This window comes from Falco peregrinus, chromosome 4 (assembly GCF_023634155.1).
Source record: "Falco peregrinus isolate bFalPer1 chromosome 4, bFalPer1.pri, whole genome shotgun sequence".
Taxonomy (NCBI): Eukaryota; Metazoa; Chordata; class Aves; order Falconiformes; family Falconidae; genus Falco; species Falco peregrinus.
In genome coordinates this window covers 26,458,720-26,530,808 of record NC_073724.1, presented here as the reverse complement: position 1 = coordinate 26,530,808, position 72,089 = coordinate 26,458,720, and positions in this window count along the sequence as shown.

The following is a 72,089-nucleotide window of genomic DNA, read 5'->3' as shown; positions in this document are numbered from 1 at the left end:
CACAATATCATGAATGAGAGCAAGAGAACAGGCATTCGAGATATGACCTCAGTTTTCCTTCATCTTTTCCTCATGTATAGAAATGTAATCATCTGACTGAAATAGCAACACAGCCTTCTAGAATGGGAGAAGGGGAAAATATTCAAGATCATACAACATAGTATGATGGGACCATTACAGAAATTGTTTTCAAAGGTTTGCAGACAGCTCTTGTATTTAGAAGACCAAAAGTAGTGCCTTAAGACCAAATGGATGCACTGAACATACGTTAAGAGGTAATAGTCAGCATACCTTACTGCTTACTCCTTACTTCTGCCCATGGTGAGTCATTATAGCTCCCATCTTTCTTCTTGTGTTTTAACTTTTTATTTGGGCTAAGTTCTATAAACAGAAAAGTCCCTGTGATATTGCCAACTTCATATCTGTTCTGAACCATCACAATATTTAGATGAGTAACCTGAATGTATTTTTTTTAAGCTGCTCCCCTTAATTACAGGACGGTTTGTTTTACTAATGGCTTCTAAAGGCTTTTGCAAAATGTCCTTTTCTGCTAGTTTTTTGTTTCTGCTCCCATAAGTATCTGTGAAACGCTCTTTTTTTATATACTCATTTTATACATTTTTCAGTATCTTGAACATTGTGTAAGCAGTTCAGCTGCTTATTTCATGAGGCTGACAAATAATAGTGAATAATCTGTGTTTAGGTAGCAAGTAGGTGGCACAAGCATTGTTTGCTATGTGCATGTAATTGTACAAATTGAGAAGTTCTCTGCTAATCCATCCAGGTTCAAAAACTGTTTTCACATAAAAACTAAGCTTCTTTAGAGACATTAATACATTGTAATGAGTAAAAGACTGGTTGAAAAAATGTCATATCATTTGTGACGGTTTCCTGGAAATAAGATTTAAGTGAAGAAGAAAACTGAATTAAGAAAATTAAGTTAGAGCTGTGAGTTCCACAACAGTTGTCCATTTTTTAAACTTTATGTTCTTCCTTCTATTTAATTTCCTACTACATGCTTTGCTGCTCTTTCTCTTCTCATATTCCATTGTTTTCAGAAGGTTGAAAGAAAAGGAAAATAAGTACTTCAGTTTCATAAAGCATTTAAGCTATTCTTTTGGGAATACATTTCAGGATGGGACCTGAGTTATTTTTGTTTTCTATGCATTGTTTTTACATTACTACTTTGTGTTTTCTGTATGCTTTACATTTTATGTAAGCACTGAAATCTTCCTCTAATAATATATTATGATTATTTCCACCAATTAGTTGTATGAATCAGCTATTTCACTTTCATTCAAAGTTTATTCAAATTAAGGGAATTTTTTTGGTATGGTCTTGTATGCAATGACTACAGTGTGAACTCCCTCATGAACAAATATGCACAGGTTAACTCTCAAATGTTTCCTTGTATTGAAGCAAGTTTAATGTTGAAATTAATACTGTAGCACAGACAAAGCCACTTGGGTTGTGTTATTACTTGTATCAGACACTTCATCTTCCTCCCAAGCCCTTCAATCTGGAGAAAGGACACTTTGGGACTGACATTAAAATATAGTACTAAACTGCTTTATTGTCACATCCCCACTGAGATGCCATCACCCTTCTTACAGTCCTGGCATCTCTGTGTTTGAAAAGCAATGGTTCAATAAAAACAATTAGAGAGGTGGAGGATGATTGAGTGACATCTATACTATACGTACCCACATGCACACATCATTTCCTGGCTCTTGGAGCAGCGGAGGAAAATGTAATGTTCAAACACTATGTCGCTATGGCTGGCTGGTTTTTTGCCAAAGACAGATCTAGTTGCATGGATTTCAAACATGCTGCCACTTTTGGGTTGGAAATAAAGCCCTAAAAATCAATAATTGGGCTTCGATATTAAGTTGTGTACAGTAATTTCATTGTGGTTTTATTAGATCAGTAAAATACCCGCTGTGGGACAGTATCACAAGGAACTAATTCATGTACCAAGCTTAAAGTCTAATATATGCCTAAGAGTTTAGAGAACAGGATTTGAAGGAGGTGGAGGAGCTATATAGAGGTTTTAGTGTTTAAAAGAGTTTTCTAATGAGAAAAGAGTAACAAGAAACTAAAGTCTAATAAAGCAGATATTGTAAGATTTGAAGTTTCAAATTACCTTCATTTGCTTTGTAAATTGCTAAGGAAACAAGCTCCTGGGACGCTTTCTCTAATATGCCCCTTGTCAGCCTGTGTCTCTTTCCTCCCATCCATGCTGTACATACAGAACTGAACAACTAATGGCGTTGAGAATACTTCACCTTATTTCAATTAAATTTGAAACACCGTTTGATTAAAACAGCTGTGATTGTGTTTGTTTTAAAGGTCGTCATATGTCTGCCACCTTTACTCATGCTAAGTCTGCCTGCAATTTGTGAGGTTTTGAACAAGTGAATCTTTGTGGTGCTCTCTCATCAGCAGTTCAGGTTCTGCTCTCACTTTTGGTTGTGTGCAATCTAGCGAGTGACTTTCCTCTATAGACACGGGATCTGAAATCATCCTGGTGTTTGATATTACACTGTATTTATATCACTGTGCTTGGAAATCAGAACTCCAGCCTCAAGCAGGTAATGAAACTCTTAACCAGAAGTTGTTCCCACAGACAACAGTTCTTTCAGAACAATAATCATACTGGTCAAAGATGTGCAGAAATAAGTTGTTTCTCTGGCATAGCTGGGTTGGCAGAAGTCCCGAATGTACTCACAGCTATGCCAGCAACACAGCATTTTTTTATTGTGTGAGGGAAGGGGAAGATTTATTTATATTGCTGTAGATTTGAGCTTTGCCTTATAATGTGTCAAAATGCAGTTGTATATTGTGTTTGAAAGGAATAGTCCTGTAGTGATAAAACACATTAAAACAAAGAGAAGCATTAAAGAATACATTACCACTAATCATTGCCAGATGAAATAGATGGCATAGCAGGACTTTTGTAGTGGGATAGCGATGATAACACCTGACACAGAACATGAGGACCAAGTAGAAGGAAGCTGCGTAACACCAGTTTTGGTTTACGTTCATCTATCAAAACAGTTAGTCAAAACTGAAAGAAATTTAACTCTAAATTCTGAAAAATATTTGAAAAGTGGCAAAGGAGACTGTGAAGAATATTTGTGAGCAGTTTCACAGTCCTGATGTATTTAATCACAAACGTTTAACACCTCACAGAGTTGACCTTAAAATGACAAAGTTATATCAGTAATTTTCTACTAGATTTCCCTCAGTGCTTTTCCTGTTACTTCTTTTGTGCTCATGACCAAAAATTACAGAACGACCAACAAATTCTGGTGATAGTGAAGTGCAAATGTGGGCATGAAGTATGTGACTACAGTGCGACAGGTGGGGTGAGCCTTGAACCCCAGAACAACATTAACTACCATCGCTTTGATGAAAAATACGATATGATGAAATTGTTCACTTTCTGTGCAGTCAGGTATCACAATGTTTCTGCGTATTATGAACATCCTATAATAATTGTGTATACAGGAAACTAAATAATTGAAGACAAAAATGCAAATAGCTGTGGAAACACTATCAGCACATTCCAGATACAGTCTTTGATATTCATAATTTGTTTTAGATATATTTTCTTTCTGCTAGAAAAATCCACAGAGCTTGCTTTTGTCTGTGCCAGATGCCTCTCAGACAAGAGGAGGTAGTTGCCAGATTGCTCACCATGCAGTAGAAATGGCAACTGAAAGTGATTACACCCAGCATATGGTCTGAAGGCAGACATCTGCTAACAAAGATTAGGGATACTGTGGCAGATTCTCAGTTGTTCTAATGAGCCAAATAATCTTGAACATAAGTCCATTAGAAAAAGGAAAGCAGCCATCAAGGTGTTTTGCATCAGACCTGCCTCCTCCTGTCTCTCTCCTTACAATCCTATGCTTTGCCAGCTTGGGCATACAGTGGTATCATGGGAGATGTGGGTGTATTTGCCAGAAATATTTCATAAAGCCATTTTAATTAGTTACAGTAGTAAGAACAGCAGTTCAGTGAAAAGGCAAACCTAAGTTTTAGTGGAATGCAGTAAGAGCTTAAGGTACGCATCTGGAGGTTGGAAGTAGTATACAGGCAGGAAAAAGGCAAGTCCATTGTTTCTCATGTCTGGAGATTATGTATATTCTTTGTCCCTGCTCAGTTTCATCATTGGTGAGGCAGCACTCTTCCACACACATCAGCAACGTGGTCTCCTGAATTGTAAAGGGAGAAGTGAAGCTTACTTGCACTTACAGACTAAAGGACTCAGGGCCACGGGTTCTAGGTGGAAATAGTTCAAAGTATCTACATGATAGTTGTCTATCTCAGTCTATCACAAGGTGCCCAATTTATTAAACACTGAGGAACCAGACACCAAAGTTGCAATCATAGTGGCATGCAATACTGCATCATCCCATGGGATGCAGAACAGGTGTGCTGGTGGATGGAGTGGCTTGAAACGGCATAAGGGAAGGGTGAAGGCTGGTCACTGAGGAGCTCTCTGCTGACAGGTAGATCCGAGAGTGAATGCCAGGGAAAGGGAAGCAGCTTTGAAAGCTGTATGTGTGCTTTGGGGGCTGCAAGTTTTAAGCTAATGGCAAGAGTAGTAGCTGAAGATAAGGAGGCAAGAGATCCTGGCAAAGGGGAAAGTAGACATAAAATCCCCAAATTTATGAGGTAATGTTACAGCACTCTCAAAACTAGCCAGCTGCAACAAGGCTTTTACCATCACATACCAGGTTAACTTCAATAAGTAGTTAGCATGCCTTGCCCCAGCACAGCCACCAACCCCCCACAGGGTTTCAAAAGCTCATCTACTGTTTGTGTCGTTTCTTCATACTCTTCAGGCCAGTCCCTCTGCTACACCCTTCTCCTTGTGTCTCCTACATCCAGGGCACTCTTTCTCCTCCCTCTGCATCATCCAGGTCCCTCATCATTCACTACTACCCCTCCTCCTCTTCTATACCCCTTAGAGCTATTTAACTACTTAGCAGGAACCAGCCACAGCTGCACATTACCCACATCAGCCAACCCACCGCCCCTGAAGCCAGCCCACAGCTGTGTATTATCAGTGTTAATTAACCTGCCTTCATTCCTCTACAAGGTAAGAGTGGTGATAGTGGTGAAACAAAGTAGCATTGATTATATTGATCACACCAAATGAAGTTGGTAAATGGGGTAAAATTGGGGCAAGGAAGTTTGGTAAGTAGGCTGGTTAGTACTACTTGCTGAGCAATGAAATTGCTGTTGTACCATAATCTTGCTTTGAAGCAGATATCCACTTTTGAGACCCTCAGCAAAATCAGGAAGAAACTCAAGGCTGTGCAGCTCTGATATTATCAGTCTATTATCAGTCCTTTGCAAAAGTAAGAATATGAAGAAAGGCCTATCTTCTACGTTCTTTATTTTCAAGTAGAAGACTACTTTTCCACCAGATCATTTTGATATTAGGATACTTCATGCTTTTTTTCACGTACTTAAAAAGAATGAGTCAATTGGTTAAGAAAGCCTATACACCATGCTGAGGCATGAGCAATGGTATTGAAACACCAAATGTTTGTGAGAATGTGTGATATGTATACAAATCCACGAGGTGTATGTATATTAATCTATATCGTGCTATACATGCAGGTTAAGTGTATATCTATCTATATGTAGACATAACTGTAGATATGGATGTGTGTGTATCCAACTATAATTGAAATGTATACAGCATTATTAGGCTTCCTTCTGTTTTAGGGAGAAGATTCTGAAGTGTCCTCAAGTGTATGGCAGAGTTCATGTCCTCTCTAGCTTTATGAGGAAGGAACCTCCATGATGCAAGCCAGTTTTTCTGAGTCTCTGGAGTGTTAAATGATCCATTTTCATTATAGTTTGTAAAGTATGGTGGAAGTGTTCCAGTAAAGAGGGGCAACGTTTAATGTAAGACTATTAACATCATTCCTTTTGGCTAGGCAGGTAGAAGGTGTACGTACTTTCCTATTTTCACGCACTTAAAACAACCTATCTATAGAGTTTTAAATTTAATTAATTTAAAATTATACCTTAAGAAAGGTAGCATTAAGTCCCTGATTATTTGTTGGTTTTCTATATACTTCTTTTAGATCTCATAATCTAAGCAAAAGGTTAAGGATCATAAACATTGTTCAAATTCAATGTCTTAATCAGCTGATGTTTAAATGAATTGAGAATCTATGAGAAGAAGTTACTTGACTCATCCACTACCTAACAAAAAATTACAGATGCCTGAGCAAGGGTTAAAATTTTTCTGGTTGACTTATGGAAGATATACAGTTTTCCTTGTAGCTGCAAATATCAATGTGCAAGATTGTTTTCATTAATGTTTCAGAAGTTGACATGTCACGTTTTGTATTCTGACCAAAGGTTATTGTCCTGCCATCTGGTCTGGAGATGACATTTTGTTATTCTCCTCATGTAAAGTGGTAGCACAATGGAATTCAGACTTCTCTGGAGTCAAAATCACCTATCCTAATTTCAAGTTACCAAGTGTCTGGGTGTATGACCGTTCATGGGTCTTATTTTTCCAAGTGAAACAACAAAAGTGGACACTTCAACTTGGCAAACACTGAAACAGTTCATACTCATGCGTGGTCCCCTATAGAAAATAAGAAGTTAATTTTCCTTGGTATGTTTGCTCAGATGCCTGCTGGGTTCTGATTGGATACTCAAGCCAGATGCTAAAATTGAGGTGATAGTCTTTAATCCACAATTTGCCTGCATTTGTGTGTTCTGGCAGATTGTATAAAGGAGTATCTTCAAGATATTTCAGTGTGCAAAACCTCTTTGCTTTTTTTTCCTATTTCTGTCCAAGCCTAAACACAGTGAAATGTTTTGGGCATCCTTTAACATGTTAAATAAGAAAAGCTGAGGCATCAAAGGAAGCTGAGTGGGTAAGAGCTGTCATCAATATGCCTCCAGAATTAGAGCTGAGGTTCAGTGGTTTCATTTAGGTGAACAGAATGTCTGTATTCTGCTGAAATTCCCCTCTTGTCTCCTTCATCCATATGTGAGACTTTTGTTTCTATTATTCTTATACGAAGGAAAATCACATTGTAAACAAAGAAAAATAATCATATATGCAGTATTATGTGTAATGTATCTGTATCATCTCCCTGCAAGTGTATGAATTGCAATGGTAGGTGGTGACAGACAAAGGGATGACACATCCTTTGGGTAGTTAGACATTTGTTGTTGCAACCGACTTATTTTCAATCATTTGAAGACACATTTCTGCTTGTAAATTGTTCTCCTAAAATGTATTCATGAGTCAATGTCTTCAATTAGAACTTAATGGAAAAATGGATGGAGCATTAGATAATTCTTTCCTCCCCTAGTCATGCAAATAATGTTAGTAAGTGCTGTCTTTCAGACTTTCTTTTTCTGTTTACTTTCAGCTGCTAATTAGTTGCAGCAATCAGAGTTGTATTCTTTTGACTGTAATAAATGGAATTCCAATAAGTAAGATTGAAGCTGTCCTAAAAATAAACTGTGCCCTAGTAACTTCAACCAGTGCATAGACTTGTCAAACTGTTTGCAAAGGGATGCTTGCAGCACTTCGGTTGTTCTGTATTGTTCTGCAGCTGACACAAGGAAATGTGTAGCTTTGGTATCATAACGGTAGAAGGTGAGAGGAGTTACCTGGGTAAAGCCTGTGCAATAAATAGGAGGCTTTTAAAAGTACATTGTGGTGAAGAATACCTATAACTGCATAAACTGATAAAAAAATAAATCTTTTAAATGCATCATAAAGCAAATTATGTGTGTGAGTAAGAAGTTATAGCTTTATCACATCAGAAACCTTGTGTCATTTAGATTGCTAAACAATATGGTTAAATAGTAAATATAAATGCTCCCTTTTAAAGAAAGAAAATTACTGATTTGGGAAACCTACCCTGCTTTCCTGCTGAGCTTGAGTACAGAGCAAACACACTGTCCACCAAAACAGTTAATGGAGTACTTACTTCACAAAGTTTGCAGAAGCTGGTGAACCACAAACTTGGAATAATTACTGTTGACATGTTCAAGGACATATCTTACTTTTCTGTCTTAGAAAGGCTTGATTTCTACTGCACTTTTGAAATGTGTTTAAAGCAATTACTAAAAACAGTGTCACTCTACTAAGAATGTCAGCAGTGGATCCTCAGCATACCTTTAATTTAGAGCTTGGTATGCTATGATAATATTATGGATACCTGTATCAAAGTATTCATGGTAACAAAAGCCACAGAAATTATTTACTAGATTTATATCTAGTAAGACTTCTATAAGAAGTTGTATAGCTGGTTATTTCTAGCAAAAGTGTTTCAGTTGCTTTCTTCACATTTCTGTTCTCCCTGCAGGTCTCGTTCATTCAGAGCATTTCTTCTTCTCACTGGTAGTGATATTGTGACCTATAATTTTGTATCATTATCACATGGCAAAAGTTGAGTGAGTTCGCTTGGTCAATCCTTTATAATCTTTTTTCAGGTTCTAATTAAAGTCAACTGGCATCTGGAAAGAAATGTAGCATAACCAACCTTTGGTCTATTGACACCTGTGAGATCTAGAAATAGGTCAAATATGAGCTCTTAACAGGTATGTAGTCCTTTAATTGACTCTTTCCCATGAATTTCAACTGAATGTTTTTAGCATTTGGCAGTTTCGCGTTATTGATGCGGTATGTGTCTGAATGTTACGCTTTACAGCTCTAAGATATGAAAGGCTACTTTCAAACCATTGGTTTACTGAGCTCAGGAAGTGGCATTCTTAAAGCTGAGACAAGATTGGATGGATGAAGCTTCTGCAGAGTATGACTGAATCTTCCGATTTTGTGGTGCCTACTTCCCTTCTGACTTCTGAGGTGAATCCCACTCTGCACCTTGGAACAACCATGAGCTAAACTGACAGCTGGGGTAACTGCGTGCACAGACACAATGCTGGAATTACAACATGCAGAGAGATGCTCATCTAACTATACCGGACAGTTCATGCTGAATATTTGGTAATTGTATTTTGCAATCCTAAAACTATACTTAAGTTCAAGAGGATTTATTAAAAAAAATATACTGAATATTTTATATAAACTATAGCAAATCTGCAATTTTTATGGATTTAGAAATACTCAGTGCATTATTGTAACTCCCAAGTTCTAATGTTCCTGCTATGGATCATCTTTTATATAATTTCCCAGCAGGTGGGTTTATTTGCAGTTCAACAAATTTTGAAGGCAATGGGATGTATTGCATAAACTGAAAGGTGCAAGGCAAAAATTGTAGTCGGGATGAATCCTACCAGACCATTTTTCCATTCTGTTACTGAAACTTGCCAACCAGTCAGGTCATGGATTTTTTAGGGATTCCCTGATTTTGGGCAGATCAGAGAGCCATGTCAATGAAGGAGGTCATTCTCTTGGTTTGTCTTGTCACATACACAAGAAGACATAGAAAGAGGGAAGAAATGAGAGAACTCCCAGGTGTGGTAAATGGCCTTGTTGAGGTAGCCTGTTTGAAAGCTTGGTTTGAGGGCTGGGGTTTAGTTCTTGAAAGATGTATTGTGGTTTGCACTCTGATTTTTCAGGTATTAGCTTGGACAAAAAATTATTAAAGGTACATTTTTATTAGTAGTCTGGGGGTCTGACTGCACCACCATGAAGATTTCTGCTGTTCTTTTTGTAGATGTACTGAATGAAGTTCTGCGTTCAATCACTTGATTCATTACAACTGAGTGAACACCCAGAGCTGTGCCTAGACATTTCATTGAAGCGTAACAAAATGGAAAGCAACATGTGGAAGGCAATAAAATGACACCTGTTCACTAATCCTAAACTTGCAAGGAACGAGAGTTAAAAATAAGTATTAATTTGTTGAGTAAACACTTCTATCTACAAAAGCAATAAGGCCCAAGATGGCTGAGAGGAATTAGCAGTTCCTTCACCATAGAAATGATAATTTAAAGAAGCATCAGTTTAAAATGCTGTACTGTGTTACTTATAAAATGACCCACAGTATTGAACAATCTTGGGCTGGGGGGAAAGCCCATCTGTATTAGCTCTTGATTACTCATCAAATTTTTGAGTGTTTATTTGTTTGTGATTTCTGGCTCCCACTGTGTAGGAAGGCACTTAAAATTTTTATAATGTGACTAATAGATCATTGTCTGTGCAGGCTCTACTCTTCAAAAAATTGCTCAACTTTTAGTGTGCAGATGTTATGGGTTATCCAACTATACATTGTTGGCAATGTTGGCATCCAGATGATGGTAATGGTAGCAGTGTCTTGCTGCCAACTTTTTAAATGTGCACATCTCTACCATTCTGCAGCCACCAGGAATTTAACTAGAGGTTTTGTCTGATTCCATGTTGTCTGCATTCATCTTCATGCACTGGGGCAGAGAAAGGCTTGAAGAAATCCAGGACAAGATGGTGGAGTTGGGAAATGGGTTGACTATATTTCGCCCATAGCTCCTGGTTCCTTTAGTTAGCACTGCCAATAGTTACTCCCTTTACGTTCTTCATTTTTGAAGCTGTACAAATATCCTCGAGTTCTTGCCAATTTGCAATTTCCCTGTGTGCTTGAGATGCATTAGAAAATCCCTGTCTTCCTGTCATGTGACGTCTGTTGCTCAGCCTCCCTCAGCTTGAAGTCAGTATGTCTGCTTAATGTAGCAAATTAATTTAGCCACTTTGCCTCAGCTGCTGCTGCATTCCCTTTGGTGGAAGTAGGCTAAAAAGCTCAAACACTGGTAACTCTTGGCAACTTTTCTCTTATGTCCCATGCCTGAATCAGATTCCCTGCTGTGTTTAGGAAGTTTTGCCTCATGGTTTCTCTTCTGTATGTTGTAAAGAAGGGAAAATATTATGAAGCCCTGGATACCATATATATGTGTGTGTATATAAATATATTTATCCTTTAAAAAAATGAATGCATCATATATTACTGCATAAATGGCACAATAAACTTGTTTATCTTATGCCTAGTAGGCATAGCATAGAAAATGGTATGATGAGATTCCTCTACGTGAAACCAATTCCATTAATCTCCTTCCTGAAAGAATCAATACTATGCCTGAAAGTAGTGTTCATCACTTTTTTAGTATGTTACATCATAATTTAGATTGCTGACAGTCATCTTCTTATTTGGGGGTTCGTGTGACATGGACAGAAAGTACAGAGTCAACAAACTTCACTGTACCAAAACATTGTGCTTGGTTAACATTTGCGCATCTCCAATAGGTCAAAATTCAGTGCAGTAGGGACAATGGAGTGCTGTAACTCTTTTCAGAGAATTGAAGTGAGTCGTTCCTTTGTATTATTTTAAAACTTTTAATAAGATTTCCCTATCTTCTCAAGTATTACAGTAGAAAAGCACTATTATATACGAGGGTGGGGCTTTTTTCTGAGCAAATAAAGTTTGATAGCATTGTTTGGGAAAGATGGGCTTTCTTAATTCTATCAAAATAATATACCTTTGCTCATATTACTTACTGTCTCATATTACAGGTATTTCAGATTGACTTACTTGGCAAAAAGTAAACCTATAACATCTGCTTAACAGCATAGAGTAATGATTTACATCAAATATAAGCACACCTCCCCAGACAAGCTTATTTCAAGAGCTGCTGAAAATCTTCAAAGTTATATTTTAATGAAAGGCACAGTTCTCAAATTAATGGGGAAAAAAGGCATGTAAACTAAAGAAAACACTATCTTGACTCAAATGTCTACCAAAGACATCAGTAACTTTCTATTAACAATGTAAATCCTGCGTTCCCCTTTGCATGTTCTGAGGAACAGAAGCAATTATCCGGAACTGAGGGTCCCCAATAAATGCAGAAGCAGCAGTGTTTTAGAAAAGGTCTTGCTGTTACCATTTGTGCTTTTTAGCACTTGCATATTTCGATTCTCTTCAAATGTTTACTTTGGAACCAGCAACTGAAGTAACTTGCTAAACTAGAGCACAGTAGGTTTCTTGGTTTCTTGGCTGTATTGCTGGAGCTTACCTGTGAAGGGGCCAAGACTGTACTCAACTAGTATGGCTGAGGGCAGGCTTAAAGGCTTACAAGTGAATTAAGACACATACTTTTGAAATGCAGTTCTGAGAATATGAGGATACATGTCAGAGCACAACCTAAAGTCAAAGGACCTGCCACGTTTCAGTTTGGTCTCAATCTCTTAATCCTGCATCCAGTTGACTGATGCATACAGGAATGTAAGTGAGTGATGAGGTGGAGGATATATGTTCAAATAGCCTGGGCAGTAGTTCGGTTTATATCTCGTTGCACTTTTTTGACACTTACTTCAGTTAAACTGATTAAGACTCTCTTAAATACATTATGCTGGTATAAAATTGGTAATAGGCCAATATTTGTGTATTAATTCTACCAGTCTATGTATCTGTACTTGTTGTAGTATCTCTGGCCCTTGTGTTCTCAAAAGTTCTCCCCAGCTGAATTGATTTCCTCTGAGTTTTTTGGTGGTGGAATAATATTTAAAGTACAGTGTTGGGAACACTAAGCAAAATTTAAAGATTTTGGTAGCTTTTTGCTTTCGAGTCTTGTATATGTAACACAGTTGTCCATTATTTTTCATTGCCTGTTTGAGCAAATCATTTATATTTATTTTTTGTTAAAATCCAGTAGCTTGACTTTGGAGCAGGAAAACAGCAACATTTACTATAGAAAGTATTTTCAGATAGAAATTATGTCTATAAAGATTTCATAAGTTTTTCATTGTATGGTGATCTAGTACAATATCATGTTCAATATTTTCCATGTAATTCCATGTTAAAACGACCCAACACTGTAAAAAAAAATTCCCACTGGGGAGGAAAAAATGTCATTGCATAACAAAATTAGATTAATATATACACTTCCTTAAAAAGGTCAGGGAGTCAGATCTACCTTTTGTTTAGGTGGATACCAGGTAACACATAGTAGTTGATGATACTTGAAAAGGCCACCTGCAATTAGTAAACTAGAACTTTGCTGCCAATTGGTTTCGCTAGAAAAAACTGACTTACTGTGAGTCAGAGCAGAATATATGTGGCTTTGTCTACACACTGGCCCAGAGTTCTGTATTATTTGTACTGTGAGATAAACAGTTTTTTTAACCCAAAGTACAACATCTCCACTCTGGAAACTGCAAGAGTAATGCTGTTGAAAAGCATATCCGTTGTACCATTTGCTCTCAGTAGCTTCTGTTTTCCTACTTTTGCTTCAGGATATCAAGAAAAGATGTTGTGATCATAGATACGGATTTACTGGTGGGAAGCAGGGGCTTTTGTCTTTCTGTTAGTATTATTTCTTATGCCCTCTGCCTTTTTGTATGACCAGAGACATTGTTAGGTACATTTGCTCAAGAGATCTAAGTAATGCAGAAATTTGCATATTGGCTTCTCAGCACATGTGCAAAGAATTGGCTTTGTCCAGACTTAAACGTGTGACCGTGGCTATCTATGCCATTCAGTAGTCACCCATGTCTGTAATCTTTCTAGCTCATGTACCTTCCTTGGCTACCTGGAATTTTCCAGATGGAAATCCATGCAAGAGGTGGTCCAGGCTGCTGTGTCCCTTGACAGAGCCCTTCTCCTTCCCTCTGTCATTGAGACTACGACTGCACTTGTCCCAAACACTGACACAGACTGACTATCAGCAGGAAGTAAGAATGATCCCCTTGGCTTTTCCAGGCTGTCTGTATCCCAAATGCAGGCTTCCTCCTCCATTACCACCATCTTGTAGCATATGCTCTTTTTCTTCCTCAGTGTTTCTTGATGTGGTCACCCCATAAAGGCCCCCTGTGCCAAATACCGCAGCTGTCTGGAATGATCTTTTGGACACATGGGAAACCCAAGAGTGTTAAGGACTGGTTTTAAATCTGGCAAACAAATCAAAGGAATATCCACAAATGCTTCAGACTGGCACTATGTCCCATGAGCTATAAAAATAATACCTAAGTGACAAGAAAATTCACATGAAAATCAGTTTTCTTTCCTAGACTCTTGGTTGTTGCTGTCCATTTTGATGCCTCCAAACTATAACAGGACTACAGGAACTGATTGTGTATAAAGAATATTTAGCTTCTATAGGAATAGATCGTGTGAATTCGCAAGGGGCTGTAGATCAAAAATTCAGCTTTGCTATAGCTCTTTTGTGCCACTCATGATCCCTAGAAGTTGGAAGACTTCATTGAAGCAAATGTAATTTAGTGTAATGGGTCTCCTCCAACTTTGTCAAGGACTTTATCTCTGGTTGGCCTAGGGCAAGGGGGAATGCCCCAAAAGTGTAAAGCCAAGTTAAGACGAAGCGTAACCAGTGTCTTACCCTCTCTAAATGAAATTCTTTTTTGTGGAGCAATATTCAAATGCTAAAGAGTAATCAGAATGATATACTGTATTGAAGTGCTCTTACAGGGCTCTGTGTAGCAATAGGATTCAGACTGTGACAAGAAATTTGCTCGGTATATTGCCCGGTAATATTTAATCATTTTCCTTAAAATATATTTTAACAGCTAGGTTTTTCAGCTTAAAAACTGGTAAAGGAATTTAAGGGGTTGTTTCCATGGTTTACAAAACCACATTCTATAAATAGATTTTCCTACTGTAGAAGTCTATGTCAATTAATACTTCCAATTAAGCCTCAATAACATATACTCCCTGAGAATCTGCATTTGTGCATTATGCATGGGAATTACGCATAGTAATTTCATAGACTATAATAGTCGTCAGCCTACCCTGGGATCAAAGTTGTGTCTTTTTTCTTCCCCTGTGTTTATTGGCAGCTTCCATCAATCGCACCAAGGCAATGTCAAATTTGAAGGGTCACTGCTGGGTTACCATGAGTATTATTTTGGCATTTTTGGAGTAGTCTCAGATAGCTCTCTGTTATTCTGGTCCATCTTTTTTTCTTCTCATAGCTCTTCAGGGTTCCATCTTCAGACCTTATTAGTCTTTTGTTGTTTTTTAAATGCTGGTATCTAGGTTACAGTAGCCTTTTAAAATACTGGATGTAACATGCAGATGACAAGACTTCCTTTCTAAGCTGCCCCTTCCAAACTTGATTTGATTCCTGCAGTTTCTGAGCTGTCCTGAAGACTTATTTCTGAATTTAGGCCAAAAACTGTACAATATTTTGCTTTAGTGAGTTTTTTGACAAAACATAAGCTTTATGTGTGGAACCCACTATCAAGCTGGACTAGCTCTTTCTTCACAACCCCTTTGAGGATAATTTTTCCATTTCCTGTCACTACAGATTGCACTCTTGGAGGCAGTTTTAAATCAGTAATGTCTTTGATGTTTTTCTTTTACCATGCCAGGAACATTCCCAGAGTGACACTGATGCTCTCCCAGGCTGTCCAAATGTGTATTCATGGCAGGCTTCCGCTAAGCTGCTGTAACGCTCTCCTGCTCTGTTTGCTAGCTTGCCAGATGTGAATAAGCTCCAGTTAATTGAAAAGACCAGATTTTGAATAGGTTGCACTTAATTCAAAATGCTATGGCCAGATTGTATATGTGCCTAAAAATTATGTTGCTAAATTTTAACCATTGCATCACTCTTCTGTGAAAACCAAATAACAGAAACTATTCTCAGATGCTTTGAACTTTTTTTTCTTGGGCTTCCATTGTCCTTAAAAAAAATGTTTATTGGATCTTTCCAAAGCAAGCTGAATGCATCTGACATAACTGCAGGTCAGGTAGAGTAAATGGTCTAGTTGTTTTTAAATGACAGTTGGAAATGAGGTGCTAACATCCTGAATTGTTTTCTGTCACTGCTGTAGAGTTGCATACCTATATATGGGAGGAATTAATTTTCTATCTGTCACTTTAAGAGCTTCTTTTTCTTTTGCTTGTATCCTCCAGCATACTAAGCTAGAATTTAGATGTTTTGCTCAATGGAACTTTTGTGGTTATGGCAAAAAAAAATTGAAAAAAATACTTAGTTTTGTGGTCATTGCTTGTGTGTCATATACTTCGCAGCATTTCTATTCCATCCATTCTGAAGCTGAGTGAGGCTGTTTGTGAAAACCAGGTATAAAAACTTGTTACACACTTTCCCAGGTGTCCTAGTCCCCTGAGTAACCACATTACTCAGGGGTGGTGTTGTCAGAACAACTGGTTATAAAAAAAGAAAACTTCAGGTCAGCACTAAGGAGCAAAAAAGAATTTCCCATTCACCTCAAGCTACAGCTGCCGGGTGCGGTGACTGTGTAATTCGGAAATGGCATATCCTCCCCTGCCCCTTTAGGTGTCAGGGTTTCTGCCCATCGAGAGTCTTGCATGAGAAGCCACATAGGCTGGGGATGCAGCCCTTCTCCTGTGCCACACAGTCCTCTTCCTTAGCATGCTAGTTTGTCTGAGCAGAATGACATGCTGACACTGCTTCTGGCACCCAGTTAGTGTCCCTCCCTGGCTGGTGATACACGCTGTCGGGTATCTCTAGTCACACGGTTCTCCTGTGAGTGTCGTTACAGACCAGTAGAAGTGGGTGCCACAAACAAGGCTGAAGTTAGCTGTTGGTCTTTGAACCATTTCTAGTAGCAGAGTATGCAAGTAATATGGCATTAAGCCAGGTCTTCACTGTTAGTTGTAATTTATTTACCAGCACTAACCCTCAAGAAAAGTAAGAGAACACAAAGAGTTCATATAACATAAAATTCATTATGAGAAACTAAGACTGCAGAGACTCCAGTAGTTTCACAAACTGAGTGGGACAAAAAGGAATTTTGAGCTGAAGGTTGATACTCTATTTTCCGCTATTGGCATGAACTAAGGATGAAGTATTATAAAATTAAGATATTTGGGATTTCCAGCGTCTATAACCTTAATAAAATTATGTGTGTGTATACACATAATTACATGTGTATGTCTTATCTGCCTGTTCTCTCTCTGCCGCACAACCAGTATCAAATTTTACAAAGAACAGAAGGAATTTCAGAAACTTCAGGCCAATTACTGGCTTGTGCAGTCATTTACATCAGGATAAATCCATATAGCTACTGAAATGAGGGGACACAGGTCTTGCTTCCACTACATCTACATCTTTTGTGTCGGCACCAATGCATGTATTGCTCCATGGGGAGGGCAGGACAAGGAATGGTTCAATCTAAGGCAAGTTCAATCAGGAAAGGTGTCTTCCAGCTCAGTCACTTCCCTGACCAGTCCCATTGCTAGGCCATTTGGGCTCTAATTCTGGTGCCGGGTAAGAACAAGGGACGTACTGATGCTTCGTGGCAATGCTGCAGACTTGCATTGGATCAGGATCTTGAATAACCTCACTAGATACTCAAATACTATTTCGCAGTTGTTGTTGTCGTGTTTTGCTGCTACTCCCTGTCCTTAAATGGGGGATTTCCAAACCCATGGGTAACTTACTCATCCAAACCTTTTTTGCACACCTGTTCCTTTTGAGGCTGATAGTTTTATTTCCCTATTGGAAGGTAGCTTCCCAGAGACCAGTACTGTCCTAGACATTGCTAACAATGGTATAAAAGCTTCACAGATAAAAGTGAAGTGGTTTATTCATCTGCTTTTTGTCATGATTAAAATATTCAAGTGTAACAGAAAGACAGATTAAACCAGAAATGGATCATCTGTTTTTCTTTCAGGCTAGTTCTACACTTTTGGGTTCTCCTTGTCTCATCTGGCAAACCACCCAGTCAAAATGACAAGAGTGAAAAATGGATGGTTTCACTCCCCAAAGCAAATGTAGTCCAGGTGAATTACTATATGGTGCACAGCATGAAGGTATCGGATGAAAACTCCCAAAACCACGTGAAACAAATACCAACTTACTTTAAATGTACGTTTTGAAAGATGGCCATGAGGAAAGCCTGACTAGCACTGCAGCTGACTTCTCCTCATGTACAGGAAGGTTTACAATTCACATTTGCTTAAAGATTTCATGCAGCTTTACTAACACCCATTCATGGTGCTGTGTACCAGAGGAACAACTTGCGATAATGCCTTACACAAGTAACAAAGGAAATACTGAGACAGGCGCAAGCGGAGTGGTGTTTATAGGCCCAAAAGCTAGCATGCAGTGACGTTCTGAAAATGCCAGTGGGAGCCATATACTCCAAGGGAAAAAGAGATGCCTGGTCTGCTAGGAGATGCATGCTGTTACAAGGCCAGGGACATTCCTGTTAACATCTCTAAGGTTCATTAGAAGCAAAGAGAGTGAGCTCTCCTGAAAAATGAAACAAAACATTTAATAGCAATATAGTAATTTTTCCAGCCAAACTGTTGCATTGTACGCTCCATTTTCCATTTTGGAATAAAATATTGATCCATCTGCAACACTTCAGAAAACCTTGAATAACTGCCTCACAGAGACATGAGGGAAGCAAATGTCAGGCACAGAGTTTATTTTAAATGTGTGGGGGCAGCGTGGAGGACCTGGCTCCCTCACTGTGAGAATCGGTAAGGGGAAAGGCAGTAGCTGTGGAAGAGGAGCAGGGTCTCATATCATCCAGCCCCTCCCTGAGCTGGAGCCTCACCCGTGGCCTTTGGAGGCTTGGCTGTCTTCTGCTGCCCCACCACCTGGAACTGGGCTGACATCCTACCGAGGAAGCCGAGCCTTGTGCTGGCCGTGACTGACAGGGCCACAGCTTTCCAGGGCAGCCAGGGGAGTGGAAAATAAACAGATCTGAGGAAGATCGTTGCTGCTGGAGCAGGTGGTGGAAAACAAACACAGCTGAGCCCCAGAGAAAGGTCTTGTCTGCAGCCACTTGCAACCCTGGATAGAGTGGGGCAAATACAAATCTAGGAGATCAGCCTCTGTAACCTTTGTTGTAGCCTTTCTCCTTCCTGGTGTAAATGGGTGAGTTGAGAAAATGAAGCTAGGAAAAGAGGAGAAGGCCAAGAAAAAATGAGGGACGAGCAGGCTGATTGCAGTGAGCAGCAAGCTTAAATACGTGGCTTCTCCTGGCCTCCCCAGCCATGCTTTCCACCAAGGTGCAAACTGCAATAACAGATGTGTAGTCTGTGAAGTAATTTTGGAGAGAAATTAAAGTACTCACAACTGGATAATTAGGAGGTAATACTATTAACAGGTTTAAAGACCTCTAACTAGTTCTACCTGACAGGCAACGGGAGGAGTCGGTGGCAGGACTGCAGCTCCCTGAGCAGCCTTCGCACCCCCAGCCCCACCGCGAGGGCTGCTCGCCGGCCCCACGGAGGCTGGGCACGGGCTGAGGGCAGCTGGTGATGGGCTGGCACTTATCTGGTGACACGGGTTGTCTCAGCTATCTTGTTAGTGCTTCAGTGGCTTTGGCCAAGCTGTTATTTCTCTAGCGACCTAACTGGTTCTGCACATGGATCCCGTAGACGCCAGTGACTGTTCACCGGTAGCATGAGACTGTTTCACGCAGTGTGGTCTGAAGCGGTGTCTGCTCTGTTTGATGGGATTTCATCACTGGACTTGAAGGTGGCAGGGCAGTGGGCAAGGAGCTGCAGTGAAGGTGGACCAGCACTCTGATGATGGAAACAACTTTCAGTGGCACCTAAATGACACTGGTCTATTACTGTGATGCCTAATGCATGGCGTGCTGAAATGACTTGTATTTCATGATAAAATGCAGTGTTTCTCCTCCTGTGTCCTGAGGTAGGTAGCTTATTCTTTTGCTCATAATGACTTCCATGCCCCTCTTGTCACTACAAGCATTATTTGTGCTTTTATTTATGCAAAGAGATTTTTCCAACATTTAATCTATGGCAAACTGCTCAGGAATTGCATTACATTTTTTGTCATCTAGTCCTGCAGTATTTCCATAAAATCTGACCATAACACAGATATGTGTAGTACATTTAAAACTCTATAAAGTCTTCCATGTGTAAAACAAATTAAGCTCTAATACTGCATTAGTGGGAAACCAGGTGGGAGACCAGGATTCTGCAGTTGAACTCTGTGGGAACATTGCTGCCTTTTGGAGGGGACATGTAGGATGATGCATTATATGCCTGAGGTATGTCTGAAGCTATGACCTGCGAAGTACCAGGGCAATAAAAGAGTTGATATTTCAAAAGATAGGCTGGCAACAGTAGATACTGAAGTCAAAATGATGACAGCTTGTCTACTTTGAGCTGTCTCAGCTAGAGTAACTAGCTAGCCTGGGTGCAGATATGAGCGCGTTATGACATTACGAAGCTCAACATGGATTGCAGAACTCACCAAAAAAGCCTGGTAAGTAAGCAGCTCAGCTTGTTGTTGCTTGATGCACACTTGCACACCTGAGCTGGCTTGGTTAAAAGTAGACATCCCCAAGAGAGCACATCTGCCTTATTTGTACCTCATGTGTGATCCCACAGGACTAAAACTGGAATACCTCAAACACCAACCATAAGAATGAAATCCTAGTCCTGAGGTTGCAGTAGCTGGTGTGAAGGATGACTTCAGCTCTCAGCCTGCTCTAGTGAGATCTGTGACTGTTGGTCTGTAATTCTAAAATACAGAAACAATGGTTTTGCACTTGCATGTTACTCAAAACACTCTGCCTTGTTTCTGCTGTGGACAAGTTTCACTTGCACGTTATTGAATGATTCCTACAGGTTTTTTCCTGGCTGAAAGTGTCCTGTCAGGAAATGACTTCGTAAGTGTTCACACGCTTTCCGAGAGCAAATGGTTTGTTAGAAACAGCTCATGCTTCCCTTTTCTTCCACCACCCAACAAGTTGTTTCATTGTTGTCACATAACTGCTTCAACTATTTTCTTGTTTCTGGAAGAAAAGGTAAGGAAAATCTGACCCTTTCTTCCCTCTTTTATCTTATGCAAAAGGATTTTGGAATAGATTTTCAAGGATACAAATTGTGTGCAGGCTAGTCTCCCTCTTTCACATTTTGTTATGCTTTCAATTTTGCTTTTAGTGTATTATCCACTCACATCCTTACACATTAGGCTGTGCAATTAATTATATTAAAAAACCCATACGTTTAGGAAATGCAAGTCCTATATTTGTAATGAAAAGACAAGTAAGCTGATTTTTCACTGTTCTGAGGTTGTTAAATTATGAAATCTTTTCTTTCCATCTTTCTCTTTCAATTAGCCTTTTTAAACAGAAGCCAGAAAGGCACACATGGACCCAGTGTTTAGTCTGAGACTGTGAAAGCTGCACGTCTTCTTTTCCTAGTTCACAGCAGAGTGCAATCTTTATTATTCTAAAAAAACCCGAAGAATTTCACAATACTCTTTTTCCTTGTTTTTCTTTTATGCAAATTTCCATATGATAAACTTAAAAGAGGCATTAAAAAATATTGAGTATTTTTGCAAAAAACTCAATGTAGCTTAAACAATTGAGTAATGATGCTTTATTTGTGCATGCATATTTGAATAGAACTCCGGTGTAGTCCAGAAATATTCTGATGCTCAGATGACCTTTGTTTTTCAGTATAGAAATGGGAAACAGCACTTTAGTGCATTTTTACCATCATGTAAAAATACAGTTGTAATCTTTGGGAAATCTTACCTGTGGTTAGGGTAGCCTGCTTAAGAATTTTGTGGAGAGCTCAAATCCAGAATTTTCATAATTTACACCTTATTCAGCACAGTACCACTTATTCTTTAGGCTTCTCAAGTCTGACAAAACCCAAAGCTGGGTCTGAGATTCCCGCATCAAGCCCTTAGAGAAATGTAGGTGTCCGATCGTGTAAAAGATGCATACTCACGTGCAAGGCCATGCTGTGGAAACTCCTCAGTGAGCTTAGCCATATAATGCCAGCTCCTGCAGAGTCCTGTGGCCTGTCCAGCATAGCACTGCTGTTCTGGCTGCCCTGCTCTGTGCTGGACACCCCAAGGGGCAGCAAATATGTGCTGCTCCTTGCCAACAGATGCCAACAACTTTAGAGAAGTGTGAGATAGGCATAACATGGACACAGACTTGACAGGTCTGTATTCCCTACCAAGTGGCTGGCTTTTTCATTTGACAGAACAGTCTGTCTGGAGTCTGGTAAACACCTTCCAATAAAATTTTTATTTCAGTGAAAATTTTTTGTTTCTAAGAAATACATATGTTTCCATTTCCAATGAAGGAAAAAAAAATAAATCCTCATCTAGCTCTAGTGGCTACCAGGACCAAGTCTGAGCATCCCTTACAATCCCATCATGTCAGACAAAAATCCATATACCCTGCAACCTATCAGATTTCTGTAGTTGCCATGTCTCACAGATGGGCTTTACATTATGTCCACCTGGTCCATGGGGTAAGGTTTATTGCAGATACACCAGGAAATTAATGTCCCACCATAAAGGGACTAAGCAGAGAAGACCCCAGTTTCCCAGAGAAGCAGCTGGAAAGCCAGTCAATCCCCACAGTGGGGATATCCGCACCACTCATCCTGGGCAGGTGTTCCTGGCACAAACAAACCCGCTGCTACAACTGGCAACCGGCTGTAATGACTCTCAGCAGAGAAACCAGGTGGTGAATGGCCATGGGGTCTGCATCCCCATTGCCCCTCAGCAGCCAGGCTGGCATGCTGTGTTGTAGACCGATGGGTTTGACACTTCCACTGACTACAGAAAAATAATAAAAAAAAATGGTCCTTTCTGCTTTTCAAGTATCTCTTGCTATTTGCCTTTTAGGACCTGTAGTCTGGTCCAGAGAATTGTTGTATATGTTAAAAATACAAAGGGGATAACATGGCAAACTCAGCAAAATGCTCTTTTGCATTTTCAGTGTCCTCTGTGCTTTGCTGGGTCTGTCAGTCTCTCCAGCAGGAAACATAGCTGTAACTCAGGAAGGGTTTCAATTATCTTCTTGTTTGCTGGAAATAAAAAGAAACCTCAAGCTGAAATGTCTCTGAAGAAGAATCCCAAGGGATACATACTTTATACCACAGAAACCAGAAAGAAGAAAAAAAGAAAAGAAAAAAAAAAAAAAAAAAAAAGAATTCCTAACTAGCTCCAAAGCCTCCACTGGCCAAACCAAAGGGGAACAGAACATTAGTAGCTTTGTTATCTATTTACTAGTGTCTTACTGTCACCCATGTCTTAAAACCTTAGTAACATACATGCTGGGGCACCTTACTTGTCAATGAACTGGCCTGTTGTATCTTCAGGGACTTGAGAAGGACAAAAATCAGAAACAGAGTTTGTAAATATATTACAGCTTACTGCTGGAACATATGAACCTCAGGGAATTGTGCACTGTGGATGATTATAGAAAGGTCACAGTTTACCACCTGAATAGTCTCCCCTGGGTTTTAACAGGGGAAAACATCTCACTGGCTGTCATCGTTACATGAGTAACTACAGAACAGTATATAACACTCTTCTTCTTGCATGTTAACACCACTGCTCTCAGAAAGCAGAGGAAGTTCTGCCTTCTCCCAGCCTTCCTGAAGGCATTGACCAGGGATAAGCCTTGAGCCTAAGCAGTCCTTTTGCCTAACAGTCTGTTACTTCCATACTTTGGGAGCAAATGTGACAGGATGGGTTGAGCCAAACATCCATTTAATATGTACATAATCCTCTGTAAATGAGAATACTGGAAAGAGTTTTCAGGTTACTCCAAATAACCTGAAGCCGTCGTACAGTCTGTTGCTCTAGTGCAGACTTTTCCCATTGCTGCTATTATTCATATGCTAAAGACAGCAAAAAAATGTGGGTCCTGTCCCGTCCCCCCCACCCCCTTTTTTTTTTTTGATTCATAGAGGTTTTTTTTCAGGCTGTACAGGAAGCCGTAATGGTATACATGCCACCTGAACTCCGCAGAGGTGAAGCGAATGTCAGCAGTATCACCTCTTTTCCAAATGGTTCAGTAGCCTGTCAACAAACAAACAGCTGGGGTCACCGCAGCTACCACCACCCCAGCCTGGAGTTAATGGGTGACTGATTGTTCCTGTTGCTGACAAAACAGAAATATGTTGCAGATATCTAAAAAGATAAGGGTAAGGAGTTGTCTTTTGATCTTGTATAAATAAGCAGCTTAAGCCTATGCAGGTCCCCACCCACCCACGCAGATGAGCAGCAGCTCCAGCTGATGATGTAGGACAAGACCACTCAGTTACTGAAACCATTTGTGTTGTACTGAGGCTGCTCAGGAGAAAGCAGTGCATTGGGTCAGCTAGATACTGCACATCTCTTTGAGAGCTGGTAACTGGGAGGGTATACTGGGAGAAGACTTGAGAAGGACATTGGGAATTCCTTCTTAGAAATGTGGGAGATGTTACAGATTTGGGAGCACAGTGAGATCTGGTGCAAAATTTTCTTGTGAGCTGGATGCTATGAAAGCATTCTTTTTTGAATAATCCTGATACAAGATCACATTTTCAAACATTGCTGAGTGACTCTCCTGTTGATTTTTACTGTTGAAAAAACTGTTGTGAATTTTGTTGGACAGCCATAACATATAGCAAGTGAAGTGCTCAAATAAAGAAATGGAAGGTGGTTGGGGTGACTGAAGACGTAAGGAAAATGTTATGCACAGAGTAGATTTACCTGAAGTGGAGCTTGAGATACCTGTTAATATTGCAAATATTATGAAATATTGTAAGTGGTAATGCTCGATGAACATAAACAGCTAAAGCTTTGCCTCCCCGTCTGCTCTGAAATACCATGTTTCCAGTATCACACTATCATGATACTTGTGTTTGGGCTGTTGATTCACTAGGAAAGCACACCGTTTCCTCATTATTGAATGACCTCAAATGGTAGTGTTTCAGATATAAATCTACCATTACAAGTACTGACCTAGCATGCTTCTGCTAAGCCTGTGACAGGTGATGAGGTCATAGCATCCTCTGTTGCTATCCTTCCTATTTCAGGCTTTCAGCGCAACATAAATGAAGAATGAGGGCATCTTTTTTTTTCCTTTTTTAAAGTCCAAGTCGCCTTCAGGCACCTGGCTTTTGAATGGGAGGAGACAGGCTTTTGAAACACAGCTTCTCTTATTTGCATATTCTTAGTATTAAAGAAGGGCAAGTTTTACTCATTTTCACTTTGTGGTGTGTTAGCTGAAATACACTGAACTACTTCAACAGCAGAATTAATTACTTTATGCAAAATGAAATCAGTATTTGAAAGTTTTTATGTAAATTCTGATGCTTCATTTTGGAGTACGTTTCAAGTAATAACATTTCCTGTTAGCTTTTTATAATCAGTTTTGGTGCCAAGGCATGCAGAAAGCTTATATTCTGCCATAGAAAGCTGAAAAAAAATAGGGCTTTTTTTCAGGGAATGAAAGTTCTCTTCACTTCTTGGCATTGCTCACACAGATTTCTAAGCATCTTATGTTATTCAGGCACCTTCAGGCTATAAAAAACATATACTCCTTTAAAACTCTCCCATTTTCCCCAACCTATGAGCTCCCAACGCAAAAAATTTTGGGGTTTTCTTCTGTAATTGCTATCATTCTAACACTGTTCTAAACTCCCAACTCCTTAATTGAAAGAAAATTACACTACCCTCAGTTTTTAAAGACAGCTGGTAGTATTTCCAAATTCATGAAAACATGTGCTGCAGCATTTTCCATAAGGGGTTGAACAATTTTGTCCACTTCTTCCTTCAATTACACCCTCAATATTATGGGGAGGGAGAGTAATGTGAGGTGTTTAAGCAATAGGAGTAAAAGGGAAGAAATAAAAGTAGATGTTGTTGCCAGAATAATGGAACCCCAAGGACAATGACTACATTTTCCTACCTATAGATCAGCTTACAGACTAAGAGTTTCTTAATGGTTAGATTTAATTAAACTTCTTTTTCTGTATCTGCCATTAATTGAGCATCTATTTCCACCTCTGTGATTAACATGGACTATGCCAACATGTTTGTGCAGTGTTCTGTAGACTTTTTAACTGACAACTTTTTTTAAATCATTCAAGCAGTTCTAATTCCTTTTAGAATTAATCAGTGTGGAGCTGAATTGTAATCACAGACCTGTTGGTTTTCTACTTCTTAAACAAGAGTGTGGTGTGCTGCAGGAGAGGTGAAAGAGTAAGAAAAAGAAAAAATAAATAAAAGGAAAAAGGAAAAAGAAAAAGAAAAAGAAAGAAAAAGAAAAAAGAAAGCCAAAATTTCTAGCTTTTTGCTTTTCTCTGCTCAAATAAGTTAGAAGGGTCATAGCAGTTCTGTAAAATTAAAAAAAGAAATAGAGAAAGCTAAAAAGTAAGACAGCTAGACAACTTCTATCCAGAAAATATTTACAAATATGAATATACTTGGCCAAAATAACCAAATAGCCAAACTTTCTTAATCACCTATAATGGCATCTCCTGCTGGCTCCAGGGATCCTGGTGGTGGAGATCACCGATTACAGGTTATTTGATGATTTGGTTCTATTTCTCCAGTGGCAGATGTACTATACTTTCCTACTGTATGACTACTTGCAGTAGTTGCTATGATGATGTCAAATTTTACAGAAAAATATGTATCTGAAGGTGGGAATCAGCTGACAGTGTCTGAGCCAGCAATCAATATTCACTTTACAGTCCTTGGAGAAAAAATAGGCACTTAGAGGGCATAATTCCTAAAGCAGATGTCTAAAATAGCTCAGCTAAACTGAGCCCTGGAAGTGCTGATTTCTCTCCATCGAATACAGCAGCAGCCTATGGTGCTTAGCTCAGAAGTGGAGGCACCACAACGTGGATGTCTGGGATCTGGCAAGATGTTTCCTATTTAGGGGTCTGATTTACAGAATATGCTGCTATAGGGTAAGGTGGACTCCATATATACAGAGCTGATTATTCTTCTGCTACTCACAACACAAGTATCTGAGAGCTGACTTGATGAGTGAGTTCAAGCTTAATTCCTCCCCACCCCAGCATGCTATACCAGGTGTTAAATGCTGCTTGAGAGAGCCAGGAGCTTGGCAGGGCAATAGTATTCCTTTGCCTTGGGTTCATGACTGGCTGTGCAGGTCCCACGTGGAAGGGCCACAAAAGCAGCAGTCGGAGCAAGGGAGAGCAGCATAATGTTGGAGTGGCCTGGCATGATAAAGTCCCCCCTATTTCTTCCCTGTGGGTCTCTTGAAGCTTGCGTTTAATGATATTTAAAAGCTACACCAGAAGAGTGTTTATGAGTAAATGTAATCCTTGGGAAGAAGGCTTCAGTTTCAGGAGGTTCAAATGCCGCTCAGCAGCAAGCCTTGGTCAGCAGGAGACAATGGAATAATGGAGGAGACATATTTCCTTCAGAGTAGGTGAAAATTTGCCTGTGTTATCTCCCATCTGCTGGGCTTCAGCTAGGATCCTTCAGATACCATTAAAAGAATTTTCAGACAGTTAGGGTCACTCTGTATGCTATGAATTAAGTTAAAATAAACTGAATTCAGAGAGGCTGTTTGCATAGCTAAGGAATCTTAAAATTACTAAGACTTTGAGGGACTGGATCCTTGCTATTATCGCAAGCCAAATACCGGAAGGGGATTTTTATATGTGAAGTCCCAAACGAAGTCTCAGAAGTATAGGCTGAAAGAAGTTAACCACTCCAGCCTTTTACGTATTTTACAGGTTTATCTTCTGCACTATTTTGAGTATATTATCTAATCTCCCTTTAAGTATTTCCTTTTCTGATATCTCAGAGTTTTCTTTTGGCAGACTTCTCCATTGATGAGTAACTTTTATTTGGAGACTTGTCCTCACACCTAATCTAAAGTTGTTATGTTTTAGGTGAATATTCTCCATGGTCAACCATGATCAAGTCTCTCTCTTTCATCTTGTTTCTCTCAAAAACTCCTTAAAAGTTCCATATTTTGTTTAAACTAGATGTCCTTTCCATCTTGTTCCTTATATCTTGCAGCTTTCTTAATGTTCTTCATCCTTGATGCTTTCTCATCTTCACAGTGTGAAGGTCAAAGGATATCCTAAGTGAGGCCTCAGCTGTCATGTGAATATGTGATTTATTTCCTCCCTACTTTTAAGTACAGTTCTTTGAATATGTGTTCTTTATATACCAGTAGTATTTCTGATTTTCATTTGTATAGACAAAGCCTAAAAATGCATTTTAACTAGTTACTTTCCATAAGTGTTTGGAACAAAAATAATTCACTCTGTACTGTAAATAATGACTGAAACAGATTGCTTTTCATTAAAAACATTTGGGTTTGCAATATATATACATTCCGCCTTATGTGCTGTAGAATATTTCCTTCCCCTCCCTGATCTGGGAACCCTATGACAAAAGCTGCTGTTGACCAGTCCTTCAGCTTTTCTACATAACAAGGACCTGTAAAGAAAAGCTCCCACATTTTCCTTTAAATACTCAGAACTCCCAGAATATACATTTTTGCCTAATCTTTACTGTCTTTCCCTAAGTTTTGATGTCTTTATGCACACAGTTAGGCTCAAAGAGTGGATTTGCCTGAATATGGACTATGTAAAACTAAGGATCAAAATAGCCCATATGTTCTACCAACAAATAATGTGGTTTTAGTCAAAATAATATGCTTATTATCCATTTTACTCAATATTTTCTTAGACATGTAACTTATTTTCACGTGCTGTTTGGCTAGCAGTCATATTTCCTAATTTGAGGAACCTAACTGAAGTGTGTAAGCCAGGTGCGTAGTCACCCCCCTGTGACCAGTTGAGAGGTGCACCTCTCTCAGGTGATCCACTTACCTATGGTCTGAGAAATAGTAGTGTTGCTCTTCCAGAAACTGGCGAAGAGCTTACTGTGACTGGGCTCAAATTTTCAGTACTTCACTGCCTTTATAGTCAGGTAAAGTGAATTTATTGGGAAGAAATGGAGTTGCCAAGCTGTGAGTACTCCAGAAGTGCAAGGGAAAGTATAGTGGTGACACTTCCCTTTTTTTTTATGTTTTATGCTGCCCTCATGGCAAACAAGGGAACATGCAGCCCTGCACTGCCTTTCTTACCCACACCTGCTCTGGACCACCTCTCTGGACTCATTTAGGATTTTCCAGTTCAAACACCTTCTTCCATCTTCTGCAGTATTACATGGGATGCAATATAAAAATCCAACTTAACTGTATCATTTATAGCATCATCCTTCTCCATGTAGCTCAAGATCATGTTATTGATAGTCATGTCAGTTTAAATACTAATGAACATTTTTTAAATCCCTATCATTAGTATAGTATGCTTAATATGAAAGGTACTACAGCTAAGGACATCTTGAAAGGACTTTAAAACAAAGCCTCAAGCACAGCTGGTCAGCATTAAGCATCACAGTGCTTACAATCCCCGATGTTGATGTTGATATGAAGACAGTTTTTGCTATCTGGAGTCCTATGGCATTAAGAACTGTTTTCCAAATATCCTTCCTAGTATAGGTATTCTGAGTGTTTTTCCCTGGACCCTAAGGAGTTTCCACAGTTCTGAAAGCCTATTTAATTGTCTGGTTTGTTTTCTGAATGCCATTTTAATCCATCTCTAATCTTCATTAATAACAACATTATAATTACTTCATTAACTTTTCCAGATAAAAGCATTTAAGCTCTTCAGGAGCAAATAGCTTTTTGCTGGATCTTTTACTAATTGCTTCATCTAATACCACAACCTTGAGCTTTAAATGTATTTAATGAAAACATAAAGCTCTTGTTTAGTGTAAATGTGTTACTGAAACCTGAAGAACGAGTGGTGCAAGGGTAAAGATAGTAACTTGTTGTATTACATAGCTTTTAATGATGCATTTTGAAACACTGACAAGGAAGAAAGCTCAATTCATTTCCCAAGGGTTAAAATAATACCCTTAGACATTAGCCTTTAACTTGTTTTGACATCTTTGTTCCTGTGTAAAGGTTAAGTAATATGGTCAAATTTTATAAGTAATGCTTTATTAACGAAGTAACTTGCATTAAGGTTGTAAAATTGAACACCAGATCAGGAAATAATAAAAAGTAAAGGTTGTATCATAAAGTTAACTGATCCGTAGAGCTAGTGTTCCCCAGATAAGGTACGTGCTCAGCTGCCTACAGTACGTGCAGTTGTGAGTTACTGCTGCTGAATACCTTAACCTTTTAGCTCCTTCTTTCTTGAATATTTTCGTTTACAGCCTGAATGTTGAAGGAATGTAGGCTCTTACATTAACTTTTGCTTTGCATTTGTTGGAAGAATAGCATATCAAACCCCTGCGCCTCCTTTTTGCTGAGCATACAAACAATATGCTGTGTCTACATATCTCTCAGTCCCAATTTTGATTCTAGCCTACCTGCTAGCATGGAAATCTTGTGGTTTTGCCTGAAGAGCTTGTGTACATATAGTTACAATCTGGGAATGGGTGGCTGAGGGACAACTTCAGTTGCTTCTCAGATGTGTAATTGCCATTTGGATACTTCTAGTGCATTTCAAGGTGAAGTCAAATGACTTCAGTGGGCCACTGCAGAAGGTAACGTAGCATGATATCTTGACTTTTCCATGAATGCAATGGAAGCATTTACACAGGCTACTCTGAAGTATCATCTAAAAGGCAAAAGCTGATAGCTGATGATTGGGGGAAAAAAGGCAACCTTGAACAATGGGGTGGTGCAAGCATTGTTCAGTAGTAGCCAAACATCAGTATGTTATCAAGACAGTTTTAACCACAAAGCCAAAACACAGCACCACGGTGGCTGCTATGAAGAAAGTGAACTCCATCCCAGCTGGACCCACTCAGCTGGGTTTCTCCAGCAGTCTGCTTGCTCAGAGAAAGCTGTACTCTACACGCATTTTGTTCATAACTTTTTCAGATCTTAATTCAAAAGTCTGAGTGTTACTGCATACCTGTATTATACATCTGCAGTGTTACTGCAATGATACCTTACAATGCAAAATTAGCATCTTGTGTGTGTAAATTATTTAAATGGCAGTGCAGGAATAAAACTTGTGGACTTAGACATTGTAATATATTCTGGGTTTTAGGTTTTTAAGCTAACAGTTCTTTTGACATGGAAAGAGATGAAATATGCTATTGCACATCTTTGAGGAGACTTGTATGTTAAACAAAGGCTTTAGAACTGAATCTACCTTATTTTTAAGGTACTCACTGCTGTCATTCTAACTGAGCACATTACTTGACTTGAGGACTGGATAATGTAGCTGAGAACAAACAATGAACTATTGAATGAATGATCTTGTTGCACCCCACAAGAACAGAGCATGCATTGTGGGATGCTTGGTGATGCACATCTCTGAGGGAAACTGAAGATGTAAAGATGCAGATACCAAGATGAGGTATGAAATCTTGTCCATATCAGAGTGAAGGAAGTGTTGCTATTTCATGGAAGGAATTAGAACTTTGAGAATGCATTAACAGCTTAATTCTGGAAACTGTGGGGCAACAGTGCTGTGCAATGAAACTTGAGAGATCTCTGTTGCTTTAAATTTACCTGGCTAAATTTAGCAAATTTATTTAGTCACTCAAGTGTGGACAATTTCAGCCTACAAAGAACTTCAGAAGCAGACCTTATTATCAAGTAAGAATTCAGTAAAAAGAGACTGAATCTGCTGTATTCCACCCTGAGTTTTAATAGGGAAAAAATTTTCCAGGCAGATATTTAGACACTCATGGCAGGATTAGGGACTAGCATTATTTTTATTAGGGGTTTATATATATATATATTTATTTATACATTTGTTTAATATACAAGAAATATATATTATGGGAGTGTATGTATAAGAAATAAATTTCTTGGTGTACTGCACTTATCTATTCCATTCAATCAAAATTTACCATGGAAATTTACACTAAGTTTCCTTTTCTGGTACAGCAACATAAACAGTGACAGGACTGAGTATTTAAAAAACGGTCAGAAATGGATGAAAGAAAATCCATCAGTCATTTCACAAGAGAAAATATTTCTTATAAACTGTCTTTCGAGATGAAGAAAATATGGCTAGTAGGGCATGCAACTGAAATGGAGAGAAACACGGTAGCACGCTGATCAATCCTTCAGGTTGTGCCCAGGACTGTGGTTCTTGGCTCTGCTGGACAAAGGTCATTTGGCTTACAAATAGTTACTATCTAAACAACAGGAACTAAACCAACCGCAATAAACCATTTGTGTGAATCCTGCATAGGAAGCAATCTAATGACACTCTGAACGAGAGTGTCTAATGCTCAGCTTTTGCTGGAGACAACTTGGAACACTGTAACAATGAAAATCACACATTGTCATAAATCGCATTCATTTCTCATGAATCTTTTAATTCCTAACATTAAAAATAACACACTTTAGAAGTATGCTCAGAGCTTTTAATTTATACTCTGACTCTGAATGCAGGCTCAAACCTACTAGATCTCTTCCTGGAGAACAGGAGAGAATGGTTACAGGGTAATTAATGTTATCTTGGCATTACTTGCAGATAATGCATGTGAGACCGTAAAGTAAATGGAAGTAATACATCTAGGTTGCTCTCAGCTTCAAGAATTAACTGGATTGCTTCAGGATTACGTACATTTTTGGAAAAAAAAAAGAACATAGAAATGAAAGAGATCTGACTATGATGTCTACTATGATAATTAACTGCTGTTAATTTAGCAGAGGCATGCAGTGAAAGTATAGATACTTTTCATTCTGATTTGTTTGAGGAAAAAATGATTGTTTTACTAGAAGTGTTTTTTAAGCAAAGGGATTCTCTCTGACATAGGTCCCATATACAGGACTTGGGAAAGTTTTCATGCTTGTGCCAGCAATCTAATGAAATCACAGTTTGGGGATCAGTAACTAAAGCATGGGATTTCATGCCTGAGTATATGGCCCTAAATCCCGTGACTGATTCACAATACGATGTCTGGGTCGAGGGATAGAGGTAAAGGTGGTATGTCAGGTGTAGAATATGACAGCTAGTAAAGTTTTTGGCTTGAAATTAGTGGAACTAAAGCATATGCACAGGCATTGAAGAAGTGGTAGGAAAATCCTTAACTGAGGGAGTGGTTTTGGATAAATGAATGTGATACTTATTGTGGGCTCTGGGCTGGCTAACCGAAAAAGCGCTAGCCTAAGGACAGAAAGCCATATTTGAAGTAACATCTATTTTAGCCTAATAGCCCTTTTAAAATTCCTTTGCTCTTGCGGTTTTGGGAATCTGATGGATTTTAATTGGCTTGATTCATGTAAAAAAATGGATATTTATTCAGGATCTGGTCACAAGCTCACTGGTGGTAAGGGAATACATGGCTGTGTAGTCCAGTGCGAATGTTTTGTCACAGGAGCATGAACTTGGCAAGGTGAAAATACTCTTCTTATGCAGTGAAGCCACAAGTGGGTTATGTGTCCTGAAAGAGTCTCATGAAGACCATTACACCAGGTCCCTGGCCCATTTTCCTGATTCCCTATATGTTGTACAGAAAGACTATTTTAGATATATTTATTGAGTGTCTTACAACTCTTATTGGTATTGTTTTTCATTTTTCTCAACTTCTAAGCCAAGCTCCTGCAGTATCATGAGGTTGAATGTTTATGCCTCAGGGGAAGAGGAAAATACTAACTAAAGAAATATTGAAACCATTAGGAATAGTTTTTCTGCGGAGTTTATTATTTGATGATCTTCAAGTCATATATTACATGAGGATAAGAAAAGGTGTAGTCCACTGGAAAATGATCGTTCCCAGCTTTTGGGTGGTACTCTGTCATTTCTAACGCTCCATAGATCACCAGGAAGCCAAATCTGTGTCTTTTGTCTGTTTTGAGTTACATGCAATACATCTGGGAGAAAGAATTAAAAAAATGTTTTAGGATTTAGTGTCCTTTTTCCTTTTAAACATCAGCCTCTCATCATTTGATCAAACAATTTAACTTTTTTCATTTTCACTCATTTTTTATTTTGGTTTCCTCTATGCTTTGTTTTACTCCTTTTTTGTTTTTTTTTCTTTCTTCATGCTTTTTGCTGTCTATATCCCCCTGCACATTTGACAGTGTTTTAGCTTGTAAAAGGGCCATAGTTAACAGGTGAATCTTGTCTGAATAAAGGGAAACTTATTACATGATTTTCCCTGTATTTTTAATGAACTGCCTGCTGAAGTTCTTCAAAATACGTAAGTTGTGTTTGCAGAAGGGGGTTAGTGGGTAGGCAAGAGGATTAAAAAAAATATGTGAAATACATGTGTCACTGCTCTGTGGAGTACAGTATATGCTTGTCCTGGGTACTCCCTCGATCTCCGTATTTCTCTGTTTAGATAGGACAGTGTCTGTTAATCTATTGCCATCACACCTCTCTGACAAAGATCTATCACTAGAAGCTTAACTATTACACTGTCTAGAAAAGGAACTGGAAAAAAAAGTATATCAAGCTTTTCTTATACTGCTTCTTTCTTTTGATACCAGTATCACAATCCCTGTTTCCTAGCCTTTTCATGTAACATTTGATAGATGGTAGTCTTCATATGCAAACTCTGGTAGGGCTGGCATTATTTTAACACTATCAGAATGTGTGTGCACATACCACATCACCTTGTGTGCTTGCCTTGAGTGAAATGTAGGCTAAGGAGAACATTCTGTAAAAACGTCCAGTGTTTAACGTAAAGCTAATATGGTACTCGGTATTGTTACAGCTTTAAGTAATGTAATAGTTTCACAGTTGCTCGAGTGCTCAAGGAAAACTTTCTCCCCTCTGAAGACCCTTCACAGCGCTGCGCCAGCAAACTCCAGGCGCTCAGCCCCGTTTGGTATCGGTGGAGTTAACGAAGTTAAGCTTACCGCCAGTCAGCCTCTTCCAGCGGGAATGCAATTTGTGTTTACCTATATAAGGAAACCTGTTAGACTTAAAGGAGCTCAGCAGGGCTGCGGCTGCCGGCAAGCGGGGCAGGACAGAGCGGGGCAGAGCGGGGCGCGGCGCGGCGCGTCCGGGGCGGGCGGGGCCGGACAGAGCGCGGCACCGGCTCGGCAGCGCGGCTCCCGCCCGGGCAGGACTGTCCCCCCTCTCCTCCAGCTTCTGGAAGAAAGAAGACAAACTGTCAGGGGGCAAAATGGAGAAGCAGGTATGTCAGGCGGATCCTCGCAGCTGGAGGGTGGCAGCGTTAGAGAGCGGAGGGACTCAGGGCGATACAGTTGCTGTTCCCTCCTAAAATGGCTTGCGTGGTTCGTAAGGGCTGCAAAGTAAGAGCCTGCTGCTTGCGTGCAGCAGCAGCAGCTGTGTGAACAATTACTTTAACTTATCTGACTTTCCGTGTGCTTCTAGTTCGGATGCACCTTCTTTTTATTGGAGAGACTCTAAAACTTTCTTACCTCTGATGGAACACAGATGTGAGCTGAGACTGGAAGTAGGGCGGAGATGCTTTGGTTAGCTGGCTGAAGCCCTGCAAACGCACGATGTTCTGATCCTAGCGTGTCTGGGAAAAGAAATCCTGGATTATTATATTTGCTCTTTTTTACCTGAAGATGCACGTTTTGTAAAAGGTGCACTTCTTTAGCATCCCCAGTCTTTCAGCGCACTTTATTGTGATGCATATGAATGCAGCTAGTCAGCATAGCTGGAATGCGTTTGCTGGAATACAGGGTTCCTGCAGTAATAAAAGATTTTTCAGTGAGTTAAAAAATAAACTGCGGGTACTGTTCTAGGAAATGTAAGCAAAACTTGTTCTTCTGCAATAGGGATTGCCCCTGTTCAAAACAAGCCTATGGGCTTCTTGAGAAGTATTTGCATATTCTGATAACCTTTACAACATGCTCCAGGTAAAATTCTCACAGAGGTAAACAGAGATTGTTCCTCGAAGATTTTGATCAGGACATAATGAAAAATAAAGTTAAAAACTTTAAGTCAAAAAACTTTTTGAAAACAGCTCTCTAGTTGCAAGAGCACTGCTGTGCAGTCTTTCAGGACAGTCACTGTTAAATATCAGCATGCTAACTGTGGAAGCTCATTTGAGTTTTATGCAGCTATGGTATAAAAGATAAGAATGGAAAACTACTTTCAGTTATTTCTCTGAGTACCTTCTAAGAAAAAAAGGAAATGCAGAGAACTAGTCAGAAACAGGTGACTGTTTCAGCAAAAATCGTGTTTCAGCATGGTTTTGCTTTTCTGACCTTAGCAACTGATAGACATAGGATTGCTTTTCACTTCTTTTCATGGTTATTCATATTTATGCGTGCACATGCATGTGAACACACTAATTATGGGAGATGTAGCTACAACTTTACTAGGTATTAAAGTGGGAAAGTAAAATAGATTCCTGTGCCTAAGGGTTTAGAATCTTACAATGAAGATGATTATTATTTTAAAACTCTCTTCCTTCCAAATATTTCTGATTTTTATGAATGAATGTCTACTTGAAATTAATAATAGGGTATTACCTCGTTAAAATTCATTCAGATTAAGGAACAGTCAGAACTGAAATTCACTTGTGTAGATACAGATTCTCATTCATATGTAAGACTTTTCTAAACTCCTGACTTTATTCCCATTAATACCTTACTAAACATTCAGTCATAGTAGTTTCAACAGAGACTTCTATAGGAGTATCAACAATATAAAGCAGGTAGCAAGTTCCTAAACACTGCTTCAGCACTGAAGGTAATGGGTTCATTTTCATGAAACATCTTTGGTCTCTGTGGCAAAGAAATCTGGGCTGGTGCAGCAGAACTGTAAATTTCACTTGTTTCGCTTTTCATTCTGGTGGTTTTGCAGATAACCTTTATTATTGTGAATTGAGTAGGAGCACAGACTTTTAGAAGGGGTGTTACTAATCAAGGTGTGAATTTAAAGGGCAGGAGAAGACTCCAGGGAAACACATTTTTAAATCACCTTTTCTTGAGTCTTTCTGGTAAATTGCATTGCCCTCATTCGTTTAGTGTCTAGCTATGCTGCAATTATTAATGGTCTTTTGATTTCCCAGTGCAAAGCAAGGTAGAAACCTGATTCAAAGCCTACACTGTGTGTTCTGGGTTGACATGAGCTTATTCTGCCCCAGGATCCGAGCAGCCATCCTTGCAGCCATGCTAGTGCAGGGCTGGTCCTGGCTGCAGCTTGTCCCTAGGTGAGCTTTGCAGTTGTGACTTTTTCAGGAGGACATGTGGAGGTGTGGGACCTCATCCCTTTCAGCCACAGTACATGCCTTGCATCCTCCTCTGCTGTCCATGGCATGTGTAATGGTAGAGTCTGCAGCATCACAGCGGGGTCTGCCTAAAACCAGTGCCTGCCCTGGGATTTTTACCTCTGCTTGGTGCTGTGTCTGTAGTGTTGCATGGGTTCCCATTGGCTTGGATGCACAAAAACCGAATCCTTTTCAGACCAGGGTATATGGCTGGAAGATACATTCCAGGGAAATTTTGTCCTTGTTTACACTAAGAGAAGAATTTTAAGAAGATGAAGTAATTTAAAGTATAGGTCAGATCTTGTGTATTATCTCAAATCACAAGAAAATCTAGGAGCTATGGCTGGGTTATACAATGACCCTTCTGCCTGAGCTGCTGCAAGCCAGCCTCCTACCCTAGACACTGGTCTCCAATTCGTGTTAATAGGTGACATGTTTCATTCACTGATTAAAGAAGAAAGAACTAACATTCATTCTGACCCTGTTTAAAGGTTAATTTTTCATTCATTTATTCAAGGATTCTTTCATATCGGCTCTAATGACAGAGCCGTGTTCAGAGTGCAGTGATGGTATTGTGTTGGATTGTGTATTTTGGAGATGAATGTGCTGAACCCAGGCAAAAGCACCGAGCACAGCACGTCTGTGCATACACCTATGGTACCAGCTTTAGTTCTGTAACTGAGACAAGACTGAAGTGAAACAGAAGGAGTTGGATTTGACAGTCTGAAGTTTAATGCATGATTGAATTGGAATTTTTGTTTGTATGCCAGAGATGAGAAGCATCAAAGTATTTATAGATATGGCAAAATACTTGGTTACTTGAACCAAAATTATCTTTTACCTCCCTGTTGTATTACTGATGGATTAATTCATAAGAGCTATTGCTCATTTGTCACTTTTTAAAATGGAGAGTGCTTGATATATTTAGCATATAGTATCATAAATTTTTTGTTCAGAAATGAATGGACATACTAAATGTCTTCAATGTTTTCAACATATAGTAATCTGCTCATCCTACAAAGAAAGTTGAGGTTTTTTGTATGTTTGCTTGACTTAAAACCATCACCTCATACTTTCATTATTTGCTTGATGCATAATTTGAAGCTGAGTGCTCTAACACATTGGCAAGAGGCAGCTAGGCACATCGCATTTTTTTTCTGGTATCTTTTCACTTATTCAATAATAAAAAAAAGACTAGGCTTTCAAAGGTGTAACTGGAGAGCCTGAAACAATAAAAGAACATGCTGTACTATTTGCATGCTCCCTTTAGGGTTTTGTTAAAGGCTTTACCATTCCATTATGCTATCATTTTGTAGTGTAAGCATTTTATATGGCATGTGTGATTTCATTGCCCTTAAGTGACCTTGGTAAATTCCTTATTTCCCCTGAAGCACATGCCTAATTGAAAATTGCCATCTGCAGTTGCAGAGCTCTAGGCAAGAACTCTAAGAATAATGCAAGAGGGAAATGGTGTTCAGAGAGTGGGGCAAGAGCACTTCTTCTGTACATTTCACTGTATTGCACGAGGTTAAATCTTTGCTTTGAAGATGAATGATAAGGGATTATAAAAGGGCATCTTAATCTCTCTGCCCACTTAATCTGCTTAATACTGCTATCCAGAGATCATGTGATCCACAAAAAGTATGTGTTGCCCTGTACCTTTTTTTTTAAAAAACCAACCAACCAAACAAACTTGTGTGTCCCTCTTGTTCCACCCTTGGGCAAATGTGTCTGGAGTTGAAAGTTAAAAATATCATTCCAAATCTGAGCAGTGCTTTCTAGTCCAGCTGCTGTTCTCATACCACAGTGCCTCACTTGGCTCTGCTGTGCTGCTGGGTTTGAGAATGTAGTTATGATGATTGTAGTCTGCAACCACAACCTAAAAATGAGACCTTGTGTTCCAAGCTAGAAGCCTCTAACCTAGCCTTGTGTTACAGCTCCTGTGAGCCTGTGTGCTGAAGAGTCATGCAAATGAAGGAGGTAAAAGGCTGGGCAGTGTAAAGCTGAGGAAGAGCTTAAGGTGGCACTTTCTTACATGACAGGGCACTAAACTGTGCCCTGGATTAAAAAAAAAAGTCTGTATCATCTGTATATTTATTCGCTAATATGTAATGTAATTGTTTAGGACAGCAGAAGTTCAAGAATTTCAGTTTAAAAGGTTGTGAAAAGTTTGTGATAATGATGTAATACTGCAGTTTTATCATGCCTTCTATGTTTAGTTACTCTGAAAAGTTCAGAAAACTACAGGGCTGAAAATTTAGCCCCTGAAATTCTCTAGCCCTGCGTTATCTCACAAGTAGTCTTATTTTTGAAAGCTCATCTTTTGACTTTACTTGTTTCTGTGTTAATTCAGAGATACATTTCAAAACTATTTATCAGAGTTAAGGTTTTGAAATACACACTACTTTGAGACTCATACAGGAAAGTATTGAAAATATGCAAGATGTGTTAGGATGTGAGTTTATCAGCTGCTTAGAATATATTTCCCTGTTGTTTTGGTGGGGTTTTTCCTTCATTAAAAGTATTAATATTAAATCTCGGTTTTGATGGTGTAATAAGTAAAGGAATGCATAAACACTTCTTGGCAAATTTTGCATGGTTCCATATTTTAATTTTTGTCATGTTAAATGTATTATATGTTCAGCAAGATATTTAAGAACATGCTTGAGACTGAAAGTCTGTACATAAGCAGATGCATGTTCCCTGATGCATCTATATCTGGGATAGTAACACATGCTCTGTTTCATATGTGCCCAAATTCTCTGCTGAAGTTTTTAGTAAAAAGTTACAATTCTCATGTGACTCTATGCACAGGGACTGAAACAACTGGTATCTGCTTTTAGGTAAATCAGTTAAGACTCATGGGCTTTTCCTTGAACAAATAGACATCTTTCCCTTACAGGTTTTTGTAAAACTCCTTTGAGAGGTGGGTATTAATTTGGCACTTTCTTTTTTTTCTTTGGTAGCTTCACTCTATGACGGTTCTGATGTTGGTCCTCTGGATGTCAGATTTAGGGAGATGGCATAAAAAAGAAAGCAGTTGTTTTTGTTAGACAGCTTTATACTAAATTCAGCTCCATTTAGGATTTGATGATGTTCACATGCGGTGGTATGAACCAAATGCTATTCTTGACACCTCACACATAGTTCCAGTCATTCCAACAGGCTGAGAGCACTCTTGTTGGTAACGCACTGGATTACAGAGCACTCAGGGTATCAGCTTGGAAGTGTCACAACTTGTCCACCCTGCTCCTCCAGTGATGCATATGCTTCTGCTGCTGAGTTTCTAACACTTCTGTTTTGTGGCTGCCTAGCCCGGAAAATTCCATACAAAACCTCAAATCAGCATGCCTGAGGTGGATTTTCTGGGGCACATTTAATTTCCCTACATATGAAACAACAGTAGTGTTCCTGCTATGTTAATTCTGTAAAGTGAGCCATTGTTTTACTGCACCTTTCATATCTTTGTCTCCTTCACAAGAAATTCTACCCCAGTTTAGCTGAGGAGTTTAGGCATTAGCAATTAATTACGAATTCTTACCTTAAGTATGGCAAGGTACCCCAGGGTGGTTTGGGATATCCTCTTGGTTGTGGGTTCAAAGTTAGGCAGCTGTGCTTAACGCTCCAGTGGGCAATCCTGGCTATGTTGCATTTCGCCTTTGATACATTGCCATACCACTGCCATTAGCGCAGTGCTTAGACTGCAAACATCTGTTTGCTTTTATTGCACATGTGTTGCTTAAGATGTTCTGCTTCTACATGATGTAAATCACTGGACTCAACCAGCATGTATGATTCGTTTACCAAATAAACCTTAAATTGTGTCAGTAAAATGTGTCCTATGGGATGACATATATGACATACACAGAAGAGAAAACTGACAAGTTCACTCACCAATATTTCATATTTTAGTGGGGTTTTAATGGTTTGAAGGGAGTCATGTAAATGTCAGTAGAGAAGGAAAGTTTGCAGTGAAAGTGGCATACATCCATATACCAGACAACGATGATGGGAACAGAAATGCACTTGATGTTAGAAAACAAATTGATGAAATCTCTATATCCTTCATTCTGTAATCTCACCATATTCATGGTATGAAATGCAGCAAACACTTATAAGAAAAACCAGATACATTTTGATATTGCTATATGTAGTACAGTGTTTTCTTGAATGGAAATATTACCTGGATTTTGAAATAAGTTTAGTTGTTGATCTGAGCAACTTTTCTGCAATACCCTGTAGGTACATTACTGTTGCAGAGACCTAACATCTTGGTTCTAATATGTACCATTTCACGCTGCTGGAATGCACAACAGGATTGTTTTGGTTTAGATTAATGAAAATGAACTCAGTGAAATGACTTACAGTTGTTAACTTGCATTTTTAATTTTGGAGGTTAACCTAATGTGCCTTGAAGGTTTTAGTCCTTATGTTTCTGTTCCACGAGAAGTTCAATTTGAACATCTTGATTATGTCACATGAGAACTAAGGAAACAAAACACGAGGAGAAAATGGAAGATTACAGTCGAGCAGAACCATCAGCTGAACAGGCCTTTATTCACCCACAGACACTTTAAAGTTTCGGAGTATGCAAAATTACTGTAATATAATAAAAATTAAAATCAAAAGCACTCTCTAGAAAGGGCTTACAAAACTGAAAAGTTTAATTGATGGAGTCAGCATCATCTGCCAAGTTTCCAGTACGTCACCCAGGCTGGGGGAGCTAGAACTAAATTTGAAAGTACTTTGACTAGCTAGCAAGCTAGTCTGACACCAAGAAGATATAAAAGAACCTAAAGAAGCACGAGTTACTACAGTCACAGAAGAAAACACAATTTATCTATAGAAAATGGAGAATAACTTAGTCAGCAGGAGTATCTGTGGGCTACCGCAAATTAGAAAATGAACATGAGTCACACATGTGACAAAATGTTGAAATATAAAAGCCATTCTCGGAGTCATTATTGAAGGTACTGTATACAAGAGAATGAAAGCTAATTATTTTGACCTGTTCCATTGTGATAAGTCCCCAGCAAGAATTTTTCATCTGGTTTTATACATGATACTTCAAGAAATATACAAAGTTACCGGAGAAAGACTAGTGGAAAACTAACAAAAAATTGTAACAAGAAAAGGTGAAATAGATTACAGGAACTAAGTAAGTTTTATTGGAAACCTGGATTCCCAGACAGTCCTGTACTAGGACTCTTAAGAACTAATATTCTGTCCAGCTGCCTTCACGCAAAGGACCAAGAAGGAGCTGAGCTCTCCCTGTTGCCCACTGTTGCCTTCATATGAGAGCAAAGGGTGAACATGCCAGAGCTGGGGATGGCCACTACAACTGCGCAACTTGTAAGTTTTACTATGAAAGTGCTACTTGCACAAACTCAGCTGGGTGGTTTACTGTCTAGAAAAGAGGAGAATAAACTGTATAGTTGATGCTCCCTGTGAGCAGGGAAATGACCACACAGACATTCTCAGACCTAATTTGTGTGATTGCTCCCTATGACTTTGGTTGTGTTCCCGGCATGGAATCTGGAAATGTTTCATGATTTCAGACCCCAGTATTTCCTATGGCCATGTCCCACCACCGTAGTTGTGCTTAAGCTGGGCCTGCATCTGCTTTTTATCTCCATCTTATACCCCCAGTTACCATACCCTAACCAGGTGCTAGTAAATCAATAAAGTGACACTCTCTGGTGCCTCACAGGTGGCCCTTACCTGCAAGGAAGAGCAGTCTCGGCCTCAGACTCGTGTTACGTCTACAGTGTACATGACAGTCGATGCCCACTGCTGGCCTCTTCACTCGTTCCAATACTGTAGACTTATTGCTTTGGGATTTGGGAACTTTGAATAGCTACTTTGCTTTTAGCTTCTACTCAGTCATTAATGTCAAGAGTTACTGACAAGACTCTCATTTTAACATTAGTGTTTAGTAACAACAAATAGAGAGATTACATGAATAAATGCAGAACCTAGTAAAGTCATGGCAAAAGTAAACGGAAATAGTTATACATGTGAAAGCGCTGCCATTTACTCTACAAAATGCATACCTTTTCCTTTTACTGGAGGGAGTATGTGATGTAGTCATAAAAACCAGAATAGCACCATCTATGTAGATGTAAAGCTAGCAAGAATGTAATTGTTGCAAATAAATGTGGGGAAGTTTAAAAACCCCCTTGTGTTAGTGCAGGAGAGGAGACTGTTCTCCCAAGCACTTTATCGAAGTATAAGGTAGATCGGAGTGTTGCATGACAAGGCTTTCCTTGGAGAGCAAACTGTAGTGTTCAGTTTGTTGTGTAACACGTGTTATTGATGTGCTATGGGCAAAAAATTAGTACATCTCCCATGTTTATGTAGCAGTGCTGAGTCATTGATTACTGTTGATCAATACTGTACACCATAGTGCTGTATCCATTTAAGTCACTAAGAGATTACAAGGCATAGCGTTCGATCAGTTGGGTCCCAAGTTAAAGTCAATGATCGAAGACTTGGAGAATGTTAACACAGAAAAAAGAACAACAGGGGAATGGAAGTGAGATTAGTTTCTTCTATTTGATACTTCCCATAATCTCATTCTCATGACTCAGCATTTCTGAGGTCAGTTTTTTCATGAGATTGGGTAAATTCCAAATTCCTAAAAGATGATTGACTTAATTGTTAGTGTCTAGGTCATAGGCAAACACTGAACTGCTGACATTCTTAAAATTAGAAAATTAGTTCATATCATCAATTTTGGAAGATAGGTGATTATTTTTATTAGCAGAAAATGTTTTTTACTATCACAAGCATCCTCTTGAACTAGTCCATATATTCATTTGTCTGTGAATAGAGTATTTTGCTCTAATGGGGAAGGTGCAAAGGGGTTGTGGCAGGGATATTTGTTAGCAGAACAAACTGCTTTCTACCACGCTGTTCCAAGTCATCTCTCAGTGGCAGAGGCTGAATGTGCTTCCCTCCTTACTGCAGTCAAGGGGCTGTTCTTCAGAACTGTTTTTCAGACCAGTATTCAGCCTAAGTAGTGAGATGGCCACTGTGAATTTCACAGCTTTCTGGGTAAGGCCATGTGGTTGATGACTGGGGACTCCATTGTGCAAAAGGGATGCCCTAACGCATTCTGCTCATTCCTGTTGGAAAGTTACTGTCTTCCACAGTGGTCTCTGACTTAATCCAATCCTTATTCTGAACATACAGGAAGGAAACATTGTCTCAGGCAATGTATAACTGCTGGGAAATACTTGTTTTGTGATGGCAGTCATTACTATGACTTTCAATTACTGTCTTTTGGGACAGAAACATATTACATTTTATATTCATAGGCAAAATCACTATCTGACTTTCATTTTTGAGGTTTAGAAGTTCTGCACTTAAACATATTTTACAAAAATTAAATTGAACCAGGCTACTAAAGTATTTGGTAATTGTAGACAACTGTATAGCCATATGCCTGTTCAAAACCAGCTTTTCGTGTTTTGCCTGGAAGAAAATCCTCTTTAAAATGCTTGGACAAGCTGAATCTAAAGCTAAAACTTGTTTGGAAGATGACATTATTCTGAGCAAGGTTCAATAGTTCTCCTAGATCAGGACTGAGACAGGGTTTTTTTTTCAATGGTTTTATACTGTGAAGATAGATGTCAGAGTAAAAATCTAATGAAATATGTGACAAAAAGTATCTTGTCCAGTAATGTGCAAATATGGTACCAATATTCAACAAAAAGCAGCCTGTATTTCTAAAGAGCTGGGCCTTGGTATGTTTCCCCACTGAAGTCATTAAACACTAGATTGAGAAAGCTATATGTGTTATGAATCAGGTTGGACTCAACTTCTCAGTGTGTGAAGTGTGGTGTTAAGCTTTGGCTGCTGTGCCTTTCGTATTCGGTACCTCAGAGTGAGACCTACAACATGTCCCTGCAGGGGACGATGGGCTGTCCTCCTCTTCAGTTCAGGGGACACTTTTAGTGTTGATGGATAGTTACATCTGCTTGGAACTTTCCTCCAAGAGTGGTTGTTAATACTATTCTCCCAATAACTGAGCAAAGCTTGTTGTTTTTTAAAATACAACTAGAGATCCTTTTGCTTGGTTTATCTTTTCCATGACTAGATTGTTCAGGAAACACAAGATGTGCTCTGGGGATCTTTCCCTGCCAAAGGAGGTGCTAGTCTATGTTCAATATGTCCCACAAAGGCAGTGCTGTGGCCACGAGGTGGCACATCTGTGTGAAATAAACTTATTCCCTCCAGTAGCACCTGTGCCACTGGGAGAAAGATGGTATGAGAATCTGGACTCTGTGGTCTTCTGGTGATAGTTGTGACCAAAGGAAGGAGCTACCCTGATGTGTGGGCCTTACTAACATAATTCTTCTCATGTTTTACATTATGCAGATGTTGACCAAAAAAAGTCCTAAAGCACTGGATCGAGGACATTTTCCTCCCATATGGAGGCTGCAAACACCTGAGAGATGAGACAGATGGAAAACTAAGACTAAAATCAAAACAGGCTTTCAATAGCCTTAAAAGCTTTGTGTGAAGTTACACACCTCCGTAGGCTTCTGGCACTTGTGTTAATTTGGACCTCCTGAATTACGAGTAGGTGGAGACAGCAGCTAGGTACTGAGATATTTGTACAAGTACCAAATCAAATTTCTGTTTATCTTGGATTTTTAAAAAACAAAGGTTGTACAAATTAATCAGAGTCTTTTACTGTGATTGTTTCACATGGCCAGACTCTGAAGAAGTCAGTTTTACCATTTGCAGCTGATTCTTAGGTCTTGTGTTCAAGCCACTTTCTATTTTCTAGTACAGGGTGAATTGAGTCATATCTGTTGACTGCAGTGCCAGGAAGGTGACAATGTTACACTTTCCTAACCAGGAGAGACTACTGTTCTCAAAGCTTTTTTTCCTGTGCCCATGGTCTAATTCTCTTGGGGGATACTTTCTGGTGATACATTAGGCATAGCTCTGGCTTCCTTTCTCTGAATGATCAGCATTTTCAAGGCAGTAATATTAGTCTGCCTGCAGTTCTTATGGAAGAAATGGATAATTTATGAACTATTGGGAGCAGAGCCCTGTGCTTATGAAACCATAAGACTGCAAGGTTCTGAGCATATGAATTAACAGTTTAGTCAATGGAAAGTGATTTTTTTTTTTAAAGTTGCAGATGTATGATAAAATATCTCTGTTTTATCAAAATCATCAACAGTAACAAACACTGTTGATTTAACATTTAAGAAATGATGGCAGTTTTTCTATTAATTCCTATGCTTATGTTTTAATTCCTGCCACTGCTTTCTCACGTTCTCAGACAGGCTGAAGTTGCTTGCTTCTGTATGGTTTCTACTGAAGGCTGTGTTACACCTGAAGCATGACTCCTTTGTTCTCAATTGCACTGACTTGGTTTGCCTTAAGTTTCTGTGAAACTGTAGGGCAAAAGAGGCTTTTAAGATACTGTAAAAAGAGAAAGGATCTTGACTTTTTGTGTCATGCCTTGTTAGAAGCTCTCACTTGGTTTTGGACAAAGGATTCCAGACAGCTGGCCACTCTCCAAAGTGTCTTATGGCTTTGCTCTTAAAGTCAGAGGTCCCAGGTATAGGAGACTTAAATAACAGGGGGTTTAATATTAAGACTATCATTTCTCTAAATCATGTTCCCTTTTTTACCCCCTAATATAAGATATGAATGGTTCCAATCTAATAAATAATTGCAATCATAAATACACTTTCCTTGTGCCTCTTCAAATACTGCCGTGCCAAGCACCACTGTTCACGTATGTTGCAGAACATAAGGTCATTCATTCTTCTGTTTTCCTACAAAAAATACAAAACACCTTTCTGCTTCAAGAGATATCCTTCACCATACATATTGCTTTAAAAGTGAGTTGCAAGCTAATCAACTGAAACAATAGGACCAAGACTTCCTTTTTCAGTATGGTGTAGCTTTTCCAGTGCAGTGTTTATCTGCCTCATATTCAAAATGGTAGCTATAAAGCATACAACTGTCTGAAAACATTTCAAAGGCATGCAGAAGAGGAATTCTTTACAATGTTTCATCCCAGAATGTATAACAAAGGATGTTGAATGAGTATTACAGAAGCACTCAAACTGCATAGATCAACATAGAGAAATTAATATATGGCGTGTGACAATTTTTAGAAGAACCTGTATCCAATTATAAATTCCTTTTTGGGTTTTGAGTAACATTTATGTGGGATAGTCTTCCAAGGGAAGTGGTGAAAGGCTGTGTACTAAACCATTGGCAAATGAACTGTACAAAGTATTTGAAGACTCTTCAGAAGCAGATCTGAGAAGATGTGCGGACGTGATGACACAGTGGAGTTCCCATGTCACAGTCTTGACTTGCAATTTGACAGTTGTGCAAATCAGAAAGTGCTGTCTCCGAAGCATCAGGGTGTGCCAAATTTACAGTGTTCAGAGCATAAGAACTAGCTCTCCACCCCTGTTATTGGAGAATTTTCTGATTGAGCAGTTCAGTATTTGGAAGTATTTTATGCATTGGAGGTTCAAGAGAAGTGTGTACCGGTTTAAATAAGGACAGATTCTCTGTATGAAGCACAAGAAGTAACAAACTCTGAAATAGCAAATGTCCCACCAGTTGGATCACCAGTGTGTGTTATGAGAGAGACCCCAGTCTTATCACCTTTTCTCTCTATTTCATGGGGTGGCATTAAAAGCCACTGTGGTTTTTTGTAGCTTGCTTATAAAGAACATCTCAGCCACATACTCAGAAATGCCGATAGCCCCATTTCACATTCGCTGAAGGTCCTGTCAGATGTGCAGCATTGCTCTGCATGTGGTATAGACAAAACTTGCCTAATACCTGTGAGCATGACACTCAATGCTGTATTCCCAAAGTAGCCTAATTCTACTTAACTATCAAAGGAAAATGAGTTATTTAGGTATTTCTGGTTTATGTTGGTTTATTTATTATTTTTTCATTAATTATTTTTTGTTGGAAAGTGTTAGTTGGTCAAACCCCTTTTTTTCAGAACTGATTAATTTTTACTACAATTCTGTTTTAAAGATTCTAGAGCCTTTTTATGACTAGCCAGTAAAATGGTGGATGTGGAAGAGAAATGTAGAAGCTAGCTTCAAAAATACAGATGGGTTTGTTTTCAGTTTTCTGATACAAGCTTTAAAAGTCATATCAAGTTATTGACAGAATGGGATCTTAACACTGAATCTGTCATGTCTTGGATGGGTGACCCAGATGTTGGTTGCTTTGGGCTGCTCCAAATAGCTCCTAATGTTCCATTTTGTATAATAAATGCACCTCAGGTGAGTGTTGTAAGCATTTTATGAGAGTCTGAAATGAGTTAGTCTTCCTTTCTGTTTTCTTTGTCTGTTTCAGACCACCATAAATGTACTTAGGTGTATAATGAGGCATTTCTGAAAGGAAATTATTTTTTTTGTTGTTTAGTTCTGACCTGGCAATAATATTTCTTCCTGTGCCTCCTTTCTTTAGAGTAACTTTTAAAACACCCAGCCTGTTGGAATTACTGCATGATGAAGCTGGCAAATGTGGTCCTACAAGGAAAATGGTTCTGCTTCTGCAATGACTACTCTATAAGGGAATTTGAAGGGACCTTGTTTTATGTCGAAGAGGTTCAGCTGGCAGCTTCTTATACAATGTTGTATGTTCCTGGAACAAGTTCAAATGGCTTTTAGCTTGGGGGCGTTTAACCATGTGAGCTACCAGCTTCCCTCTTAACATGCACCACTCATGGGACCGCATTAATAGGGCACCAACACTTCTTGCGAGGCCTCTCTTTTGAAGACAATGGCTATCCTGATTCATCCACAGCTTCATCAGCCTGTCCCCTTGTCTGGGGCCCTGAGCATTTGTCCTCACTGCTGCAGATGTTCTTCTTGCACGGGTTTTGATCCCCCTTTATCAGAAACTCAATCGCTCTTTGCTGAAAGTCTGTTTGTTTAGTAAATGTGAGCCCTTACCAAGCAAGGCTTGCAGTCTGTCAGGAGCAAGGGTTCTTGAATCTAGCAGCTTTACCTGCCGTTTTTCAACTGCATGCATGTGTGGTCACACTGAGAAAACTAGTATGTCACTCCCACTGTAACGGAGTGCTGTAGTCTCAGTGAGCATGACTGTGTCAGCTGCACAAGCTATCTGTGATGAATTCATCTCGCACAGCATTAAAAGACTTACTGTTATCTCAGAACTAAGTAGTGCAAAGAAATTACACCTCACGCACAAAGTTTCAATGTTTAAACAATTAAAAAGGGTTAATGGAAGCATAGCATAGATTTGAGTACAGTTTGAAAAAGCACCGAAGCATCATTCCCATGGGAAACCGAGGAAAGTATCACAAATCAAATTTATTGTAGATATTTCTTGCTGTGTTAGGTTATGTGGACCAGAACAGGGATCTAAGGCCCTGAACCTGCAAACACTTACACACTTGCTTAACTTTACTACATAGTGTAGTGCCATGTAAATCAGTAGGTCTACTCGTGGCAATAAAACTAAACATGTAGGAACGTATTCTTAGGACTGAAGCCCGATATTTGATTCTCAGTCCATCAGAAAGCCAGTGAAGGGTTCTGTAGGATGGCTTAACAGACCGTACTGGTAGCTAGAGGATTTTTTCATCTGAATTTTGAACAGATGGCAAGGAGCCTATACCTTGTAAACTGAAAATATCAGTAATACCTCCCTGTGAGTGTAGCAGTGAGTGAAGTCTCAGTGCAAGGATGCAGAAAGAGTAGAGTATGACATATTTTACAGATGCCGCCTTTTCCTTTTGCTCTTCCCACAGTTCTTCCAAGATTGTCCCAAAAAATGTTTTGACAATGTTAAAAGCTTTTCCCCTCCCTTTACCTATCACAGTTTGTTAGCCAGTATTTTCATGCAAGATTTGAAGTGGAATGTTGTAAAGTTATATGCTTTTAGTCTGTAAAACTCTGGACTCTGTCCAGCAGACCATTTTTACATGGCCTGGATCCTTTTCAGACAAACAGGATCTGTACTAGGGTGCAAAATTTTAGACAACTGATGCATTATTTAAAATAACTCCAAGTTGGCTTGCTGCCCCTTAGAGGAGTCTGTTAAGACTCCCCCACTGCTGCCTAGGAACATATTTGTGGAGACAGGAATTGAGTGCCAACAAAGTAACAAATTTGAAGGTAAGCTTTCTTTTCTCTGGCACTCTGAGAATTTCTTTGGAACTTACTAGCAATATGGGTAAGGGTACTTAACGCTTCTAGATCAACATATCTGTAATCTCAGGGAATAAATATTTTATGATTTATAGAAGGCAAATGTGTCACAAGAGTTTGGTTTTTTCCTGTTAGTGACAGATTCACTTCCCAAATTCATGATGTCATTCCCAGCACAAATTTGTTCCTTGATATGCTGCAAAGTACTTCGATTCAACCCTCCCCCAGAAATGTTCTGCTGCCGGTAGCAGCTCCTGGTTTGTGTGTGCATCAGTGAAAGAGCAGGAAACCAACTGCTGAAGGGGAGTCCCACTGAACAGTTAGTATTAACAGTTTTTTTCCATTCATAAGGATTTTGATTACTATCTCTAACAAAGGGGAAACTGTCTCTAACAAAGGGGAAAACACCTTATTTTAAAGTGAAAATGAGACTCTTTATTTGTTGAACTAACTTTGGATTCTTTACAGTCCAAAGCTGGCTCATACCCTACTGGCTCACAAGTGGGCCATTTTCCATATATTTATTTCCATATTCTTCCTTCCTTCCTTTCTAATTGTTATCTATTATTTTTGAAAAGTAGATAGATCTTGGTTATGTCTATATTCTTTAAGTGAGAACAATCAATTTAGAAGGGTTAAATGTAATAGTTATGGATGAGAACTAATAAGCACATTCAGAAGGAGTATTTCTTGATGGGAAGACATATTTGGCTTTAGCCTTTTTACAGTAGAACCATAAGAAAGACAACAAGGAGGGTCTGAAAGCATTTTCCTTGGAGTTGCAGTATTAGCTGTCTTTTGAGCACTTTCCAAGCACTGCCAAGTCAATGGTATCTTTTAAAGCCTGAAAACCAAAGTTGACAATTCTTTTTATGGTTTATAGAGTTGTAGAAGAAAAATATGCTTTGAATTATGCTTGAATAAGATCTTAGAAAAATTAAATAGGGGTGTGACTTGGCCCTTGGTTCCACAGAGTATAAAGAGAAGCCGTGCATGTGCAACAGAATGCAGAATTTGACTCTTTACAGATTCTACTTAATGGAGGAAACAAATGAAATTTCTGCCTTTTTTTTTTTTTTTTTCCTTTTCCAAACTCAGTAATAATTATTACAGGAGGTGTTTTAAGTTTCCATAGGCTGTGAAGATGACTACTGAAAAATAAACCAAGAGTGAATCAATATGAAAATCCTTTATTAATCACCTTGACAAATTTGATTGCTAACTTTGTTATTAAAGTACCCCCCCCCCCCCCCCCCCCCCAAACTGTAGGAAGTGCTGATTTTAATTTAAATATTAAGAAGAGAAACATAGTAAGTGGTAAATAGGATTTTCTGGTAAAAAGTAAAATAAGTGTGTCTTTTTTTTTTTTCTTCTTTTTTTTCTCTCTGGAGAATTACCCACCGTATTAAGCAAGCAAAATGTAGGAACACTTCTTGCAGTGTTTCAGCAGGAAATATGTAGCTTTGGCTGTATAAAATGACAGTGCTCAGGAAGGTAAATATACTGAATTACTCCACTAATAGAAAGGAGATGGCAGTACAGTAGTTTTCCCCCAGGCACTGAGTTTCACAGGTGCTGTAATCATGGTGGGCTACAATGATAGTACTGTAAATGCAAAAATAACAATTTGCAATTAGATGCATTTTTGTGTGAAATGTGATAAATCAAGGGGTGGAATTTGTCAGGTATCAATTCCCTAACAGCAAGAATGTTTATCTAAAGTACAAAAACCTCACAGCTGAAATCACTATTTCCTCATGTTTTCACTCAGCTCACAAAAGAAATACTAAAACGCAGTTCTTAGAAGGAAACTTTTTGTTTTCTTTTTGCTTTCTTTTTGCATTCATTAGAAAGCATTCAGTATGTAGGTTTATTTTTGGCAATAACCATACCTTTATCTGCCTGCTTTCTAAACACTGTCAGTTTGTCGTGGGGGGTGGCACTGTGTTGGTACCCCCTGTTGTTTACCTCCTGAATTGTGAGGGGTAGAGTTGATAATTAAGGAAGCTCTTGCAAAGACTTCTGCCCAACCATTACTCTTGGTTAGAGAAGTGTTTCTTCCTTTAAGAGAGGATGCTGGGGTTAACTGCAGCATACTAGGTAGGTATCACCAAATTTCCTTTGATAATGCTTGGAAATGTGTTGTTTAAAAACATGTAACTGAGAAACAGTAACTCCACAGTGATAAAAGTTACCTTACCTTTGACCTAATATTAGAAGTCACAACTTTCCTGGGAATTGCACTTTTTTGGTGAATTTAAATATTGCAAGTCTTTAGACTGTTTGTTGAAGGGAGAGGTGTTTGCTCTCAAATATGGAAGTAAAATTAACAAATGATTTACGTACAGAAATGTGGCATGAAAGGCCTGGCCCAGCTGCTCTGGAGAAGTAAGATCTGGCCTTAAGGAGGTGCCCTAGAAGCATCACAGAAGTGGAAGAGAAGAGCTGCAGCTGGGCTGTGGCGAGGCAGCTTTGTCTGTCACCTGGCTCTGAGAGACCTTCCTGCACCCATGCTGGCGGTGCCAGCCATGACGCAGCCCCTCACGCTGGGGCTGAAGTGTGCCTGTCCTCTCTTTGGGTGCGCGTAGGGTCAAAGTCCAAACCGTGCAAGCACTGAGCCCAATGGAGCCTATCTGCTTAGCGCTTCTGGGCTGATTGAAATCCTTCAAGGTGCGACTCCTCGCCAGCGTCCTATGTGGTGTTTACTGGGAGGGATGCCAGCTGAACATGACCTCTGGGGTAACAGGAGAGTCCATAAGCACAGAGGAGACATGTTGATTATAACAGTGATATTTTATGTTTTGTAGCATTAACGTGCTTCAGAGATTGCCACATTTTGGTCACATATGGGCTAAAAAGATCATCCTTTTTTTTGTTTCTCTCTCTCTCTCCTTTTTTTTTTTTTTTTTTTTTTTAAACTTGGTTCCCACTGAAAAGTGAATGATTAAACTGCTGTGGAAGTCCTCCTTATCAAAACACCAGACAGGGCCTCTCTCATTTTCTTTTTCTGTTCATGGAAGTGTGTGAGTCATCCACCTACACAGCATTAATTTTTCTTATCCTGGTGAGTGCCCTGTGGATTCAGAGTTGAATTATAGGGTACATTCAAAGCTCAGTTATGTTTTCTCTTCCTCTTGCCCCCCCCAGGGAGCTTGGGCCATGGAGGACAAGATGATGCAGCTCCCCAGTGGCAGCGTGATGCCAGGAGTGGGGAATCGGTGTCTGGGTCCAGGTCTCACTAAATGCAGTTCTCCTGGGTTATTTGTTTGTAGGATCTGTAAGGTGTGGGACCAACCCCATGGTTTGTCTTGCAGGGGAGTTCAGAGGAGCAAGAACCCAGTGACAAGCAGTTTGCTTCCCTGGGGGATAGTCCCAGACCTGGCTGTAGGGGTGGTTGACCTAAGCCAAAGTTTGCTACCCTGTATATTCCTGTTGCCTGAAAGTGGTTTGGTTTACTGGAGTGCAAGAAAGATGTTAGTGCTTGCACATAAAACATAGATGAAGCATGGTTACTGGTGAAGTGTTAACCAGAGTCAGGCAACAAATGGCTGTGGTGGGTGCAGGATCTCCCGCTAGCCTCTGCAATGGAAATAAGTTTCCACTCAGTGTAGCTCTGACTGACAGTCAGGACACAGAAGAAAAACAAATAGTAACTATTATCTTCCTGCTGAAGCAGCTCCAAAGTGAATATAAACTCCGATTGTTTAGAGACTATCAATTAAGCTAAGAAGTATTTAGAGCAGGTGCAGAAGAGATAATGAAAAGAGAACTTTACAGTCTTGTATGTTTAAAACAGTTTGGCTTTTTGATGTTGTGTTTACTAGGAAAAGTATTGAATTGATAGTTCAAGCCTGTGATTCATTTATGAACAGTTTTTAGTTTAATAAACACACTGCAAACATCAAGAGAGAAGGTCTAAATGATGGGAACTTTAATGCCGGAGGATGTTTTATTTATGACTACAGTAATATTGAAAGAACATTTGAACTTATGGATAGAAGTTTATGGACTTTCTTGTTAACCTTTGATTTATTGAAGTATGGTTATGCAACCTTTTATATATACTTAACTCCCTAGTGGTGTCTAGAGGCATTGCTGAGAATGAGGCTTTCTGATGTTAAGTCACTTTGTATGGATGTGGTTCCCAGGAACTTGAAAAGCCATTTCAGACAAAGGGTAAGAGAAAGGGAAACATTCGTTATCTTCTCTTTACAGAGGAGAATCTGAGAAATGGATGAGTAAGTGACAGAGATTTTACAAAGAGGCACCCTGCTTCTACCAAAAGAAAATTTAATTGGCTTCTCATAAAAGAATTCTGCCGATGAAACAAGAAGCTGAATCCTCATCTCCCAGTAGTAATTGAGGATAAATGTGGATCAATGTAGCTTTTTCATCTCTAATCTTGGCAAAGTCTTATATGTCCCTTCCTGAAATAGGTAGCAGTATGAATTTAGCTTTGTTTGTTTTTCACAACTCTTGCCCTCTGTTATTCCAAGATTTGACTGTTAGTATTCTGCACTTTCATGCTCTCCACACTTTGTTCTCTCACTGAAATTTGCTGCAGCTTATAATTGGTTTCTTAGATTTGGTTTCTGTTCTGGAAAGGCAGCTTTACTGTTCAGGGCTAAAGGTGGTAGAAGGAAACACTTTGAGTGTTAATCAGAAATGCAGCGCTGGTTTACTGAATAGCCTAGGGAAAACTGCCAGCTTAGTTATTAAACCAGTAAACAGAAACATATCTTCACTGACCACTAGAGCCTCCATCCAAGCCAACCATCCCCTTGGTAAATACATTACCATGGTGAAACTAACTACTACTAACAGAGATGAAGCAACTTGATAAGCAATGAGTTTGTGAGCTACCACGGCACAGCAGAGCGCACCTGCATTGCACAAAGGCATCAATATCAGGGAGCGCTCTGCATCCCTGGGACAGTGCAAAACACAAGTGTTTGTGCCTTGGAGGCAGCATACAGCACGGGGGTGCCAGGGCACTGTGGTGCAAAGTAATGCTGATGCAGGGTTGCCTTCCATCACCTCCTGCCCCTCCCATACAGCTCTGCATGGTGCCTGGGCTGTACTGGGGAGAGGTCTGGTGGAGATGTTGTATGACACATCCTATTTCATACATCTTTTATCTTGTGAATGCTCCCTCTAATAAGTCCAGCAATCAGCCCAGACTAGAAGATGGCGTTGTTCCTCATGGGAGAGAGGAGGTAGAGGTGAGACAAAGAGGCTAATGCTGAGAATCTGAGGTCACTATGGTTTTTATTTCCTGGCCCTTCACTGACTATCTCCCTCCAAAATCCCAATACGATACTGTCTAGTTCAAATTACTGACAAGGAAGACTTTCCAGTAGTGAGAAAAAACTGAAAGAGAAGAAATCAGCTGCTGATACCAGCTGTGAAGTAAATGTTCCCAGTGATTTCATCCCCTGTCTCAGCATGAAGAAAATAAATCCTTTGTAGAGGCAGCAAGGTTACCTGAGACCCACTGTGTTGACCAAGTGGGAAGGATGACGTGAGGATGAGTCTTAGTGTAAACAGAAGCTGGAGCATCATGGACTGGTTAAATTACTTAAACATCACCTTATCTGTAACAGAAACAGGCATGCATAAAGACAGATAGGAACATACAGCTCTTTACCATGGCTGAACATACGCATTTATTAATGTAAAAAAGACAGAGTTCTATTTCAGTCAAGCATCATATAGTTTGCTGTTAAATTCAGTTACACTGAACATGTATTTGTACATTTGGTTTTAGTTTATCTCAAACTGCCATGCCATTTGTTTTTAGTTGATCTCAAACTGCCTTGCCATTTTTAGGCCTTAAATATTTATAAAATCTATAGAACACCCCCTTTTTTCCTTTTTTTTTTTTTTTTTTTAGTTAACTAAATGATTCAGTGATGCTTATCTAGTATATTTTAATAAAACACATATATGTTTTTACACAAAAATAACTCCAAACTTTCTCTCTGCTAAATCCTGCTAACGAAGAACCCTGTAACAACAAATCTGTTTTCCTGCATATATATATATATATACACACACATGAAAAAAATATAAAAGGAAGACAGAAACAGGAGTAGAACATTTAGGCTTGTACTTTCAGTGTTTTATAAAGAAGAGATGTGAAACCACACAAGAAAGACAATGTTTTACATATACTGGTAGTAGCTTTCAATTTTTTTTTGAATGTAAGTATTAATTTAATTACTCCCTGAGTAAAATGTAGGGCATAAATATAATATCACTGCACACCAAGGTTCCCTTTGAAATAAAAAGGGATTTCTTCTTAAAATTTCTAGAAGTATGTGTCAGCCTAGATGTGGATTACAAATTAGCCGCATATACCAATATAACTTTGTATATATTGCCATATAAATTTACAAAATACTCTGCTAACTACCATGGGGATATTATTCATTTTTAAAATTCAAACATTAATTATTTTACTTTTCAAAGTGCCAAATTACTTTTCCCCATGCAGATGTAGTTTAAGTCCTCAAACCCTAAAACAATTAGGGAATTAATACTAAGATTAAAATTTCTCAAAATTAGTTTTTTGGCATGATTTTAAATAAATTATACAGGAATTCTTAATGAATCTTCCATTGAGAAAAGTTTTGCTCATGTTTTTTGTGTCTGTCATACAACAGTTCAACATTCCTCTGATTTGCATAATTAACTTAGATTTGTATTGACTTCTCAAGATATTTTTCTAAGCCTTGAGGATTTTGGACTAAAATACCATTTTAATTTGTTTATTAAAAATGCAGGCACTCTTTCCCTACTCCCTCTCTCACCCCTTTCCTTTTCTCTTTACCTTGTTGTTTTTTTTAAACCACCTGCAGTTAAAAATAACTGTAATGTCTCCTGCAAACTTTCCCCCAGAATATGACATTACCTGGCTTGAATTCAGAAAGTCACATAAGGATTTTTCGTTACCATTTCATCCCCAGAACTTATATTTATAGTAGAAAACACTTTCTTCTGATGTACAGTTATGGTACATGCTGGAGCCTGCAAGAGCCGGAGAAGCAGCAGCCTGTGGTGGGGTGCTGTGTGCTACCGCTTCCTGGGAGGGGGGCTGATTTTGAGGTGAAAGGAGCAACCCTGAAGCTTAATTTTCTTCCCCCACCTTTCTGTAGGTCATGGCATATGTGGGAATAAGTCACCTGCTTGTGTTGGTGTGCTCTCATTTAGTACCCACCCGTTGTGCACCCTGGAAGAAGGGAACGCATCCCCACCTACCTGGCTTTGCTGCAATAACTCATGAAGTCTGATTATTTCCAGAATGCCTAAACTTAGAGGATAGGCTCTTCTGGGCAGGAGTCATATTCCGTTCGTTGAAAAATTCCTGGTCAAGCCACAAGCATACATAGGTACTATGCGGGCTGTCTGTGCTCTCACCGTTTGGATGCTCAGGTGGTCGCTCCGATAGATGGCACTGCTTGTTTCAGCGGTGCCTTCAGTCACTCCCGCTGTGTTAAATGGGAAGTAATTAACTTTTAGGAGGTGTGTTTGTTATAAAAAGCAGTTTTTCTATGTGGGTGTTGGTTCTTTGTTCTTAACAAACTGAGGAAAAAACTGTCTGTCTTGCTCTTGTGTGCTCTCTCTCTCTCTCCATCCGCACACACACCCCCACCCCAGGCGTTCGAATAGCAGTGCTGGAAATGCAGAGCAGTAGAAAGTCCATGGAGGGTGCAGGTGAGAACAAAACCTGTGTGCACCTCTCCTCCCACTCTGAAATCAAAAGGAATTTTACCTTCATATAGATGACTTAATTTGCATCCCTGTGATTTGAGAAACCAAACATCTGGAGAAAGTTTAATCATTGCTAATGGCCATGTTACAGGGAAAAAAACCCCAAATGTTTCTTTACTTAAGTTTGGAAGCACACAAAATTAGACCTGGCCGTGGTTCCCAGACCTATGAAAGAGGTGTGGATAAATACCTGGTTTCTTTGTGACTGAGTGGGAACCAAACTATTACATCAATGCAGCTGCTATTCGAGCCATCTGTGTTGTTAAAAGACAGAGATCAAGGGAAATGGTCTTTCTTTAGCTTGGACAGAAATTCTCCTCCGAACAAGGGGCCAGCAGGAGGCCAGGGCAGGTCTCTGCTAATGGGGAAGGTCCCTGGGTGCTGGGGTGTGACTGGAAAGCTCCTGGGCATGGTTTTGGCCTGGCAAACCAGCATTGTCTTCCCTGTTCCCAGGCATGATTTGGGTGCTAGGATGAGCCAGGGATAACCCTTGCAAGGGGCTATGCCTGTGGCCACCCAGTTTTGGAGGGCAGGAGAATTTAATAGTGTGAATGTGAGTTATTCCATGCCTGTTGGCCTCAACGCTGGAGAACAGTCCCAGGCTCACTTAATTGACTCATATAATTGTAGACACCGTGTCCCAACAAAGCATTAAGCAAACAGGGGAATTTACCCTTTCTGGATGTTTCAGCCCTAGCAATGCAATGAATAGCAGTGGTGTACCTGGTGAGTATTTTACTACACAGATTTTTGAAAGTAGCACTGCTCTTGGCTGCACCTACAGTGCTTGTGTTATAAGAGGCTGTAAAAGCTAGCTTAGTCAAGAGAAATAACAGCAAATGGGATTGGGGCTCAATATTTTATTTAACTGAGAAGATAATACAACCTTGCAGGCTGGCCTGGGGTGAGGGAAGCACAGATAAGCTACCTGGCTGCGTTATTGACTCTCAGGGTGACTTTGAGCCAAATACTTCATCTTCAGTTTTCAGAATGAGTAATGAGTTTTCCTGCTAGCTGTACATGCTTCTTTATGGTGTCATAATTCAGGACCTAAAATGGTGGCCTTCCATACTAAGGCTGTAATTTTTTCAGGTTTGAATCTATAGCATGGAAAAGATAATAATGGTACTTTTCCCCATCCTTTTTATATCTGGTCTGACGTACTTATGTTCTGACGTAAGTTTCTTGTAACCAGAACTGCTTCTTACTCTGTGTACCTGGTAGACAGTAATGATCCGAAACATCATGTCCCAATCACACTTGCATCACATTTTGGCTGACAGAGTATGCTTCTGATCCTTAAAATAGTGTTCATGTTATTTATATTAACTATAGAATATATTTTTATAACCTATGCATATAACCCAATGTACAAATAATAAAAAAAAGTTTAAATCTGTAAACCAGACTTCATAGGCAAAGAAAAAACCTATATTTTAATAACAACATTACACAACAATAAACTGTTAACCGCTCAGCTTTTACACAGGATTAGAAAGGAATTCAAGCAGGTGTGGTAAATTATAGGTTGAAAGAAAACACCTATAAAAGTACAGACTCCTTATTGTTTAATTTCTACTGAATTTCCAAAACTTGAGTTAAGACTTTATTTACATTTTCATTACAAGCTATTTTTCAAGATCTCATTTAATAACTTCAGGCTATAAGTCAGCAAGTAAGCTATATACAGACACAATTTTAATTTTGTAAACCTACTTTAAATGAGAAAATTCTAGCAGTAAAATCCTCTGTAAAACAATGACTGTGATAACCTTCAAACAGCTTGAGGATTAGCATTTTTGTTGGGTTTTTCTACTAGTAAAAGGGACTTTTCTATAATTTTGACTAGAATTCAGGTGTGGCTGTGTACTTTTGCTACCCGTAGTGACTGCCAAACATCACACATGCGAACCCTGCGTGGTACCCAGAGTGCAAGAGGCAGATGGGTGGCCGTAAGCTCCTCAGTAGCTTGGAATTATTGGCTAGTTACTTGCAACTTTAAAAGCCTATTTTTGTGAATCTTCAAAATAGCATTTCTATCTTTGTTGTAACCTAGTGTGGTGCTTATTATTTTTGCAGGTATTTAAAATCATAATAGCTTCTTTCATTGACTTGTTTGGGTGGAAAGGTAGGTCAGCCAGAGAATTGGTCTAGTCTTCTGTAGCTTTTGGTAATAAAACTGTATTGGCTATTACAGGTCTGGATGCAATGCCAGTTGGTCTCATTAAAATGACCTTTACAGGTATAGTTTCTCACACTTCCATGTTTGGAGCCTGATCTTACATTCCTCATCTACCCTGTCTTAAATTAAATTCATTGAAAAACCTAACTACACAAAGAATAAAAAATGGAACCTTTTGAGAACAGTGGTTCCCTATTAGCAACAAAATGCATTCTGTATTCTTTTTTACATATGATGTTTCTCTTTTTCAAAATCTGAGAGATTCTGATGCTAGACTTCATCTGTAAGGTAGCAGTTCTGTGCTTAATTATATTTAATTGGAAAACACAGTATCTATAGAACAACATCATAGTTTTCTCAAGTTAATTTAATGTAGAGTTGTTGGCCTCATTATCACCCTAAGTGTCCTTCCTGAATCCTCACGTATAATAGGAACTCCTGTTCGCAGCAGGAGTCCAAAATCGGGAAATATAACAAAGCAGTGAAAGAAAAGGAGGTTGTGTCCATATAATGTAAGACAGAGACTGAGAAGTAGCCTGGCACAATTTAATGAACTTCTGTCTGGATTTGCCTCCCTTTTCTTTACCCATAATAGGGAAGAAGCTCAGCACAGTACAAAACCAACACAAGTCTTCCCTATATGCTTTACTTTCTATAGATGTTCTCATCCAAACTTTATCTGATATGAAGTATACAATTCAAACATACAGGCAAATGCCAGTGGCTGTTAAAATCTGTAGAAAACAGTACTATAGAAACATTATTTGATTAAAAGAATTAGAGACATTATTTGCAGAAGCAAAGACAGATGTAAAGATTTGCATAAGGAAGAAAAAGAGAAAGTCCTTAAACCAAACCTTCACGTCCAGAGTCCTTGAAGACTACCAGTGATTTCAGAAGGAATCTGATTTTGTCCATGAATTGATAAAAGACCGTTGCCTGATTTAAAACAGCAGAAGTTGAGTTTAAAGGAGGACCATGAAGAGCATGTCAGATGATAGAAGAGTGAAGAAAGGAGTGACAGGCACAAAAATGTGCAGGTCATATCTACAAGAAGGATAGGAAGGGAGAAGGTTCTGCAAGGTCATCCAGAGTAGGTCTATGGAGAACTATTTAAAAATAGATGAGCAGTCAACAGTGGCCCTGGACAAGAGGCAAAAACATAGGATAAGAAGGCTCTGGTAGGCAATAGCTATAAGATGCTGTGCTCTGCCTGGTAACCAGTTTTATTAGCTCTCCTGATAACACAACAAAGGCATCCAAAGACATAATATTTGCAGCAAATAGTTTCCTTTGAATGGATACATACGTGACGCTGTCATTGTTAACTGAAATTAGGAATGATGTAGTTGTACAGGCAAAAAGAAGGGTTGGCTAGGTTTTGCAGTCTTACAACATATAAACAGAAAGTACCAAAAGATTTTTCCAAAATAATTTAAATCATGCTGTTTATGGCTCAGTCACTTAGGGAAGAGAGATTTTTTTTTCTTTCCTTTCTTTAGAAAGAAAAATGTCATGATATTATTATTACCCAAGAATGTAGGGCACACACAGAATATCTGCTCTGAAGCAGTGTACATCTGCAGGACTTCTTTTGCTGCTAGATTCCCATGTGGAAGTCCTATGTCCATGTCTAATACTTTCTGCAAGCACACATAAGATCAACACAAACTTGTAAAAAAGGGCAAGTTTTTCCCCCTTCTCTGCTACCATGAGAGGACTTTTTCTCTAAGGCTATTGGTCAAAAAAGGTTATAACCAGATGGATGAGCTATAGCACTCCAAAAGCCTTGTTTTCGATCACAGTGCTATGGCTGCTGTTTGGTGGTCTCTTGATGGAGTGCCATGCAGGCCTAACTGGAAGTAGCTTATTGACCAGGACAGCCGTCTGGCTCTGCATGTTGAAGTCAGAGAAGACAGCCCCAGGATTTGCACAGCCCAACCTCAGCTTAAGTATGTTGAGACAGTACGTTACAAATTAAAGTCAGGTAAATGCTAACAGCATGATCCAAAGGAAACCATGAAAGGATATTCAAAAGTATAGTGGTTTTGGGTTTTGGTTGTTTTATTTTATTTTATTTTTTTAAACTCAACATAACATCTATTTATCATAAAACATGTAATTTGACAGGTCTGAAAATATTCTTATTTTAAAAGGGTGACTAGTCTTACTGTTGGCTTGGACTGTCATTTCCTTTTTATTATTGCAAGGATATTTCTCTGCCTTTCTTTATTAAACTAGCTTAATTGAGAACCCAAATAACACCCATGAGGCAAACATAGGGGTTGATGGCAGCTGCATTATTAGAGTCAAAATCATTCTGTTATCAAAAATAAATCATGGTCTTTCTCATTCACAGGGTTACTTTCTAGTGTCCTTTTTTTTTTTTTTTATTATGACTTTTCTTCTATATGAAGACTTGACAACTGATAATGAAAACCATTTATAGTTCAGATTGCCTGGACAATGAGAGAGAGACAAAGCTGACTGCATGTTAGGAATTCAGCATTTGGGAGGGTATCACGATCAAATGCCTGGATCAAATGCACACTGCACAAAAAAGTGATTTTTAGAAGAAAAAAACAGGAAACTTTTAAGAATCTTTTATTGATGGTTACATGTAACATGCAAAAGGCAGTGCCAGCTCAGTACAACTTTTGTATAAAATAACTGATTGCTACTCATGTGATCTGCAGAAAACTGAAACATTCATAAAAAGTCAAATGTCACCGGGAAGCTGAGGCTTTTGTTTTTCAAAGCAGGAGGAACTGATCTTACAAAAATATTCTCTTTTGATGATTCCTCTTAAATGGCAGTGTCACGGTGTGAGGCGAGAAAATTACTCTTGCGGATAATTTATTGTCAAAGTGGGAGTTTTTTTCCTACTCAAAGTGTTCATTACAAGTAGTACTATAAGCCTCATTTCTATTACACCAGACAATGATTTAGTTTTGTAAGTGAAAATAAAGATGGGCCAGCATCAGGACCAGCATGACAAATGTGGGAAATATATTTTCTGTCTTTGTAAGGACTGGGAACAATAGTTATGGGTTATTAGGCCAAATATTGCTATTCTCTGTGCAGTACAAAAGAGAGGAAAGCCACTCAAGAGGACAAAACAGTAGGTGGGAGGAGAGGCCTGTGTGGCCAGTGCGTCTCTGTGGTTAGTATTACCCAACAGTTGTTTTACCTTCAACAGCTCGTTTCTCAGTGGAAACATACTTTGACTGTATAGAGTTACCCTCCTGAAGAATCTATACCCTTTGGGGAAGTATGGGAGTATATGTGCTGTACACCCACTGGCATCATACAAAGGGCAGCTCTGAGATGTGGCAGACAGGAGGCATGAGCAGTGCTACATGGAAGGATATTCGCACTCTGGATGATGTGGGATTTGGGGAGCTGGAATCTGTTTCCTGACACAGGCTTTTGGTGTCTGCGTTCCCTCCTGCCCCTTCATGTGGTTGCTGTCTTCCTCCTCGCTTCTCACTGGATGGGGATGAAACAGAATGGTATTCTGCTGCTTCTCCTCCATCCACCTTGCCCCACACCCCACGATAGATGTGAGACTTCCCATTAGCAGCACTTTACCCCACCCTGCAGTTTTTTTCAAGGGGTGGAGGAAAACATGCCAGTCGCTGAGATACTGTTTGCAGAGAAGTGGGGACCCTTCTGTGTCCCCCGGTGAGAGCCACTTTCTGAAATATCTGCCCTCTGACATGGGAGTCTTTGAAAGGGTTTGATTATTCCCACTTTGAGCAAGGGGTTGGCTCAGATGACCTTCCTGCCTAAATCCATCTATGGTCTGTAATTCCATGGTGGCTGTTGGGAGGAAGAAAAAACCCTACCAAAACCACAAAACAACAAGATAGATACATGAAAGATATGGACATGTAATTTGCAGCTGTTAAGTATTAGTATGATCATTGTTGCAGTACTGTCCTGGGGAATGAAAACCTAGCGCTCCTGGATGAAGCCTGTGGTGGGAAGCATTCCCAGCGTGTCACACAATACTCCTGAGACGCTGATGATTTGATTATTCTCACAAATTCAGACACACTGCGTTGCTTAATTAAATAATGTAAACATGTACATGCCATATTTGTGCTTACCGTTTGGGGAGGCTTTTCAAAGTGGGGGTGCTTGAAGTGGGAATTTTGTCAGTGCAAATTCTAAACATGAACTGGTGAAAAGGTTAAATTTTTGAAACATCTGTAATCATTTGTGTGTCATACAAGTTAATTGGCTGTGTATGGATTTTAAGCAGTCAACTCCTTTTCTATTATGTTCAGACATACAGCACGTTTTGCATTCTTGAAGCCTTTTTAGTTTTCCTAAAGTTTGTAGAAACAGAACTTGAAATCCATCTAAATTATGTGCAAGATTCAATAATATAGCTACTAGCATAGCTAATATCTGCCTTTATTTTAAAAAAAAAGTCTCTGGTCAAAATAAAAAGGAGTATCAATATAGTTTAAGACCTAACTATATGGCTTTTAGGTAATGTTAGAAAAATGCAGAAGAAAATTAGTGGAAAAGCATCTCTCATTTCACCTGCATGGGAAACGAACCTGTGCATAGAAGTATGTAGTCCAGGCAGAAAAGTAAAGCATCTATTCTTACTACAAAATACAAATTGGCTTTAGGGCTTAAGGTCAAATGAAGCGAAATAAAAACCTTGTGGTACTAAATCAAGAGTTTCGTACAAGAGAGGTTTTCAATGCCTAGACTCAAATTAATTTAGAAATAATTTGCAACAGAAGTACAGATTTTGGTAAATGAGAACATTTGAGTATTTTATCCTTTCTGTTGGTTTATGGTGGCTAGTAATACATAATTACTTTTTTTTTTTCTTTTTTCCCCCCAGGGTTATAATACTTTCTTATTCCCTGCTCCAGTCCCTTTCTCCTATTGGTTTTCTTTTTTTCTTTGCCTATAATCCTGTGCTGGCTGCAGTGAAAGATGATGTCTTTAGCTGTGCCACTTCCATTTTCTTAAATCCTTCCTTCCCTTGAGCAGCCAGATGATTGATTCCTTCTCTTTAAATCTAAACCTCACAGCTTTCCTTGTCTCAATTTAAGTATATCTACAGTCATTTTCAATAGAATAAAATGTGTCCTACCTTAGCACAGCGTGGTCTCCTTCCTAGGTGTCTTCTATTTGTGTTTTAATTGGCAGTAACCTGAAACTAAGCTGTCACTTATGCATAGTGGGGGTATGGGATCATATGCCCATGGGCTGATGGAGTCTGGGAGCTTGATTGTATTCAGTGTTGAACTGTAAGATAATGAGAGAAAAAAATAATCCTGACAACTGGATGCCTTGTGTGAAGTCAAGAAATAAAGCCTTTCATCGTAGGTTTTCCAGTTCCTATCAAAGTAGATTGACAACACTAATAACCGGTTCCGGTTTGGTGGCTCATGTGCAATATGTAGTTGTGAACACTTTCTACCATTGTCATTGCCTCTGGCAAGCTCTCAGGAAGGCCAAGGGTGTCATGGAAATGAAAAGGCAATGAGCTGAGGTGTTCATCCTCAGCTGGGTCTCAGGCATGGTAGCTGCAAGGTGTTAAGTGGCCTGTGCTGCTGCTCATCAGACTAGGCAGCTTGAAAGGAAAATTAATTTCGCTGTACTGGTTCTCTGGCCTCTTTCCTGGGTGCTTCCAAGTAGGCTTCTGAACACATTTTAGAATAACTTAGAATAAAGCACCTTAATTTTTATTTTTTTTTTTTAAGTCCTGAACTTCAGTTTATTTCACAGGTATCAAAGGGAATGGCAAACTGATTTAACAGCCCTTCACTGTCTGAACATGAGCTGACTTTTGGTTAGTCCCATGTTTGGTCTGCCTATCGGTTCCTGTTCTGTATGAAATCAGATTCTGTCAAAATTTCTCATTGTGAGCTTTGTTGAACCTTTTTAGTTATTTCATTGGGGTTTCTAATGAACTTCTCAATGCATGATATGTAAGGAGGATGATTAGCTGAAATCCTAATATGCCCTAAGTCCCATCTGCTGGTGAACAGCTGAAATTATGAGCAGCTGAGCTAGGTCCTCTTGCTGCCTGGTAATTGATTGTGAATATCATATCTGCCATGGAGTGTTTGTATTCTCTGTAGTGGCTGATGACTTTGTGTCTGGTAATAGGACAAAATCAACCATCCAAACCACTTCAAACTATCAGCTAAGATCAGTGATTAGACTCCACGAGAGTATAGCAATAAATGTGCTCTATTACTCTCTAATCTTCGTGCCAGCTAGCGGCAGAGAGACTCTTAAATGTAATTTGTATGACTCATGGATGTTCATGCCTTTTCTCCTGGCTATTTGTTCGTTAAAGACTAGTGCTTTCTCTCACTGAAATTGGTTAAATGCTGCTGCTTTCAGTATCTTGCTGTTTGTGTTCCGCACGTTAGTACTCAAATCTTTTACACTCTGTTCCAATTATTAGTTCCTCTTAGAGTATATTCTCGGGTAATCCTTGGAATGCTTCCCTGAATTAATATTACTTTCAGTTCTAATATTGAAATTTGAGACTAGGAAACCCAAATGTAAGAGTAAGCAGCATCTGAGTTTGCTCTGAACTCAAATAAATGGGCATCAACAAGAGCTGGAAATCGTTTCTCGGTTCTCTGTCCTGTCTGATACTTACTCTCGGGTGTTACAGCTCATAAATCTCTGCAAGAACATACGTTTCAAAGCCCTAACATTTACCTGCTAGCTTTTCAGTACCGGTCATATTTCTTAACTTTGTTTCATTCAAATGATGAGTCACAAGAAATATCGGCTGCCTGCGCCACCCCTCCAGGCTGCAGGTGAGCTGCTGTGTGTGTACATGCTGCTCGCCCACCCTGTGCGGGCACGAAGGTTAGCCCGTGCTGGAAGTGCTGCTCTGACCGCTCGCGCTTGGTGCAGAACGTGCCCACCTGGGGCTCCGAGGCACCTGGGCCGAGAGAGGTCAGCTCGCTGCATCCTTATGTCCGTGGCTGTAAAACGTGAAGGCCAATGGGAATGCCTTCCTTTTGGGAAGTGCCCCAGGAGCTGTGGAGGAAACATTGGGAGGTCCGTGATGAGGCTTTCACAGGCCTGGCTGAGCGCTGCTTCAGGGCCTCCCAGTGCTTCTCTTTCCACCAGTGATTTACTGGGGTTTTATATCCCCTGTTTTTTGGGAGCAAGAAGAATGATTAAGCTATGGGTCTGCTTGTGCTTTAAATGATGTAATTGCTATCTTTAAGTAGGATGGCCCAAACACATTTGCATATTGTTAATATTTTTCTAAAGTACAAAGCCCTACCAAGTGTATGTATCTGTCAACCCTGGTCACTGAAAGCAAAAATTCTTGAAAAGAAGAAAATACCTATCAATCTTTTTACAAATTATGAATGAAATCAATTAATTGACTGCTTTTGTAATTACTCTTTCAAAAATGACATGACACTGAGGTCAGGGAGAAAAATCTGGGGGGGAGTTTAGACTGATTACAGAGAGTAGATGCACTGGTAGAAAACAACCCTTTGCTCTCAGAGGTCCGAACTAATCACATATGGAGTTCTGTACTATGCATCCCGGGCAAAAGGAAGGGGTGAGGTGATAACAGATTGAAAATAGATTTTGTTTCAGTTCTTAAGCTATTTAGCAACTAATGTAAGAGTTTCAGGACATAAAGTTTCACTAGTAATACAGTGTAAATACATGTTTTCCATTTGTTATGAAGAGTTATTATGTAAATTAATGGAAAGACAGAAAAATGCCTCATTCTGTGGCATAGGAATATAAATCAAGTCTTTTGGTAGGAAACCTGTAGCTCAATAGCGTCCTGTGCAGATTCTGGAAGGTTTTTTCAGATGTTTGGATTATTGCGTCAGAAGTATTCTTTGGTGTCAAATTGTGGAAAATAAAAATTCAAGGGCACGAGTCAAAGAACCTCTATGAAATTGACTTTCCAAAACCTTTGAGCGACTTCGGCTTTTTCATTGGAACAGGTGTTGGCCCCAAACTTCGTTGCAAAGCCTTCGATGTGCAATCCTTCACAGAAAGTTCTAAGCGGCTTCACTTCGTGCAACATTTTTAGGGATTTGTAAGCTGCTCAGGAAAGGTTTTAACTGCTTATGAGGAATATAGATCTTTATTACAAAGAATGCATGCTATGTATGTAATGCGGTGGTGTGTAATGTGCTGAATTCTCAATGGGATGTTTTGCTTGGTCTGCATCACTTAAGCAGTCCTTTTCCCTTATAATCTCAACCTCTGCTGTAAGGTTAATAAAATCCTGCTCCTCTCCTCCACTCATATAACCCAAACAAACCCCAAACCATAGGTCAGGCATTTGCTTCTGTTGGAACAAATATTCAGTGTTATCATAATTTAAATAATGGCTGATGCTTCCTGTAGCATAACTCTTTAGAACTATGTAAAACATCATCAGAAGAGAGTTAACCTGGTGGTAGTTCCCCACAACAATGCAATGTAATTTATAAAGCTTATTTGATGCATGCGATGATCTGCTCTTTTCAGAAGTGGTAACTGTTCTGTGATAGAAATGGAAGCTCTGGTCGTAGGGTCTTATTTCAGTACCTGTACTTACACTGGGTTTATTCCTATGTGTATCAAAGAATATACTTATTTATATTTAGTACCCTTGGAAGAGAGTAAATGGAGGGTTTGGAATGACTGCAGTGGAGTCAGAACTACGATTATTGCTTTTACAAAGATGGTTTTTTGAGGACTATGATTCATAATGAATTTATTCACAGATAAAAACAGTTCTGTTTAAAATGCACAAACACATAAAAACACGTCCATGTGCTGATTTTGTTGATTACATATAAGTATTTGTACGTTTAATGTAGAAATTCTATTGACTTACTAAATTCCTTAAAGACCTTATGGATGTAAGGCAGATGTGGATTTTTAACAGTATCATATAATTGTAATACAGTTTAATATTCTGATTGAGTATTTTTGAAATGAAATGCATGGTTCATTGCCTTTTTCATGATGAGTTTGGTGTTAGATTGCAGAAGGTGTCTGCCTTTCTACACCCCTTTTCTGTCTTGATTGTGGACACTGATCTGAATTACAGGCATATATATTATAACGAAGTTTATTTATTTGCTTTCTGAAAATTTATTTATTCTTTTTGGGTGAGCAAAAAAATATTAGAATTGAACAGGTTGAAAATTTTGCTTTTTCTATTTCTGAATATTCAAAGGAAAATTTGCAATTAAATCAGTGTTGTCAGGAATTCATGGGGGGAAAAAACTCATCTAATGTGGGTGAATACACAGAATTTTTCTTCAGTTCACATCTATAACTCCAGTAATTAAACACACATATTAAGAGGAGAATGTCACAATGTTTTGTTTCTTTGAGAATTGTGGCATGAGAATAGAGTGCACATTCATGACAGCTGGGTATGTGACTGACCACAATAGCTGCAAAGGAACAATCGTACTTCATTAGTTCAATAATTTTTCTAAGAAGCAAATATCCATTGTAGCTCTGTGAATGAATAACATACACCAGATTCACAGCTTCAGGGGAACACCATTATTCACAACAGCTAATGACCAGGAACAAGAGCTTCACCCTCCTTCTGGCCACTCTATTCTGGAAAAAGACACTGGTAGGGGGTAGAGCAGTGCTGGGAAAAGACACTGCAAAGGCAGTGTGCAAGACAACTTTAAAGTTATGTTTTTAGTGTGATGTTGCAAGGGAAAACAGTGGAAGCAGCATGGTTTAGTTTCTATCCTGTAAGAAACCTAGTTGTTTTTGCTAAAGTTCAGTTGCATAAATTTCATAAATAGATAAATCTAAGTAGCAGGGTGTACACCTGTGTACTGGATTTGGGTAACCCTATGTGTTACCTAAACCAGGTCCAGATTTGATAGGACAAGGGGTAATGGTTTTCAAATAAGAGGGTAGTTCAGGCTAGATACAAGGAAGAAATTTTTAACAATGAGGGTGTTGAAACACTGGAACAGGTTGCCTAGAGAGATGGTAGATGCACCTGGAGACATTCAAGGTCAGGTTGGATGGGGCTGTGAGCAACCTGATCTAGTTGAAGATGTCCCTGCTCATTGCAGAGGGGTTGGACTAGATGGCCTTTAAAGGTCCTTTCCAACCCAAACTATTCTATGACTATGACAGCAGGAGTGCAATTAATTTTACCAAATTGTAGCCTTGTACAACTTTGGTGACTGGTTTCAGCTAGTCATGTAGTGGCCTTTTATAGACAGAGTACAGAGAAAAACTTTCAGCAGATGCTGAATCTAGTTACAAATGCTGATGGTAGAGCAGGAATGGCTTAGCTGAGGATGGCTGGTTACAGCCCACAGCTCCTGGACTGCCTACTGTTCTGCATGTCAGACACTGAAATTTTGGGGAGCTGGCAGAAGAAAGGGAGGAAAGAGAGAGAAGGAATTCTTCAGGCAAAATTTAGCTGAAACATTTTATAGCAAAGGAGCTGCAGGAACAGCACCACCCATTCTCCTTATAATATTCCTGAGACACCTGCAGAGGTTTGACACTTTTAAATGCGATGAGTAGAATAAATAAGGAAAACAGTTCTAAATGGGAATTTATTTTTTACAGTTTCTTGAGTTTTGTAATCTGAATCTGGTAAACGTTGAAATAGTTTGCCTTTTTGATGTTCCAACATTCAGTGTTGCCTTGTGTTCAGGATGAAGCGCAAAGCTGGCTTTTTCTAACAAGGACTGCCAGTTAAAAGCTTGTTGTAGACAAGAGTGGTATTCTGTCATCCAAACATCACATTCAACCTTTTAGTTCTGGATTTATCAAGCTGATACTGACTGCTTTCTTCCACAGGATTCAGTGTTGTGGAAGATCATATTGCTGATCAAAAAATTGATATTAACAAATTAGTAACAGATATGTGACTTATCAAGTAAGGTTTGCTTACATAACTTAAAAGCATAGGGAGAATTAGTAACTTCAAGGGATTTCAGTCTTCAGGACTTTTTTTATTTAGGCATCTGTACACTTTAACTTACAGTGAGGGGCCGCCTCTACTATTATTATGGTATTTTACCCGCGGTAAATGACAGGCGTTATTGGTACCTAAAGATACATTACGCATTTTCTCACTGGAAAGCCTTCATTGCATGCCATTAGATGACAGCATGTGCTCAGTAGCTGTGGTCTCTTAGCAACTAACTCTGCCTCTTTCTTTTGAATTCATCTTTTGTGACCCAGAGGCAGGTCTTCAGACGTAAACCTCAGCCCACTTTTCTATTTCCAAAACAGCAGAAACTTGAGCATTTTGGAGTGCTTATACGAAGTCCATATAGTGCAGGAATATGTCTTTCTAAATCTATTGCATGTATTGAAAATGGAGATAAATTTATATTTCTTAATTTAATAATAAATGTATTATTAGAATCCTGCCAGGTTATAGTATTGTTGGTAGTGACATGCCAATATATTTTAATATTAAATTTGGCTTTAATAAAATACATAAAAATCTGAAGATTTAATACTATCACATTCATGTAGAAAACATGTAACCCCTTTCACCGATGTGGATTTTACTGTATATACATCTGGGGAGGGGGGGGATGGTTTGGGTTTGGTTTTTGGTTTTGGTTGGGTTTGGTTTTTTTTTTTTTTTTTGTTATATATCTCTGAAACATGAATGGACAAAGGAGCATTCCTTCTAGGCAGGAGATTAGGGGCTATGCTTTCAAAACAATTAGAGGTTTAAATTCAGATCTTTGTGTGTATGCTTCTAAAGCTGCCATTGGATGTTTTTCTTATTGGAGATTTTATTTGCCTTTCACAGAATCACACACAGAATCACAGAATGGTCGAGGTTAGAAGGGACCTCTAGAGATCATTCCAGTCCAACCCCCTGCTAAAGCTTGTTCCCATTGCCCCTTGTCCTGTCGCTGGGCACCACTGAAAAGAGCCTGGCCCCATCCTCTTGACACTCACCCTTCAGATATTTATATGCATTGGTAAGATCCCCTGTCAGTGTTCTCTTTGCCTTTCAGTGACAATGTGTACTGGAAAACCTTTTCATTCCTAAAGAAAGCCCC